The sequence below is a fragment of the Lygodium microphyllum genome, chromosome 9, assembly GCF_053477565.2.
Source record: "Lygodium microphyllum isolate KBCC chromosome 9, Lygodium_microphyllum_v1.1.10, whole genome shotgun sequence".
NCBI classification, from domain to species: domain Eukaryota; kingdom Viridiplantae; phylum Streptophyta; class Polypodiopsida; order Schizaeales; family Lygodiaceae; genus Lygodium; species Lygodium microphyllum.
Window position 1 is genome coordinate 157,686,720 of NC_141143.1, and position 72,089 is coordinate 157,758,808.

The following is a 72,089-nucleotide window of genomic DNA, read 5'->3' on the forward strand; positions in this document are numbered from 1 at the left end:
TATAAAGGATGGAGCTTGTGCTCATGGAAACTACCAATCGTTTAATTTAATAATGAGGAAGAATCCTCCAATTTTTGCAAGCAATGCGAAGTTGAATTCACTAATTTTAAGGTACAAACGTATTGAATGGTGTATACCCATGTGTGATTTTTTGCGAAGGATCAACAATTATGTCATAGGTATGGTTTCTTGAAAAGCATCCCTAGTTATGTTGCAGATGTTCTAGCTCTGACCTTTTGAGGATTGCGACCTTTTCCTGCCTTTGGTAGGAAAACCCACTTTATGACGCTTGTGACGATCATTCAATTATGAGGACTGCCCACACTCGAAGGATGCAGTGCACTTCTCATGTTTTTTTCCCACTTGCAACTTCAAAGCTCTTGGAGGAAGAGAAATAGCAAAGCAAGGTTCTCTGAGAATGAAAGGGAAGATCAAATTTAAGAGAAGGAAAGATCTTGATTTATTAGACGATTCGATTTGGCCAAGGATTTTTAACAAACTAACAGGAAATGAAGGCATACAGGCACATTTCGGGAGGATTTCTTTTAATTAAAACTATTCCTTGCTAACATGTGCACCTTTTGTAGAATCAAACAAAAGAAAAAGAAAAAAGGTGGCATGCCATCTTAGCTTTCTTAAAGATTTGCCTTCCTCTCTGTAAGAATGCAATCAGTCACAATTTTTTCTCAATTATGATTTCTTGCGGTGGTCTCGACTCTCATGATTCATGAAGCGTGCTGCAACCTCCTAGCTTTAGACAATTTAATCAACCTAGACGGCCGTGTTCAATACAAACACCCCATTCAGACGAAATAAATTTGCTTCTTATGTGGCCTTTTGAGGTTGGAGAGCTACTCTTGAAAAGAGAGTAGCCACTTTGAGAACAAGTGTGGTAGGTATTTGGTGCGTATTTTCAGTTTTCATGCATTCCTGGACACCTCTTGGTTCTCTCTTGGGCTTGGTATTTGAGGCTGTTTTCATTAAGCCTTACATACTCTATTGGGAGTTGCATTTTTATGCATGTATGCATTTAACTACTCCAGTTTTTACTAACCTTGTTGTTTGTGATTAGGGTTTATGACATGGCTTTATCTATTGAGCTGCAATCGACCATTGGCTACAACAATCTCTATTATTGTGTTTCTCTATTTACATTATTGTTTGTAATTGGGGCTATGTGTGCATGGTTGTGACAAGGCCCACAACACTTTCCTTTCACCCTCTCAACTTGGATATGCATGGTCTCTCTACTACATCTTTTGTGTATCCTTAGGCCCCAATAGCTGTAATGACCACTCGAGTATTGCTTCCTATATCTTATCACTTTCTCCCTTTTGAAGAAAAACAAGTGAGGGTGCTGCCAAAGCAAGCTTGTTCTTGGCTCCTGATAGACCGCCTATGTATCCTTAGGAGAGTCATGTGATATCCTCTACTATTATTATCGGGTGCATCTCCACATAATCATGTATTGGAGATTGAAAGACACCGTACTCTGTGATAGTAAGCATTTTTTATGCTCTGCACACTTTTTTTATAGTGGGGACTTGAGTGTGCCATCTACATCTAGTCCACATCTAGATTTGGTAGAGGATCAATTACCATTGTGATCCTTGGACAATGTGTCTTCCTCCAAAGTCCATGTATATTTATGCTTTATGCTTATTGCACATACTTTGCATAAGGGAACCCTCAAGCACACTCATGTTAATGAGAAGAATCTGCAAATATAGCACAAACAAGTTTGTCATAGCTTGTACAAATTTGATGGGCAACAAGTCACAAAAGGTGAACCATTACTCATCTTCCTCCTTGGAGGTCGATCACATATGAGTTGAGCATGTTACAGATTACTTGGCATCTCTTGCGTTCACAAGAGTTTGGATTTTTTTCCTCGGGGGTTTTGCATGTATAAACCAACCATGCTTATACTTGGCATGCCATTGTGGAGACATTGAACATAAGAACTGTGGCCTTGGGCATGGGCATAGATGGGAGGCTACCATTGTTAGTCTCTTCACAATGATATAACTTTTCATGTCGCGTACCAGTCTCTTCTGTTCCACATATCTCGTATTCTTTGCATTTGTACTTTTCTATTTTTTACCTCTATGCATTGATATTATCCCTTCACTTTTGCACTGTGCATCATTGAGACACATGAGAAAAGGCAGGTATGTCTTCAACAATTATCTTCAACACTCAGGATCCATGACCGAAATGAAATCTCCCACGTGTGCATATTCAAGAAAGGTTTTTCTAACTAAAAATTCAGGCTTGTAAACTGAAGTTAACATTATTCTGTAGTTGGGTCATTCCTTGTAAGACGATTGTGGAGTTCTGCATCAAGCAGATTAATTATCTATCGCTTTCCCATTCCAATTCTTTATTGAGATTTGAGCTTCATTTGACACATGCATACATAAGCACATTTTATACTTTCGTGATCTTCAATGAAATCGTGTTGCATCTACCCAAAAAAAAAAAAGGCTCATATGCAAACATCATTGATGCTCTCCATACTGTTATGTCATAATCCGGACAGAACCTTTGAGATTTCATCTCATACCCTAACAAAAGCAGAAGTGGGAAAAACTGAATGTGGACGAAGTAAAGGTGATCAGTCCATTTTGTGTTCATCCTCCAAATGTTCATCACAGAATCATGTACTCTCTTAAACAGATGGACAGAGGTCATGGCCATATCATTGATGGGCTCTGGCCATATACACAATCAATTTTTGGCCCATACAGACTGCACAGGACAATCACTGCTCTAAATAAACCTGCTGTCAGACTACAAAAATGCTCCCAGTCACACTAGTACGATGATGCTCCATCTTTTGAAAGTTGGATCCCATTTACATGTATCATGTTACTTTCATCATATCACCCAAAGCCCATACCAGAAACTCTGAAGAAGCCTTGCTTTAACAGAAGTCCATGACAGATATTAGAAGAATAAAGGTGCCATGACCAATGTAATGGTTGCCAACATTTTGATAAGGACATGAAGCGATGGCCCTGCAGTATCCTTGAAAGGGTCTCCAACTCTGCACATCATAACCATACAGCCTGTTAACTTTCATGAACTGTTAAAACATTCTGAACATTACAACTTCAAACACCTTGATAAGAAAGCAAGTATATAAAAAGTGCAGTAGCATGAGGCTCAGGATGAAGCAAAGTTTAAAGTTTTGACAAATAATACACTCACGTATCTCCAGTGATTGCAGCCTTGTGAGCAGCACTGCCCTTCCCTCCAAGTGCACCACTTTCAATGAACTTCTTGGCATTGTCCCAAGCCCCTCCAGATGTGTTTAGGAAAAGTGCCATCAGAATACCAGAAACAGTGGCGAACATGAGCATTGCAGCAACTGCTTTTGCTCCCAGCAGTGGGTCATCTGAGTACTGTCCAATTAATTTGAACACAACCCCTGAAATCCCATAACCATCACCACCTCCCATAATCAATGTTGTGACACTTCGTGCTTAATCAAACATCATCATCAATTTTCATTACTAAAAGCTTTCTTACTGCAACATGGTATGAATTGTATGATATCATAAAATAAAGAAAAGTCATACAGTAACAAGCATACCAATGACCAAAGGGGAGATGACCGCAAGGGCTCCCGGCTTAATCATTTCACGTAAAGCAGCTGATGCCACAATGGATACACAGCGACCATAGTCGGGTTTGTCATCATATGTCTGCATGTAAACCACTCGAAAATACAAGGATATGAGCATATTATACAAGCATCTTTACCAGTAATCGCTTTCCTAGAGCTCTTCATCTTAAGTTTCTACTTTCCAACAGATAAAGCAAAACTTCAACACATACCATTATACCAGGGTGTTCTATAAATTGCCTACGAACTTCATTGACAACCTCCTGTGCAGTTCGACCAACAGCAACACATGCCCACGCACTAAAAAGATATATCAGCATCGAACCCAATAAACCTCCAATAAAGACTTCAGGGATGGCAATGTCAACCTGTTTAGAACAACCTTGAGCTTTACTTTGGTGCCATCAAAAGCAAGAACAATAAAATCGTCACCAGAAATCATCAAAAATATCTGAATAAAGAGCAAGTGTTTGTGCTGCCATGTTAAAATTCACTGAACTTTGTACACATTGTAAGAAGCTGGGAAGAATAGTGGTTTAGTGTGAAAATAATAGTAATACCATGTCACATTGACATAGGTTTTTTTTTTCTTTTTTTTTTTGGCCAGTAAAGTGTGCCTAATTATATTACTCAGAAGGCTGAATACAACAAAGTGCACACGCTCAACAAACTAGCTGGAGCTGATGCAAATCACAAATCCATCATGTATACAAGCTTCTCAAGGCAATCTGGGAGGGATGGGGGCAAGAAGCCATGGAGGGAGGGTGTATTGCCATCTGGGGCTGCCCACCTGAATCATGAAGAACAGGTCATGGCCGCCCCAAGTGCGCATAAAGTGAAAACAGTGTTCTTGACGGGCTCAAGACTCACCTTGCACCTGGTCCCACTGGCCGCGGAGGGAGTGGATGATGGAGGTCCAAAGCTCTACCAAAGTCGCATATATTGAAAGGCTCTCCCTGCCAAAAACCACCTGACAGCGTGCCTTCCAAATGTGCCATCCTGTAAGACTGCCTATAATCTCCCATACCTCTGAGCGCTTAGTTGTGGGCTCCAATACTTGGCGGATGGGTAAAGCCGCCAAGCTGCACAAGACCTAGACTTGATGAGAAAAATCGTGTCCTACATCCCGGCCTCATACAAGAGGTGACGGCCCTGGCTGACTGCCTGCCAGCAAAAAGCCCCCCACAAAATACATCCAACGCTGGGTGCCACACGGCGAAAAATACGACAGGCTTCTCTCCACATGAGCTATGCCGCCTCGCAAGACCATAGGCAGCGCTTTGGAGTTTCCAAGTAATGCTATAGGCAACGCTTACAACCTCCATCCTGCTGCATCTGGGCCAACAAACTTCCAACAACCAAACCCCCATGTGCCAAAAGCCAAAGGAAATACGACACCCTCCTCGGCCTCCAGCTGTCCCACAGGCGACGCCAAAAGGTCCGACACAAGGCATCCATGATGCTATGCTCCGCCCAGTATCTGCTATGCGAAGGCGCCCAATCCATGTCTATTGACATAGACATAAAGAGAAGGGACACACAATTTTTCTCATCTTTTGAAACATTAATACATTATCGTCTCTCTCATTACCTTCCTCACAGCTTCAATGGCTTCTTATCTCTTTCTGTCTTTCTCTCTCCTATTCTAGCATTTCTCTCTCCTCATCGCTCTCTTTCTCTCTCTTTTGCGCTTCTTCTCTCTTCTATAGTCTCCTCTCTCCTTTTCTCTTTTCTCTAGTTCACTTCTTGACAAGTGCTATCAAAGCATTGGTCTTTGATCCATTTTTCTTCTATTTCAGTCCAATTTTTCACCATAAAAATCAATTCCATGTTGAGTTCAAAGGGCGCGGGGATCGAGACACGCAGTGATTGTTAGCAGTAGAAAGACAGAGAGTGAGAGAGAGCAGAATAGTGGGAAAGAGAGTGAGCACAACTTCTGGGTACAATGACGAGTGTGTACCTCTTTAGATTTTTAGATACATATATATATATATAAAAGTACAAGTGCTAAGGGTGTGTTCACATTCGAGCACATTTAAAAGGCACAAGGGCCTTTATTCCCAACAACCTCCCACCTAAAGGTAATGTGCCTTAAAGAGGAAAAAAGAATTAGCTAAGTCTAGATATGTACAAAGCTGAAATACATATATCTATCCAACTCCCATCATCTGTCGGCAATGAGCAAACCGCTTTGCTGGGAGACCCTTCGTGAGAAGGTCTGCAAGATTATCATCTGTATGCACTTTGACAAGCTCAATGCTCTTGTTGTCAAGTACATCTCTAATAAAGTGGCACTTCACCTGTATGTGCTTCGTCTTTGCATGAAATATGGGATTCCATGCTAGCATGATAGCACTCTGACTATCACAATGGAGAACAAGTAACTCTGTAATGCCAAGCTCTCCCACCAAACGTGAAAGCCATAAAGCCTCCTTGCATGCCTCAGTGGCAGCCACATACTCTACCTCTGTAGTAGACAATGCAACACACTTTTGTAGCCTGGAGATCCAAGAGACTACTCCTGTGAAGGTAAACACATACCCAAAAGTGGACTTTCTACAATCCGCATGACCAGCATAGTTTGCATTCATAACGCCAACAACAGATACCTTTTGATTTCCAAAGCAGATGCACAACTCCTTTGTTTGAGATATCTCATAATACCTTTCACTGCTTCCCAATGCAAAGGCAATGGCAATGTCAAGACTCCCACTGCCAACAACTGAAACATATGGTATCTTGGCCATTTTAGCCCTCTCATCATCCGATGTAGGGGTGTCCTCTGCACTGAATTTCACATATGGAGGCAATGAAACCCCAATTATTTTCCCCCCCTCCATATTGAAATGCTACAAAACCTTGGAGATATACTCCTACTAAGATAGATAGAGTAATCCTTTTGACCTATCTCTGAGTATTTGCGTGCCAAGAATGTGATTTGCATCTCCAAGATCCTTCATGTCAAAGCTGTCATGAAGACTTTGCTTCAGTGAGTCCAAAGCATGAGTATCCATGCCAACAATCAGCATGTCATTAACATACAGAACCAAGATAATCAAGCTGTCATCTGCTACCTTCTCGGTGTACAAGCAGTGATCCACTTGACTTCTATGGAAACCTTGAGACTGCATGAATGTATCAAGCTTATGATACCATTCTCTCGGTGCTTGTTTCAGCCCATACAAAATCCTTTTGAGTTTGCATACCATCTTCTCTTTCCCTTTTTCCACAAACCCTTCAGGTTGCTACATATATATGTCTTTATGCAGATCACCATGTAAGAATGTAGTCTTTACATCCATCTGTATGAGCTCCATATCTTCAGCTGTAACCAAGCCCAAAATGGTTCTCGATGTTGTCATCTTGACTATAGGAGAGAAAATCTCATTAAAGTCAATTCCATGTTTCTACTTGTATCCCTTCGCAACCAATCTTGCTTTGTATTTTGGTGAGGAACCAGAAGTGACCTTCATCTTGTAAACACATTTGCATGGAAGTGTTTTCTGCCCTTTAGCAATTGCACCAAGTCCCAAGAGCCATTTTTCTCAAGAGATTCCATTTCTAACAACATGGCTTTATACCATTTCTTGTTGTCCTGTTTGTCCATTGCTTCCTTGAAGCAAGACGATTTACCACAATGTATCAACATGCCATAATCAGCCACATTATTTACACTAGGAACAAATCTATTAGGTTGTCTAGTAGCCCTAGACGATCTCCTAACCCAATGATCATTGTTTGCTGGCTATTGAGCATTTTCAGCTTGCTGTCCTGGCATTTCAGCCTGCAAATCAGCATTAACAGCTTGTTGTCCTGCCTATTCCTGCACATGTAGTGGCTCATTATCATGGGAAATAGCTGGCTGATCATTTCCAGCATTATTTTCTGCATTTACAAGTTCATTTATAGCAGGTATTTGTTGCTGTACAGCAGGCACATTTTGCTATCCAAAATATATTTCTTCCTGGAATACAACCCTACAGACCTCCTCAGTCTTTTCGGGCTGTTTATACATGCGATCTTCCCGGAAGATAACATCATTGCTACGTTACTTTCCTTTTCTTGGAATCCCATAATCTATACCCCGTTTCACCCTAGTCACCATATCCTAGGAAAATGCATTTACAGAACTTTGGCTCAAGTTCGCTACGTTTTTCTTTACAAATGTACACAAAAACCTCACAGCCAAACACTTTCAGTGAGCTCTTCTTAGGCTGACTCTCTTTCTTCACTTCCTTGCTATCATCTGTCTTCTTGCCCTTTCCTTTTTCTTTCTTCCATCTATAGCAGTCATGTTTAAAGTGACCCTTCTTGCCATAATGATGGCATTCAACATCTTTGCCACGTGATTTACTACGTCCCTTGCTGTCAGATTTGCCTTTCTGCTATGATCTGCCCCTAGTATGCATAGCATTGGAAGACTTATTGGATGCATTGTTCTGCCAATTTATTTCTTCCATGAGTAGAGCACTCTCTACATCAGCATACAAAAGAATCGCATTAGAGTTGCTCATAGCAATCCTAAATGTATCCCAACTCTCTCGCAGAGTGCAAAGCAAGAACATAGCCTTAAATTCTTTATCAATCAAGAACTTCAAGGCAACCAGCTAGCTGATAGTCCAAATAGCATATGCAAAATCCAAACCTTCAAAGTTAAATAGCAAGGCACAGAAATTGATAGCTTGATGGTTGAGCGTGCAAGCTCATTTAACTCAACCCAATCTTCATGTTCCATGTCTGCGGGCTTTGCCCCTTTGGTCTTAATCGGCTTTGCCTGCTTCTTCTGCAACACGATATTGTAGCACTGTTTTTGCCTAACTGCAAAGTTATGTGCTCCTTCAAGCTTCTTAATGTGCATGAGATTACTATTGTCACTACTGCCAACCATGATTTTTGGCCCAAATGTGACCAAAAAATTTAGCAAATGCAGGCCCAAACTGTCACACAAGTAACCAAGGTACAAACAAGTACCAACCAGCAATAAATGACCGCGTAGAAACAGAAATTTTAGATCTATGAGTAAATTTTCAGAAGCACCAAACCATGTGCTACAGCATTCACAACTGATTATAGTTGTTCGAAGGGCAAATACATCACATTACATGAGAAGTCCCAAATTTTAGCTGCAATTTTTGTTGTACATGTACCCACAAGCATAAAATTTGACACGCACGGTCAAAAGCCCCAAAATTTTTGTACTCAAAGCATCAACCATACATCTAGACTATCTCTAACATGCATAGAACAAGCCAATTTTGCCAAAATAGAGCAATTTCAGCAAAACCCCCAAATTTCAATGACTGATTTGTCTTGATTGCATTAATACATGTTCCCGAAAGCATAAAACGGGCAAAATTAGCAAAATTTCACAAAATTTTGCAAAAGCCCCAGATTTCTCGGGTCCAAATGTGCACCAATGTCAACCAATTTGACTCAGCTGAACAGAATTTCACTAATACAATAAAAGCCCCAAATTTTATTGGTCCAATGTTGAGAAATTTCACTCAAATGAGTAAAACTTTAATCATTTTGGCAAAATCCCCAATTCAAATGCGCACAATGTCTGCAATTTCTAACGCAGATGCCTCAACTTTGCATGAACAGCACTCAATCTGAAAAAAGCCCCAAATTGATCGCCCATCGTATCCCGTCGTCAACGCCTGTGAAGTCACCGTGCAGTCGCGTCGTTGGTCATGCCTGGTTGTGTATCATCCGCTGTCGTTTCGTCGGAAGTCTGAACCAGTAGACTGCCTCTCCTGCACACGAGCCTCTACCTGCGACTCTGCACCTGTCGACTGCCTCTCCTGCGTACAAGCCTTTGCCTGCGACTCTCCTGCACCTGTCGACTGCTTGGTCTCGAGAAGCGTGCACTCCTTGCCACTTTGATACCAATTTGTTGAGCTCAAAGGGTGTGGGGATCGAGACATGCAGTGATTGTTAGCAATAGAAAGATAGAGTGAGAGAGAGCAAAGTAGTGGGAAAGAGAGTGAGCACGACTTGTGGGTACAATGATAAGTGTGTACCTCTTTAAAGATATATATATATGTGTGTGTGTGTGTGTGTGTGTGTGTGTGTGTGTGTGTGTGTGTGTGAAAGAACAAGTACTAAGGGTGTGTTCACACCCGAGCACATTTAAAAGGCACGAGGGCCTTTATTCCCAACATTTCAAATAAGTACTACAAGTATAAGACAAGGACAGTGACTAGCAATGGCTTGTAGGACATCTACAGTGAGATGAAGACTATATCTAGAGATCTTTGAAACTGATATGGCAATGGAAAACCAAAATAACAGGTCGTCATCAAACTTTCATGCAAATTTTGGAGGTATTTGGTAAAATAAGGACTAACTGGACTAGGAGCAAACTTAAACCTTAGTTACTTTTTGAGTGGAGCTTCTCTCTCCCTCTCTTCCAAGCTTTTGGCTCAAGCTTCCATGGTGGCTACCAAGATAACCATCAATCTTGCTCTCCAGTGACACCTTCTTCCTATTAGACCATGGGGCAATGATTCTTCAACTCTTGTACAACAGATAGAGTACCTATGTCAGACAATTGATGTAATGATTGAGGACAGGAAGCAACCCGAAAAATGCGTTGAATTCTTGCAACAGCTCTCAACTCCATAGCCACCTCAATCAACTCCCTAATGGATTGCATGATCATTGAACTCCTACTCGGCCTTGTCTTCAGCAAGAACAAGCTTTAAAGGTCACTAATCTTCATCTTTTTCCTCTAAAACCCTAAAATACAATAGGGCAGCCATAGCTTCAAACAAGGAAGCTTCAATTTCTTCAATCTTTGGCCCTTCCCGACCTCCAAAGCCTCTCTACCATCATTTTGAAGTAAAATAGACTCCAAGATTGAAGATATTATAATGATTTCAGCCTATTGAGGATCTTAAAGCTCATATTGAAGGTTTATTTTGGGACTTTTTTTCAAGAGGCTTGAATCTTTGACATTCAAGAGTTTAAGCAAGCCCAGGGCATTGATTCTTCATAGATTCAACCATATTTGAGCTTATATGGACTGATCTTATGGATTTTTCAAGCTTTATGGTGGATTCATGGTGGATTATGGAGGGCTTTTTCAAATATTTGGATTGAAGTTGGCATCAATCATCTTCTTCAAGCTTAATCAAGGTATTCCATTTGCTTAGTCTCTGAAATCTCTCAATAATCCACTTGCTTTAGCTTTTCCACTTGTTGATGAGAGATTATTGGTCAATTAATTCTCAAAATTGATCAATAGATCAAAGATTAGTACTCTTTCTATTAATCAAAGCCTATTACATTGAATCTCAGCATTCATTTCAATCTTGTTTCATTATATATATCATTTACAATGTTTTGATGCATAACCTTGACTTGATTGGCCGATTTCCTTTACCCAAGATTGAAATATTGTAAAGGGCAAGTATTAGTAATCAATGAGTCATTGAATTGCATTGGTAAGACCCTCTTCCCATACATTTTGTGAAATTTTCCATTCTCTTGCATTTCATGAAAATGATTGAATAGATATTTGAGTAATGCATCTCAAGCTGATTGATCAGAGTAGTAAGCCGCTACTATGTTGATATTCCCACCAAGAAAAAAGATGGATGCCGGAGGAGATAGTAAGACAAAAGAGAGGTGACCCTTCCTCACTATTAAAGATCCCGAAGGGGTGCAAACAACGGACCCAAGGGAAACTTTGCCCACATCCTAGTGATTCGGAGCCCGTGTAGGAAGCCTGCCCTATCGTTTTATCCCTCACACGGGTACGACGAGTGGAGTATTAAAAATTGAAGCACTTTCAAAGACTAAGTATCTTCAAGAGCAAAACAAGGTAAAATAGAGAATTTACAGGACAATGCAAGGTATATACAAGTCATTACAAGTACCATCTTCATTACTGAAGTACAGGTGTAGGTACTATAGGGTTCCCACAAGTCATATTCAGCCTCCTATAGGGTTTGGTAGCCATTTGGGACCACCATTTTACTCTTACAGGTAGAAATAGAGTACTTCAAGTTTAAACAAGGTGTACACATGGACAATTCAGACTCAGATATTGAATTGCAGAATTTTCTGTCCTAAACCTGTTATGACATACTATAGCTCATCTTAAAGAGGAAATCGTTGACTTCGATTTGAATCAAAAAGTTTGGAAATCGGAGTTTTCTAGCTGAAGTTATAGCCAATTATCTGACAGGGGATACTGCAGGACTGTACTACTATTGCAAGTCATAAAGACAAGAATAAGGCCCAAGATGAGTATGCACAGCAAATCAAAGATTCCATGCTAGATAATACACCTCAAGAGGGCCCTGAAGAGCCTCAAGTGCATAGGAAAATTAATGCACTTAATAATACCATGTGTGAACATGAGAATAGATATGCTCAAAGGCATATGGAGCTATTATCTAGAGTGGAGTAGATGGTATTGTCTACTAGTCAAACGACGTCTTCCAATGAGAAGTTGGTGGATTTCACTACTCAAACAAAGGCCTCAATTGACAAGTTAGTAGAATCTAATGCTCAAATAATGGCTTAATTCTCCCAATAGATACAAATGCAAATAGAAACCAAGGAAGCTAGAGAGAAAGCTCATTCAAACAGTGAGCCTTCAATCCTACTTTAGCCAACTAACCAAAATGGTCAAGGTCATGGTATCATTGGACGAAGAGGTATTCCAAATAGTCAATATGAAATAAGTGAGACTTCACAAAGGCATGATGACTATTTGGACAATTTGAATGGTGCTAATTCTCAACCTTTTGGACTGAATACCCAACTTCCTAAAGGTCCTCTACCAATGGGAAGGTTTAATACTAGTTCTCAGGTACCTATTGGGAGAGTTCCATCTTATTTTGGGGGTTCCATGCCTAATACTCATGAGCAGTCTATTTTGAGACAGCAACCCTTTCATAAAAGAGAGCTAAAGGATAAGATCATTTTGGTAAAGTACAATGGTCAATCATCTTTACCATCCGATCTAGAGGAATGGATTTCAAAATTGAAATCTTACCTTGATATATTCATAACTGATGATATAAAGGATTTCAAAATTGAAATCTTACTTTGATATATTCATAACTGATGATATAAAGATTCATTTTGCATCTTTGCATTTGGAGGGATTTGCACAAACTTAGTGGAGATACATTAAGAAGAAGAACATACTTGTAGAAAATTGGGATGCATTCAAGACACTTATGGCTGAGGTCTTTGTCTCTCCTCTTGAAAAAGAGAAATTGGCACGGAGATGGTATGGATTAGAGCAAAGAGGCCTAAGTATACGGGAGTATACACCAATTCCTCAATCGTACCATGTATATAAAGAGCATTAGTGATGAAACTAAACTCCACAAGTATATGTATGGTTTAGAGCCATCTTTATCAGCTGATGTTATGGCGCAAAACCCTGCCAATCTTTTCAAAGCTATTGAGCTTGCGGAGCACTATGAAAGAAAATATAGAAAGGAGTCCCCATTTCACCCTAGTTATGGACAACCAAGGACTGTGTTAAAACAGGGACAAGTTGGCAATGTTTATGTTAGCAATCATGCACCAAGTGGGAGCTTAAGAGTGCCAACTTATCTGTCATTCAATGCTAAAAGACCTCAAAGCAATTTCAGAACAGCAAACAGTCCAAGAGTAGATTTCAAACAAGGGGACAACAAGCCTAAATCTATTTCAGCCAATATGAATCCAGAGTCTATTCCTATGGACCTCTACAAAGAAAGAAAAGAAAAAGGCTTATACTTCAAATGTGGAAATAAGTATACAACTGATCATGCCACAAAGTGTGTATACAAAAATGCAAAAGCCAAGATTCATAGTATGTTAGTCTTTGAGGATTCTAAAGATGACATTGATGAGACCAATGCATTTATACCTATTGTTGAAAATGACCTTTTGATCCAGGTGGGAGTTTTCCTTTTGATCCAGGAGGAACTTATGATGAGTCATTTGCTGCCATTGGTTGTTCCATTTCCATGGATGCTTAGGCAGGTTCTAAGAGCCCTAATACACTTCGTATGAAGGGTAATATTCATGGGAAGGATGTATTCATTCTGATAGATAGTGGCAATACACACAAATTTGTGAATAAGTCCATTTTGGACAAGCTGAATTGTCTTCCCACCGACTTACAGCAGCCCATAAGAGTTCAGGTAGCCAATGGTGAAGAAAAAATCAGCACTCAAATATGCCCACAGGTTTCTCTGCAACTAGCTGAAAATTATGAAGCAAAAGTAAACTTGATAACCTTGGAAATGGGGCCCATAGATATTGTACTCGGTTGTAATTGGTTGATAACATTAGGCAAAATCACTATAGATTTCTCAAAACTGTATATGGAGTTTATCTTTGATGGACAGCTCATCCATTTACAAGGAATTCCTACTAAATCAAATTTTCAGCCTATCACCACTCAACTCAAAAAGGAGTACAAGAGGCGCTTTCAAATCTTTGTTTTGCACTTGAATAAAGAGGTTGATCAGTCCACAAATTCAACAAGTCATCCAACTTTGAAAACTCTTCTTGAAGAGTACATGGATTTGTTTGAAGTGCCTACTTCATTGCCTCCCAAAAGAGCAGTAGATTACCCAATTGATTTGGAGCCCAACTCAAAGCCAATTAATAAGCCACCTTACAGATTATCCAAGTGTGAGCGTAAAGAAGTAACCAAGCAAATCAAGGAGCTTCTTGAAATGGAATTCGTTAAACCTAGTTCTTCACCTTATGCATCTCCGATCTTGTTAGTTAAAAAGAAAGATGGATCTTTCAAGATGTATATCGATTACAGGGATCTAAACAAGATCAAAGTGAAGAACAGGTATCCAATACCCAAAATTGATGATTTGCTTAATGAGCTCAAGGGGGCTAGATTCTTTACGAAGATTGACTTGAGGTCAAGGTATCATCAAATCCATATGCAAAAGGGTGATGAAATCAAGACTACTTTTAGGACTAATCAAGGGCTCTACCATTTCTTAGTGGTGCCATTTGGGCTTACAAATGCTCTAGCTACCTTCTAGAGTCTGATGAACAAGATTTTATAGCCTTTCCTATTTCCATTTGTCCTAGTCTTCTTTGATGACATTTTGATTTACAGTAAGACCCTTCATGACCATTTATCGCACGAGGAAAGTTTTTAATGTATTAAGGCATCACAGACTCTTTGCTAAGGAGAAGAAATGCTCTTTCATTCAGACTAAAGTGGAATACTTGGGACATATTGTCAATGAAAAAGAGATCCAGACTAACCCCAATAAGGTGCAATGTGTTAAAGATTGGCCAACACCTACTACCACTACTTCGCTTAGAGAATTTATTGGTCTATCTTCATTTTATTGCCAATTCATCAAGCATTATACGGCTATTGCAGCTCCTTTGACTGATAGGTTGAAGAAGGAAGCTTTCTTTTGGGATGCTCTTGCAAATAGTAGCTTCAACCAGTTAAAGGAACTCCTTACTTCTGCTCCTATTCTAGTATGCCCGGATTTTTCAAAGCAGTTTACCATACTGTGTAATACCAATGGCTGAGGCATAGAGGTTGTTTTGTTACAAGAGCATGAAGTAATTGCCTTTGAAAGTCGCAACCTTACAAATAAGGAGATGGCTATGAATATCTATGACCAAGAGATGTTGGCTATTTTGCATGCAATAAAGAAATGACCCCATTATTTATATGGCAGTCGGTTTAGAGTTCAAAGTGATCATAGTGTCCTTAAGTATTTCCTCACTAAGTTCAATCTTACCCCTAAGCAGCATAGGTGAGAAGCTACACTGCAAAATTATGACTTTGACATCTCTTATACGAGGGGCAAAGATAATGTAGTGATTGATTCTCTTTCTTATAAGTGGACCTGTAAAGTTTCAGCTATGATTGAGCTACATAGTGATTGGATTGAAGAATTACATAAAGCCTATCTTTTGGATGAAGAGCTCAATCATATTTTTTAGAAATTACAGTAAGGTCTCATGGAAGATAACTCGCATTATCAGCTTAAAAATGGCCTAATCTAGTTAAATGGCAAGATTGTCATTCCTTCTACTTCTTCTTTTATACGGAAAATTATGGGGGAGTTACATTCTTCGCCTTTAGCAGGACACCTTGGAGTTTTCAAAACCTATGATAAGATCAATAAAAGCTTTTATTGGAAAGTGGAAAGATGTCAAAGATTTTGTTATGAAGTACATGCCTTGTTAGTAGAATAAGGACAGCACCCATAAGCCAGGTGGTTTGTTGCAGCCATTTCAGATTCCTACAAGCAAATGGATGCACATTACCATGGATTTCATTATTGGCTTGCCTACTACCAAAAAGAGATGGAATAGTATATATGTGGTGGTAGATAGACTCACCAAGGCAGCCCATTTCATTCCAATCAAGACCCAGTTTATTGCTTCTCAAGTGACCAGTCAGTTTATGGAGCAGATTTTTAGATTACATGGATTACTACAAGTGACCGTTCATGACAAAGATTCAAAGTTCATAAGTAACTTTTGGCAGGCGACATTCACATCCATGGGTACTAAATTGGCTCCCTCTACAACCTATCATCTACAAACTGATGGACAGACGAAAAGTGGTTGGAGACTTATCTTCGTCATTTTTGTTATGATGTCCAGAATTCATGGGATTCTTGATTACACTTGGCTGAGTTTGCCTACAATAACTCCACTCATACTAGCATTGGAGTTTCACCCTTTGAGGCTATGTATGGATATAAGGTGCCCTTACCCACAGTTATCTTCAATGAAAGAATCAATCCTCATGGGAAAAAAGAATAGGAAAAAATGCAGACCCTTCTTCAACAGTATAAAATAAATCTTAGAAAAGCCAAAGACCAAATGAAGATGTATGCAAATGAGAAGAGACAACCTTTAGAGTTCCAAGAAGGAGAATTAGTTTTGTTGAAGATACCTAAGTCTCGGTATTCTACTTTGAAGGATGGATCCGGTAACAAGCTTGCTCGCAGGAATATGTATACAGATGAGAAGAGGCGACCTTTAGAGTTCCAAGAAGGAGAATTAGTTTTGTTGAAGATACCCAAGTCTCGGTATTCTACTTTGAAGGATGGATCCGGTAACAAGCTTACTCATAGATTTTATGGACCCCACAGGATCCTAAAACGCATTGGAAACTTGGCATATAGATTAAAGCTACCCTCTTCCACTAAGATTCATAATGTATTCCATGTTAGTCAACTCAAGCCTTTCTATGGTGATTATGTTGATACAATTGATGAGCTTCCACCTATCAATGAAAAATGTCTTATTCAGTATATCCCAGAGATTGCCATAAGTCAGCATGAGAAGAAGCTTCACTCTTGCTCCATCATTGAATATTTGATCAAATGGAGAGGTTTGCCACTTGAGGAGAGCTTCTTGGAGACCTGATTCTATACTAGATGAGTTTTCTTACCTACAGGACACATAGTGGCTGAAGTTTACTGACTATGGAGCCAGTTATGATGCAGACAGGAACCTGACAACAACATGCTGTTTTAGAATAGTTTTTATTTTGCCTAATTTTCAAAATTATGCCACCTACATAGGGTCAAAGTACTCCTCAAGAGCTACGTATGACATATTGCACGCTTCATTTGGATACTTCTACTAGAAGTTATAGCAGATTTGGTCCAGCAAGGTCTCGGCAAGCTGTTTTTTAAACTTTCATTCATTTTCCAATTTGTATAGCTGAAAACAAAGTAGTACTCTGTTCCATCCATCCTTTTTCCATCTTTGTAAGTTTGTTTTTTAGGGCAAAAACCTTTGGGACAGGATGGGTTGTAAGAAACTGAAAAGAATAGTGGTTTAGTGTGAAAACAATAGTAATACCATGTCACATTGACATAGGTATAAAAGGAAGAGACATGTAATTTTTCTCATCTTTTAAAACATTAATACATTACTGTCTCTCTCCCCATTACCTTGCTCATAGCTTCAATGGCTTCTTACCTCTTTCTGTCTTTCTCTCACCTATTCTAGTATTTCTCTCTCCTCGTCACTCTCTTCTACAGTCTTCTCTCTCCTCTTTCTCTCTCTCCAGTTCACTTCTCAACACAGCTCTTAATGGAAAAAAGCACTCAAAATATAGTAATCTATCCTCCTTGCACTGCAGGAAATAGGTCACAGAAGTCAACCCACTTGCAATCGACAAGGGCAGAGTGCTGAATACCTGTACAGCTAAGTTAGAACATGAACTAACAAGAATGCAGGGAAAGGAAAGTTTACTTGCTAGATGGCGCCTGCAAGAAACGAGTCCAATGTAGTACTACAAACAAATGTTGCAGCTTTAACTCTCATATTAACCAGTTTATAACATAATTATAAGTGCAGTGCTATATTTCCATCACTTCAGCCAGTAAAGGGGATAAGGCTCAATAGTTGGATATTAGCAGTGAATATGCATCCCCATCGAGAATGAACTTTGGTATAATCTCAACCTGCTGGAATATACATGTTGCATAATCAAGACCTTTCATCTAACTATTGCCAGAGTGTTGGGGCATTTCCTGAATTCCAGTCTTTGGGGAATGCAAAGGAGGGAGACAGCTTCAAGCTGAATTTGCAGAAATACAGTAAATTGCCCATGCATGTCACAGCCTTTGACCAGCTTTCCCATCATACTGCAGTAAGCCACAGATAGCCAATCTGTTTCTAACAGAGCCTAGGAAATGCTGGGATTGAGTTCTAGATAATTCCAATCAATAAACTATAGGGTAATGGGTGGAGACCAGAAAATTTCACAAAATATGGTTCTACTGCAAATCAAAATGAAAAACAATAACTTAAAGAAGCAATGAAGTTGCACTACAGACATGGGAGGAACAATTACCTGGGTAAAGCTCACTCCAGCAAGATGGGCTACTTCATCCATGTATGCACTAAAGAGTAGAAAAGATGCCAAAGCAGCAGAACCAATCGCAAAACCTTTGGTCGTAGCTTTTGTGGTGTTGCCAACAGCATCAAGAAGATCAGTTATTTCCCTGACATTGTCTGGCTGCATTAGCATGCAAGGAGTAAGTCATAGCAGCAAAAATCGCAAAACAATCTACGAAACAAACTAGTTCCCTTAGTATTTAGAATAGGAAATACTAGGACACCTGCATATAAAATCCAACACTTCTCAATCAAGTAATGAATTGCAAACCCCGGCCCCAATCTTGATATTGAGACACACTGCGCACCTCAAACTGGTGGGGAAGGAAAGTAGAAAGTGTGCTACCTGTTGACTCATCTCCACAATGCCTCCTGCATTATCTGCAATGGGTCCAAACATGTCCATCGTAAGGACATAAGCTGCGGTGCTTAGCATCCCCATTGTGGCAACAGCAGTTCCAAACAGGCCACCAGTCGGCAGACCATCAGGACCAACCAATCCAGATGTTTTCCCCAACCAATAAGCAGAGATTATTGAGATACTGATTACAAGAACTGGCATGGCCGTTGACTCCAGACCAAGCCCAACACCAGCTATGACATTAGTTCCATGGCCTGTAGAACTTGCTAATGCCACTGCACGCACAGGCTCATACTTATAATCTGTGTAGTACTGAGAGATCCAAACAAAGATATATGCTGTGAAAATCCCAACCAGCCCACACATGGCAAAGTGTAACCAAGCCATTGGTGCTTGTTCTGTATAAAGTAACCACCTTGTCGACTGTTGCCAGCATTTACAACAAAGGAGTCAGCAATGCTTGTCAGCAGTTAACGTAAAAGTCTTTAGTCCAAAGAAGAGACATTAATACTTTCTTACTAGTGCACTATTGCTAATGTTACAAACTATATTACAGCTTGATCTCTAAACAGCTATCTAGCTGATTTTGAAAGTATGTTGCATATCTTACTCCACCAAAAGCAATAACTGCTAGGAAAAGTGTCACTGAATAGCCCTTCTGCAATATGGCCATTGGATCTTCTACAACTGCCTTTGAACCTGGATCGCGTGTACCTCTGATTGACATTATTCCAATTGCCGAAACCACGAGATCAAAAGAATGTATAACAAGAGGAAACAGTATAAATCCAGAAGCATCTGCACACAGAGGATAGAAACATTTAGTATTTATTATCAATCCACCCTCAAGCTAGTAACACAGGCCAGCAGTTCAGGTTCGTGCTTGGAATACCTTCTAGTCTGCAACGCTTTGCCATGCTTCCACCCAGTATCATTGCACTTATAATTTCTGCAGCAATGCTTTCAAACAGATCTGCCCCCCTTGCAGCACAGTCACCAACATTATCACCAACCTGAAATGACAGATAGCAACAGATTAGCTCAAAATCCCCCCTTTCCTCCTTCCCTTCCTCCCTCTGCTATGGCCGCAACTTCAAGGCCTAAGTTCTTCAAGCAATGTGCATGCATTGGCCTTCCCTTCCTAATATTCCCTTCCTAATGCTGCAACCATAATGCCCCCCTTCTAACGCTGAAGGAAAAATCTCCCTTTCCAAGTTGACTGCTCAGATGTCATGACATGTTCATGTCTTGTCCCTGCCAGCTCAAATTACCTCCTATCCAATACAATTTCCACTGCCTAACCTCATTTGTCTCCTAGCCCACTTAGCCATGCTTGGCCTCCTTGTGTCCCAGACCACTGTAATATTTGGGCTCAAGGACAGCCAGGTTAACTCTTGCCTTGAGTTAGTTGACCAAGCTACTATTGGGGTAAAGGCCAATGTGGCCGGCCACCAATCTTACTCACTAACCATAACTATATATTCTTTATTCTTTGTATGATGAGACAATAAGGTGTGGCTCACAAGAGAGCTATTGGAGGCACCACAAACATAGCGTCTATGTGCATGTGCATGTGCGCACACACGCGCACAATCTCCATTCTCCTTGCGGCTCCAACAATTCGTATCAGAGCAAGAGGGAGTCTCCAACTAGTGCCACCAACAAAAATCTTCATGGTCCCCGTTTTGGATGAGATTTGACGTACGCAATGTAAAGATATGCTAGGTTTGCACAAAGAAAAACATGGCACATACAAAGCCGGTTCAAACACAATAAAACTTAGACAGCAATGCAACAAATGCAAAACACAAAAACACAAACACAAATAGAGAGGAAAGAGAACTCTAAAGTGAATAAATCAATGCTATAAATGAATGGGAGAATGTATAGAATGCTCAAGGGCAGAGTTGTACAACAGCCGATGGCTCTCCTAAGAACGGGCTGAGGGAGGTGTCGATGTGTGTCATCCACCGGAGATAGATCCCAAGTGCAATAACCACCAATTGGAGCAGAGGCTGATGAAGAAAAGTGCTGAAAACACAAAAATGACCTATTATAGATGCAAATGCAAATCAAGCTGGTGCTGGAAATGGAAGGGAGTGCAGCCTGGAACCAAAATGCAGCAGTCTCTGGGGCTGGAACTAGTAAACACAGCTACGTAACCACTTGAAGATGATGGCAACAGATCACTAGCAGTAGTGCAAAGCTGTGCAGCAACTATAGACCACGTAGCAACAATCCTTGGGGACCGAAAATCTAGTGGAAGAGGGTTAATGACCGAAACATGCAAGACAAGGATAAGCTGAATTGTGGGTAGCCCGTCCATTTATAGATGTGAAAGGATCCTCCCAAATTAGAGTTTTTGCTTATGGGACACAAACACTCTGTAAGACCATAATGAAACTTTTGGTAATTTACATGTTTTTGGGGTGTTTTAAAGAGCTAATCAATTTGTAATGCATTTTTAGCTCAACATGTCCTCTCAAGCCCAAAACTAGAACCAAGAAGGAATTGGAAGAAAAGCTCAAGCCCATCTATACCCCAAGGTATCCCACCCAAAGCAATCATGGCATCGGACAAAGGGGGCACGTCAATTGCCTAGTGGCCTACCAAGACAACACGGCAACTATTATCTTACCAAGGGAGTCCAAGTGACCACCCCACAAAGGCCAAGGAATGAGATGCATGTTGGGAATAAAGGGTCACCCTGCCTTTTACCGTGTTCGTGTGTGCACGCACCCTTACACATGTACTATATATGTATTATCAAAAAGCTAAAGTGGTACTTTTGAGATTGTACCCACATTGAGTCTTCTGCTCTCTCTCTCACTCACTTTCTACTCTGAACTTGTTGTCTCTCACTGTGCAAACCACAACATCACATGTCTCGATCCTCACGTACTCCGCTAACAAACTGGCATCAGAGCTTAGGTTGCTCGGCTACATCAAGGCAGTCGTTAGAGCTACGTCAAGACAATCACCATGACTGCGTCAAGCAGTCCATCAAGGTGCATCAAACAGTCTGTTCAAACTGCATCAAACCATCAGGCTGCGTCAGACAGTCAGACAGCTCAAACTGTAGGCGACACTCCAATCAAGGTAACATGATAGATTTTCCATTATTTTCCAAAATTTCAAAGGTTTTCTAAATTAAACCTTTGGCCCATTGATGAGCATTCGCATGAGTAAGCATAGTGTGAAACTTTGGGCCGAAAAATTTGGGCTTTTCTTGGATTTGGGAATTTTGATACAAAACAAGACAATTTGATTCAGAAATTGCAAATTTGGTGCACATTTGCTCGGGAAATTTGGGGCTTTCCACATTTTAGTGAAATTTTGTCGATTTCACTGAAGTTTGTGCACATGAGAAACGAGAAAATTGGGGCTTTTGCAAAATGTCATCAAATTGTGCAAGAATTGCCTAGTATATGCACTTGGGTACATGTATTGATGCAATTTGGGCGGCTTTGCCTTTGAAAATTTGGGGCTTTTAACTGCAATCATCAAATTTGTTTCCCGAAAATGCATTTGGAACAGTAATTGCAATAGAATTTTGGGGATTTCACATGTAATTGGTGCATTGGCCTATAAATCTGGTTGTAATTGATTGTGCAGTGCAATAGTAAGCATTCTCTATTTTTGGAAATCAATTTGTAGATCTGAAATTTCTGCAATTTCTTGATTTTCACTGCTGGTTGATACTTGCAACGTATTGTGGTCATTTGTGTGACATTTGGGCTTGCATTTGCTGATATCTAAGTCAATTTAGTGCTGCAAATCATGGCTGGAAACAGTGACTGCAGCAACCTTTTGCACATCAAGAAGCTTGAGTGTGCACACAATTTTGCAATATGGCAAAAATAGTGCTACAATGTCTTGGTGCAGAAGAAACAGGTGAAGCATATCAAACCGAAGGGAATAAGACCAGCACGTATGGAACAAGAAGAGTGGGATGATTTGGATGAGCTTGCATGCTTTAACATAGAGCTCTCAGTGTCAGACAACTTGCTCTTTAACATTGAGAAGCTAAATTCTGCATATGAAATGTAGTGAAGACTTGAGGAATTGTATACTCAAAAAAGTGCAGCCAGCAAGATTTATTGGCTGAAAATTTTGATGGACCTTCACATGAAGGAAGATACAGCCATGTCTATACATTTGAATGAGTTCAACTCAATTTTCAGTCAGCTAATTGCTTTGGATTTCCACATTGATGATGAGTTCAAGGCTACTTTCTTGCTATGCACTTTACCTAAAAGTTACGATACTTTCAAGACAGCTTTGAGTAACTCAAATGCTCATTTGTTCTATTTTGATGTGGACAGTTCTTTGCTGATGAAAGAACTCAACAAGCAAAATAATTCAACAAACAAGTCTTCTAATGCATTGCACACTAGGGGCATATTTCAGCAAAAGGGCAGTTTTGAAAATAGAGCACGCAACAAGTCTCGTGGCAAAAATGTGGAGAGTCATCATTGTTGCAGGAAAGGGCACTACAAATAGGACTGTTTTCAATTGAAGAAATAGAAAGGAAAAAGCAATAACACTGAAGACAGCAAGACTGAGAATAAGAATAGCCAACTTGCAAAGAATAGTGAGAAGATAAAGGAGGTAAATGTAGTCAGTAATGAGAATGACAGTGATGATGATATACTCCTTGCTTCTGAGTACACATGCATTGATTGCAGATTTTGATGATGACATGAATACTTGGATACTAGATTCAGGTGTGTCTTTTCATGTCACACCACATCATGAGTGGTTTTCTAACTACAATGGTGGTGCATGTGGTATTGTCCACTTGGGAGATAACTATGCATGTCAAATTGCAGGTATTGGCAGTGTGATTGGAATTTCAGCATGGCTCCGTGTTTGTTTTGCATAATGCGAGGCATGTACCTCAGCTCAAGAAAAGCTTGATAAGCACAGGGCAGCTAGATGGCGAAGGCTATCATACCACCTCTGGGGATAGCAAATGAAAAATTTGTAAGGGCTCTCGCATTGTTGCCAAGGGCTCTAAAAGTGATACTTTGTATCCTTTGTATGTATCTAGCGTGTATAACCATGTAGTTGCCATAACCGAGCCAGCCAAGTGTTTCTTTGTGGCATAGCCGGTTGGGACGCATGAGTCAAACTGGAATGAAAGTGCTTTCTCCTTTGGGTTATTTGACGTATTTGAGATATGCTAATTTTGAACAATGTGATCATTGTATTTATGGTAAGCATGCTCAAATGTCAAATTAAAAATCTCTCTCTAAAGTCTTCACCCTTAGAGTTGGTACATTCAAATGTATGTCAAATACCAGCGTTATCTCTAGGGAAAAAGAAGTATTTCATTACTTTTATTGATGATGCCACACACAAAGTATGGGTTTATCCAATCCGTCGTAAAGACGAGACCTTAGATAAATTTAAAAAATTACTCGCACTTCCTGAAAATCAAACCAGCAAGACATTAAAGTGTCTTTGCTCTGACAATGGTGGAAAATATGTATCCAAAGCCTTTCAGCACTTTTGTGACAGCAAAGGGAGCTCACCACCCTTCACAATCCATCCCAAAATAGTGTTGCAAAGCATGTGAACAAGACCATTCGAGCAAGGATCTGTACAATGCTATCACATGTTGCTTTACCTCATGGATTTTGGGCACACTTCAGAGTGTTTGGCTACAAAGCATTTATACACATTCGCATGGAAGAACGCAAGCAAACTTTAGCCAAAGTCCTCCAAATGTATTTTCCTAGAATATGGTAATGGGGGTGAAATGGGATATAGGCTATGGGATCCCAAAAAAAGGAAAATTGTGACAACAATGATGGTATCTTCTAAGAAGATCGCATGCACAAACAGTCGGAAAAAAATGAGGAAGTCAGAAGGGTTGTATTCCGAGAAGATATACCGATAGGACAACAAAGAATGCCCGCTGGACAGCAAGATATTGCCCATGATGTACCAGAATTTCGGTAAGAACAGATGCCTTTGGAACAACTAGAACCGGTTGTACACCATGCTGAACCTGCAGAACAACCAAGCTGTTAATGCAAATTTGCAGGCTGGAGAGCCAGTAAATCTTGATCATTGGGTCCGTAAGTCGACCAAAATGCAAAGACAGCCAAATAGGTTTGTTCCTGATGTCAATTGTGTGGTTGATTATGTCATGTTGATAGATTGTGGTGAGCCGTCATGCTTCAAGAAAACAATTGACAGAAAAAACAACAAGAAATTGCATAAGGCTATGCTATCAGAGATGGAATCTCTCGTGAAAAATGGCACTTGGGATTTGGTGCATTTGCCCAAAGGGCAAAAATTGTTACCATGCAAATGGGTTTACAAAATGAAAGTCACTTCTGGTTCTTTGCCAAGGTACAAAGCACGACTAGTTGCTAAAGGGTACAAGCAGGAACATGGAACTGATTTTGATGAATTTTTTTCTCCAATAGTCAAAATGACTACTTTGCGAACCATTTTGGGCTTGGTTGCATCTAAAGATATGAAACTCACACATATAGATGTAAAAATAGCTTTCTCACATGGTGATCTGCATGAGGAGATCTATATGCAACAGCCTGAGAGTTTTGTTGCAAAGGAAAAAGAGCACATGGTATGTAAAACTTAACAAGAGTTTGTATTTGCTAAAATGGGAACCACGAGAATGGTATCATAAATTTGATACATTTATGCAATCTCATGGATTCCATAGATCTCAAGTCGATCAATGCTTATACACCAAGAAGACAACAGATGGCAACCTTATTGTCTTGGTTTTGTATGTGGATAACATGATGATTGCAAGCAAGGATGCACATTCAACACATAACAAGAACTTAAACAAGAAAAGGAGTGAGTTGCTTAAATTAGTGCATAGCGATATATGTGGACCTATGCCTACAAAGTTTATAGGGGAACATCCTACTTTATCACATTCATTGACAAAGGAACTAGGAAAGTATAGGCTTTCACTATGCATAGGAAAGGTAAGGCTTTGTCCAATTTTCATACATTTCTGACACTTCTAGAAATTCAGTCTCGCAATAGACTTAAGTATCTCAAAACTGTTAATGGTAGAGAATATCTCTCTCATGGGTTTAGAAATTTTCTTGAAGCACGTGGGATAAAAAGGGAGCTCACAGCGCCTCGTAATCTTGCCCAAAATGGTGTTGTAAAGCATATGAATAAAACGATAAATGAAAGGATATTAAATATGTTGTTTAATGCTGGACTTCGTCAAGGATTTTGAGCTAAGGCTATGGTGACTGCTATACATTTGATAAACACGTTCCCTATTACTACTTTGGAGGTCCTCTTATAATCACTTAAAAGTGTTTGGTTGTGAAGCATATGTGCATATGCCAAAGAAAAGCATAGCAAGTTAAAACCAAAATCCACTAAGTGCCTCTTTTTGGGCTATGGACAAAGTGGTGAGATGGGTTATCGCCTTTGGAATTCAAAAGGTAGAAAGATTGTCCGTAGTGTTGTAAAGCATATGAATAAAACGATAAATGAAAGGATATTAAATATGTTGTTTAATGCTGGACTTCGTCAAGGATTTTGAGCTAAGGCTATGGTGACTGCTATACATTTGATAAACACGTTCCCTATTACTACTTTGGAGGTACTCTTATAATCACTTAAAAGTGTTTGGTTGTGAAGCATATGTGCATATGCCAAAGAAAAGCATAGCAAGTTAAAACCAAAATCCACTAAGTGAGTCTTTTTGGGCTATGGACAAAGTGGCGAGATGGGTTATCGCCTTTGGAATTCAGAAGGTAGAAAGATTGTCCGTAGTAATGATGTGATCTTCAATGAGAAGAAGATGCATAAGCAACCATTCAAGGAAGTGGAAACAAGGAAGATTACTTTCTAAGATGTAGTGCCCACTTATTATTTTGCACACACGGCAAGTGCTAGTGTACGAAGTGTGCAAACAAAGGGCACAAATGATACTTGAACTAGTAGACAAGAAGCAAAGAGACTTATTTAGTAGATTGAGAACCCTATGATGCCTCATGAAGAAAGAGTAAAGACTGAAATTCCCACTCCAAGTCAACCCATTTCAGCATGGGTTTGACTACGTGATCTTGACAAATTGTGGAGAGCCATCTTGTTATAAAGAGGCTATGAATCATGATGATAAGCTTAAGTGGGAGCTAGCTATGCAATCTAAAATGGCTTCACTTTATAAATAATTTGACTTGGAAGTTGGTTCCTTTGCTAAAAGGCAAAAATACTTTGCCATCCAATTGAATTTATAAGTTAAAGGTTACAAGTGATGCCAAACCAAAGTGCAAGACAAGGTGCACCCTAGTGCTTTACTCCCAAAAATACCGCATGTGCACTATGCAACTCCACTACATCTCGCAAGTGCATCGCTCTAGCCTTTGGTCCCGTTGTGTGAGGGATCCCTCTCCTACATACTATACCACCCTCCCAGTTGTTCAAATACATGGACACCCCTCTTGTGTTGATGAGTCATCTCCTTCATTGAAGGAAACACGGAATGAAAAAAAATTACTTATACATTTTAAACCCAATCCCACCCTCCCCAATTGATCCTAAACACGCACCACATTTCAATGTTGATGCTTAGTCTCCTTTGAAGAAAAAAGGAAGTGCTAAAGTCAAAACATCACAAAGACCTTCTAGCATTACTTGTCTAAAAGAAATAAGTTTTATATATTTGCCAAAAATCTAACTATATATATGACAATGGCTATCACTCCAAGGCCAAAGACATTAGATCCACACCTAAAATCACACCATCCACAAGTAAGGATATTCTACCCACACCAAAGCTCAATCTAGTCCCAATTCCCAAACCAACTTCAACCCTTATCAGCAATGATATTACCACTCCAACGAGGTTGAGAGGAGGTCTTCCAAGGGAGGTAGTCTAGCTTCTCCACCCTTCGGTATCCATGTTCATCAATGGCTAGCCATTGTTGTAGTGAATCATGGATCTTCCTCTTAGTCAATGCTTTATGGCATATTTGATTCACTCAGTCATTATCTTCCATTAGGATAGTCTTTTAGAAATCCTAGGTCATCCTTAAGAACCTTAGGCTAGCTACATTTCCTTTAGTCCACCATAGGCTCAATCATACTTTTATATTTTTCAAGTCTTCCGCTACACACATTGTCATTTACTTTTCCATCTCTTTCCTCTATATCTATACTCAACTTTATTTTTTACTTTAGCACAATACACAAGCATCTACACATGAAACATCTTGTATGCAAGTTTTTTCTCTAATACTTACATACTAAGTCTTGTATTTCACTTAAGGGCTAACATTACAAGCTTTTACCAGTCCAAATGAACCAACCTTCCTCCTCCTCGGATAGGGTGGTAAATAACCTAAATAAGCACTTAATTACAACAATTAACAAATTCACAAAACTAAAATGCATGCTTTACCATACAATCTTAGACATTGGACAACCTACTGGCCCCAAAATCAGTGCCCCTTGCGGTATTTCTTTAACTTTTATTGCAAATGGATGGAGTACAGCTAAGATCCTCTGACCTCCTCCGCTAATCCAAGTGCCTCTTAATGTTAAAACTAACTAGCAAGCCTCCAAACCAATTTTCCCCTTGGTTTGCTTGGGGATTGGCCTTCACCCTACTCCTTGAAAGACAAATTTAGCCCCAAATCTGATATTGGATGGCTAGCCTCTTGAATCTCCCTAAAATTTCTCAATTTCAAATGCTAGAATTCAAGTCCTAGGTCCTCAATTCTGAGCATGCATCTCTAAGCGGCCAACCTTAATTTCTACTGTAAATTAGGGTTTACAATCAAGATAAATTGAAATCTCTTCCTCTAATTGCTCAAATTGCTGGAAAATGCTGAGAAAACTTGAGAGATGGTTGGGAAATGAGAGAGAATGTTGTAGGGAGAGAGAGAGAGATTTCAAAGTTTTGTCACGAGAAATGTTCAAAAGCTACTGCTCCCCTGCTCAAACAGCCATGGAAGCTGTCACCTATAGCTTATGACCACCAGAAAGACCACTATCCCCTCCTATATGCTGTCATCTACACCAAAAGGACCTTGGGCTGTTGTTACCTCCTCCTGGAGGGCTCCAAACTGTTGTCACACGCTATAGGACTAATCCCTGGTGGCTACAAATCACATCAGCAACCTCTCCTTGCTCTCTAGCAATCTTCTTCTCTCTCACATTGACCGGAATAGACTTCCACTAGCCCCTAAAAACGTTTTTTCCACTTGCATCGGTAAGTTTTGCCAAGTGGGAGCCTTCTAATCCGGTTTTTCAAGATTATCCAGCTTAGTAAATTAATTTTCAGAATATTAATTTTAAATTTTAATTTAATAATTATTCTAGTGCTCAAAAAATTAATTTTACCAATAATAATTAAATTGGCTAGGCCAATTTGTCTTCCAAGTATCCCTGAGCAGTCATTAGCCCTTAAACTTACATTAATTAATTAATTAATGCCTAGTCTCTAATATCACCACCGACATTAGTGCGCAATAAATTAGTAAAATCTAACACCAAGTACCACCTAGTACCTATCAAGTATAACTTATTATAACTTTTGCCTTTGGCACCAATTGATATCTCGGGGTCCTAGATCCCACATTGTGAAATAATCGACTTGCATCTCATATGTGCAAGTCACATTAGCACATTGGATTAACTTTTAATCGAATACTAAGCAGAGCAATAAAATTTCATATCCTCCTGACACCTAACTGAGCTAAAGGTTTGTTTTCTGGCTTGTTTTCTGGCTCTTGCCTTGCATGCATGGTGTATTCACAAGATATTTTGCAATTGAATGAATCTCATGTTCTTATCTAGACTTAGGATATCGTTTTTATTACAATTTCAGTAGAGCAGTGGAGTTTATACTGACAAGTGTGCTGACACTATGAAAGGCTAAACTTTCTAGAAGCTTGGGTTTTCTAACTCGTCAAGTTCTTTGTTTCTTCAAATATATTAATGGTTTTGTTGGTGGCATTTGATAGTGGCAGCAATGGGCAATTTGATGCCTCGTAGATTGGCAATACAAGTGCAAGCTTTTGTAGTTTCTGATAATAGATTTTGGTTTTTCCAATTGTGAGATTTGACCTGTAGTTCTGCAATTTATGCTAGCTTTCTTTTTGTTTTGATTTGACCTATAAATTTGCAATTTATGCTAGTTGTCTGAGTTCTTTCACAGTTTATTTTATTTTGAGCTAATCATAACCTGAGAACTTTTTTTCTGCCATGAAAAATGTTTTTTAAAAGAATGGATAGTACTAGACCTAACATCCTCAATCAATCCACATCCTATGTAAAAAAATTATGTTGAGACCTAAAATGGACCTGATACTATCTCTAATGGCTCTAGCTCGTGGGCTCCTTAACCACACCAAATAACCCCGCATGGCCTTGTGGCTAGGAGCGTTTGGATACTATAAATAATTATTCTAACTACTAGATGGTGAACTAGTCATATTGCTCTAGTTGCTTCTATCTTGAAATGACTAGAGTGATACCATGCTCAAGAGGCCAATTAAAAAATCCCTTATTAGTAAGCAAGTTCCTTGTTTATGATTTGTGAGCCAACCATCCCTCTTTCCGAAGAAGGAGACTAGAGGCTAGAGAGAGCTCATTTTATCTTAGTGGAGAGAGAGAGAAGGTTGTACTAGCAAAGTGGAAGTCATTGCAACCAGCTCAAGATCTTGGAACTGCAGGCAACAGCTCCAAAGAGGTCTAGAGCAGCAGGTGACAACCTGTAGAAGCCACCGAGCAGCAATCGACAATAGTTTGGGCAAGCAACAACCATTTCTAGGTCTTCAAGCAGCAGGCAATAGAATCAAAGGCATCCTTTGATCAGGGCAGCAACTGATTTGATCAAATTCTAACAATGAAAGTCTGAATTTTCTCTCTCCTGGGCATTCTCTAGCTTCTCCTCTCTAAGTATCTTAGCAAATCTCGGCCATTCATAGCAAAAATCAGCCATTTGTGGTGGACAACAAGAGTGTTTACAATTGTAAACCCTAATTTACAGCAATAATTAGGATTTAACAACCATCTTCAATGTCATGCTCAAAGTTGAAGACCTAGTACTTGGAACAATGCTGGAAATCATGCTATTTCAGTGCTTCCAAGCGATCAGCCCATCCCAATCAGATTTGGGGCTTGATTTGACCCAAGAATGGTCAATTGAAGGTCAATCCTTTGGTGAATCAGGGGGCAAACTGATAAACAGGATTGCTGCTCATTTTTTATAGCAAGAAGCATTGGAAAGCGAAGGAGATTGGAGCAATCTTAGTGTACTTCTTCGAATTGCAGTAGAAGATAAAGAAATATGGCGAGTGCCAATTTTGGGACCAATCAAGTGTTCAATGTCCAAAATTAAGTATTAACATTTACATTCAATTTATGTGAATTTTATGCTTGCTATAATTAGTGTTCAATCAAGTCATTACCACCCTTTCCTCGAAAGGAAGGTTGGTTTCACCTTGGCCTTTTGGACTCCCGAGGTAAGATATCCATCACCTCTTTAGTCTTGGTAGGTTCTTGGGCAACCAACGTGCACCCATTGACCAATGCCCTGGCTGCTTTGGGGTGGGATCTCAAGTACATGTGGGGTGAACTATGCTTGCACTCCCTTTTTGGTTCCAATTTTGGACTTGAGAAAGAGTGCTAAGCTTAAAAATGTGCATTATATTTTAAAACTTCATTAGCTCATTTAACAACCCCAAAATTCAAATGCACTCAGTGTGTTTCAATGTCCCATAAGCAAGCTTTCCACTTTTTGGTTGGTCTTGTTAGCAGTTGTCTGTGTCTTCTGTGGTCATCTCCTGCTTGTGAGTCTCAATCTAAGTCAAACCAGGACATTAGGAGCTCTAACATTGTATTTGTCTGTCATTTTATGTGTTTTAGACACTTTAGATAGAGGGCACATTAGTGCATTTCTTTTTTAGCACTTTTTGCCATTTTTAGGATTTTTACCATATTTAGGATTTTGCAGCTTTTTGCCTTTATATAGGCGGTCTACCCTCCCACTTTCAATATCCATCATTGATTCTTCATGATAAAATGGCCCTCCTCATTCTCTCATCCCCCTACTATCATCTGGTGCCCACAATTAACCCATAGAGCTACGTGTTGAGGCTAATCGTTGCAGCCTTGTACCTTCAGCCACTCCAGTCACATTGTTCATTTTCTCTCCTTTGTTCTCTATTTGTCTCCTCCTCCTCTCTATGTTCACTTTCCTCTTGGTTGCACACTCTCACATGGTATCAGAGCCACGCAGCATGGGAACCGAAGATCTAGAAGAGGTGTGTGTTGTTTGCAACGAAACTAGTCATGCATTTTTCTCATCTGCTACAAACCTTGCATTCAGAGTCAAACATGGCAAGGCGCCCTGTTTCAAGCCCCCTTATAGGCTGTGTTTACCGGGGCAGATTTGTGTTTTGACCTAGGCTGCCATCATTCAGGCTAGGCAGCATTGTTCTTGCATCTGGGCAGCTTCCTACAGGCTGGGAAGCCATTCTACACACTAGGTGGAACTATTTCTGCAGGTGCAGATCTGCATTACAAAGCAGGCAACTGTCTCTTTCTGCGTTGTGGATTTGGGCAGCCTTCTTTCAGTTGGGCAGCAGCTCTTCAGTCTACGAAGCACCCTTTCTTGCTGTGGGCAGCACCTCTTCATGCAAGGCAGCCCCTGTATATCTGTGTTTTGTGCAAGCAGGTCATCAATTCTCCTAGGCAGCGCCTTTGCAGGCTGGGCAGCTTGTTTTCAGGCGGACAGACTCATCTATTTGCTGTGTTTCATCCTTGTGGTCTTTTGTGACCTGCCGACTTGTTCTAAGTGCTAGGCAACCTCTCTATCAAGCCTGAAACAAGGTAGATTTGTGTTTATTGCAAGCATAGCACTTCCACGCACTCCTGGTCTCTTAACAGCCACTGGATTGGCTGCGTTTACATATACATCTTTAGTTGACCCACAGATCAATCGACCCCATACAGGTAGAAAACATCCCAATGGCAGCATCTTCTTTGTTTTATTGCAAATACTTTATTGAAGGACATCTATGGCCAACATATATGGTTTGGGGGATCATGCGGTTCAAGACAATTAATACCAACCACCATCCTATCACTCTTTCTCGCTCTATTCTTCCAGGGCTTCCAATCGTCGATTGGCATTGATGGCATCTCCTGAGCAAGTGCCAATCCTACCCTCTCTACCCACATCTGACAGGCTAGAAGAGACAAACTACCCTCTATGGTCGTGCCGCATGGAGTGCCTCCTCGAGAATTGTGACCTTTGGGGTTTTGTTACTATCCCTATTCCCCAACCTACCATGGATCCTCATGACGATGTGACCACGGATTTGGCAACCTTATGGGATCAATTGAATACCAAAGCTCACTCTTTTCTCCTTTTGAGTTGTACAGATTCTATGCTCGTGCATGTCAGACGTATTTACACTGCTACTACAGAGATTTGGGGGAGATTAGCATCTAGACGTTTGGAAGAGTAAGCAGTTGGAGTCATCTTCCAACTCTGATACAGATTTTGTGGGGAAGCATCAAGTATCCCGCATGTCCTCATTGTGGGAAGACCTCACACCTCGAGGAGAAGTACTAGAGGATATACTCTCACCTTTGTTCGGGAGCTAAGGGTGAATCTACATCAAAGCCTTTGTCTACCTCTACTTCATCACCCGCTATTACCACTAAGTCCATGCTTCTACACCTTTGTCAAGTGGAGGAGCCTTCTTCGATTGTCTCGCCTCCTGAGCAGCCTTGGCTCCTTGACAATGGTGCATCGAGTCATATGACTCCCCAAGGAGATTTGTTGCAAGAACTCTATCCATCCAAGGGTATCGTCACTTCTAGTGACCTTTCTTCAGTGCCTATTAGTGGTGTTGGCACCTTTCCTCTATTGTCTGTCCGTCCCTCGAGCTCCGTTTCTCAAGCCCTACATGTTCCAAACTTAGGCTTCCATCTTCTCTCAATTCAAGGCCCTCCTAGCTTCGAGACTCACATTGTCTTCCTCGACCCAGCCATCTTTGTTGAGAATTCTTCTCCAAGAGCCATTTTTGTGACAAGTTGACAGGAGAGGCTATCTATGCTTCGTTCCCCTTCCATTGTGTGGGGTCCTTTGAGGTAACTTTTTATTGCCACACCCATTCTCGATTGCACCATTTATCCCACAAGTTCCATACCATCGCCCACCATCTCCTCTGGTGGTTCCCTCATATCTCCCATCCCTTTTAGAGGGGGATGATATTAGCGATGTGGCTACGGCTTTCCTAGCCACTTGTGTTTCAGAGGCGGCTTCCTAGAATCGTGAGGAGTTTCTCCAAAGTTCCAATATCCTTTGGGCCTTTCTTTTATGTGGCTACTACCCCTTTTCTTCATCATTGAGCCACCATCCCCTACCGCTTGGCCTTTGGTCCCTGTTGTTTCTATGCAACTTATAGCACCTTCAATAGTTCCTCGTTATCGTCTCATAGTTGGGTCAGAGGCTTGGCTCAACCACTCCCAACTAGAGTTTTCAAGAGTGATCTGTTTGAGGCCTCTCCCCTTCCACTACCCTTTGCTAGCCTTCCATTTGATTAGATTTTTATATGGAGAGGGGCATTGCTCCTTAGCTGGCTTTCTTCATTGACTTCATTGACGAACTTCATCGGCATTAGCACTCTTCCTGTCACCCTTGGATCCGCATCTCCTTTGGCTTTTCACCACATCCACGATCTGAGAGGGGGTGCTAGCAATCATGCATCTTGTGTGGTAATCTCTTGCATATGAGCCTTAGTCTTAAGTCAGACGAGGACATTAGGAGCTCTAACATCGTATTTGTCTGTCATTTTATGCGTTTTAGATACTTTAGATGAAAGGCACATTAGTGCATTTCTTTTTTAGCACTTTTGGCCATTTTTAGGGTTTACACTTTTTACCTATATATAGATGACCTACCCTCCCACTTTCATTGTCCATCATTGATCCTTCATGATCAGCTAGCCCTCCTTATCCTCTCATCCCCCTGCTACCATCTAGTGTCCACATTGATGCGTAGAGCTATGTGTTGGGGCTGACCATTATAGCCTTGTACCTTCAGCCATTGCAATCACATTGTTCCTTCTCTCTCCTGCATTCTCTCTTCGTCTCCTTCTCTCCATATTCACTTTCCTCTTTTCATTGTGCACTCTAAAGGTTCCTCATCTATTAATACAAAGTTTGCTAGGAGTGTGCTAGGTCACTTATATCCTGGTCTATCCCCAATGCATCAGTACATCGTTGCCAAGTCCTCTTGCTGCTTCTATCCACTCATTCCTCATCACCTCCAACTATTGTTGTGGATATCCTTCAATTGCCCTTCCATCCCCAATGGACTATGTTTATCTCTAGCTAGTTGTAACTAGCTCCTACAACCCTTATTGCCATCAATACCGGCCTATGTTTTTGTTGTTGATGCCTGGCTACTAGTCATCATCAACAACAAGCCGCTTTTGCGCTTTAAGCACTTTCCTTCATTAGCCTCTACTTTGAACCTTGGTTACTACACTCCGCATCCATCTTTGATGGATGACACAACACTATGAGAGTGCACAATGGAAGAAGAAACACAAACACGATGACAAAGGAAACAGAGAGAGACTGCAAGAAAAGAAGAAAGAAATCTACTTTGAATAAGGAAAGAATGATGAATACAAGAGGAAGACTAATCAATCCCTACACTTAGCCCACAGCGTCAATGAGGGCACCAAACCAAGCTGATGATGATGGCAACACCAAAGATAGAGGAAGATGACGGAAGGAATGAGAAAGATGAATGAATGATGTGTCAATTGAGTAGGGGAGGCTATAAATAGCCAAATACCCCCAAATTTGGCCAACCTAAAATCTGATGCCAAAATATGGCCAACCAACATTTAATGCTAGTAAAATGCCAAAAAAATCTCACAAATAATCCTAGAAAAGGAGGACAATGTTCAACAGGTGAGACAGATTGGCGAATGTAGAAACTGCATGGGAAATACACACAAAATTTGGACTAGAGGAGAAAATGCACTGAAAGGCAATAAACTGAGTGCTCTAGAATGAGCTACCTCCTCCGTCAAAACAAGTGACAAATAGGTCAAAGCTCCTAAAGTCCTCGTCTAACTCGGACCGAGGCTCACAAGCAAGAGATGACAAAGCATGACAAACACGATTGTTGATACCCCCTCTCAAATCTTGGATGTGGCGGAAGGCCAAGAAAAAAACAAATCCTCGGGTGGAAAGAGAAATGCCAATGTCGATGAAGTCCATCGATGTAAATTGCCGATGAAGAAGCTCCCCACCATCTTGGGAAAACCCCTCTGAAGCACCAGGGGCCGAGAAATCCACAATTGCATCACCGAGATCACCCCCCTCTGAAAGAAATGGGGGATACAAGGGAAACACCAGATTGGGGGAGAGGGGAGGGGAGGGGGGGAACCTGTAGAATAGGAGATGCACAAACGAAACAGGTGTAGCAATAGACAACTACCTTGGAGGACCCTACACAGGAGAAGGGGAATGGAGACTGTAAAGCTGACTCTCCTAACAACCCCTATAGAAGAATCCTCAATACAAACAGCCTGGAAGACAACTCGGATAACCAAGCCTAGTAAGGCCATAAACTGAGAGGAGTGGAAAGCCCAAGTCTAACCGTAAAGGATCTGTGAAATGGAGTGTGAAGTGCACTCAGAAAACAAAGGCAAAGTGCCAGCGCCACAAATAAGCACCGATACAATGTCACCAACATTGACTAAACCCTCAAAAAGGTATATAGATTCTGCAACAAATCACCTCATGGAGTCATATGACTAGACGCTCCATTATCAGCCAGCCAAGGCCTCTTAGAAGACAAGGCAGCCATTGAAAAAAGCTCCTCCAAGTCAATGATATGAAGAAACATTGACTCATGGGTGACCGCTAGAGTAGAGGTAGAAGGCTCAGACGTTTTAGCTCCATCCTTTGCTCCCGAAGGGAGGTGAGGGTTTTCTTTCAATTTCTTCTCTGGATGTGTCCCCTTGCCACGGTATGGGCATTTAGGCTTCTTCAAATTGGAGTCAAAGCCTAAAGAACTCTCCTTTCATTTAGCTTGTGAATTCCCTTTCTTCTTCTTTCCCCTTCCTGAACCTGCAACAAAATCTTTAGCGGAGGTGAATCCACTAGCAACCTCTTTGGCACACTCGTCATGCTCCAAAACAAGCGGGGCAAGCTTCTCCCATAAAAGCTTCTCACAGGTCCTTAATCCAAGAAGGCTGGTGTAGAAGGCATCAAACTAAGGAGATGGCAACTGAGCCAAAAGAATCATAGCCATATCCTCTGAAGAGATCATCCTACCAAGGGACGCAAGCTCATCCCTCATATCCTCCAACCTGTTGATATGATCCTTCATGGTAGGAGAATCATCAAACAATGAGCATCCATAATTTCTTCTCAAGAGTGTATCACAATTGCTAGCTCCCAAGCTCAAGGGTGAGCCCATTTGGCTCTATGGCTAGCACATGTGTCAAATGTCCATTTCATTTATATTCTCTGCCATGGGCACGCTTCGGGTGCAACTTGGATTCTTGAGGGATGTCTCATAGGTATCAAAGCCACAAGCTACCATTTGGCACGGGATATAATGACATGCACACAAACCAAGTCTATGAGGATGACACAATGGGTGTTCAAGGAGCGGCTAACTATCCAATAGCCACTCTCTTGATGGAGCGCCAAGGGATGTTGAAGCAGTGTGTTGTACTCTAACAGAGCACAAAATCAATTAACCAGCCAAGAACTCAATGAAAGATGATGAAGATGATATTGGTCAACTTCAAGGCAAAATACGACAGCCAAAACACAATTGTTCCTAGCTCTCAAAAAGCGTACAAGCTGCAATATCTATTAACAACAGTGGGGGCACATCCCAAGTAGTAAAAGCAATAGTAGATACAATCACAATGACTCTATTAGCAAACATGTATCTTGTATAGTCATATTCTACCTATGAGTCTCTATTTAAATCAAACAAGAACATTAGGAGCTCCAACTGAAACCAACATTCCTCCTCAGATGATAGGGTAGTAAAACCTGATCAATCACTTAATTATAACGATTAATAACTGAGCATAATTTGAAAAGCACACATTACCTTAACAATCTTGGACAATAGACATCCCGTTGGCCCCAAAAATTACACCCCTTTCAATATTTCTTTATCTTTAATTGCTAATGAACAATATATAAGTTGAGATTCCACAATCTCCTTTGCTGATTCAAAAACCCCTTGCTGTACATACAATTGACAAAAGCAAGTTGGGCCAATTGCCCCTTGATTTTCAACCAAGAATTGCACAAATGGAACCACCAACTGACCAAATGCTGCCCCAATTTACATTGGAGATGACCTAGCATCTGAAATTCCTGTCAATTCCACGAATTTCAGGTGCACTGATTTCAATGTACAATGCCTATTTCTATTGATACGAGTCCCAAGGTGGCTGTCAAACCCTAATTTCTGCAAAAATTTAGGGTTTACAACAAAAATCTTCCTACTATCCACCAAATTTGGCTGACATCTGCTAAGAAGGGCTGAGAAATGCTGAGATCTTTTGAGAAATTACTATACCTCTAGAGGTGGGGATCTTCATGGTTCGTAAGTCAGGGAGGGGCAAGGTCCATCTACTAGCACCACCGTATGGACAAAACTATGCCTTTTTTCTTCAAGCCTGCCCCCTGGCCCCATACCTGTTTCTACTCTTCGTAGAGGCGATGTCTCACTTCCTCAGGTCACGTGTGAGTGGATTACGCGGCCTTCGACTTCCAGTGAGAGAGGAGTCTGAGTTGCTAGACTCAGAGTACGCAGATGATACAACCCTCTACATAGAGGACGATGAGTTGATGCTGGAGAGAGTGAGGCTAGCTCGACGTGTTCTGCTCTGCAGCAGGAGCGAAAATCAACTGGCGAAAGTCGGGTCGGTTTCCTCACAGACCCGGACTCCAACACGGAGTGGGACGTCCACCTGGGATTTAGATGGGTGAGCAGAGGGCAGACCATCAATTACCTAGGGTTCCAGGTGGGACTTGACATCACTCCTGCCCAGCAGTTTCTTCTTGTCCTGGATTCTATTCTGAGGAAACTGACCTACTGGAGCACGGTTCGCCTCTCACTAGCCGGACAAGCCCTGGTGGTTAACCAGGTCCTCCTAGCGACGGCCTAGTACATCACCTCATGTTGGTGCTTTCCTCATCATGCGTAGTACAGCTTCGCCGCCTAGTGCGGAATTTCCTTTGGTCAGGATCTAATGGTTCCAGGGATTCCAAGGCCAAGGTGGCGTGGGCGACCATCATACGACATAGATCAGAGGGAGGGCTTGGGACCATCGACCCAGAGTATCAGAGTATGGCCCTTTTGGGCAAGCTAGTTGTCCGCGGTCTCACACCAGGCGGGTAGACCTGGAAGGTCCTATTGCAGGAGGGCCTTCAGGACTGTAGACCGAGGCTTGGCGGGGAGTGGAAGCTATCCCTGAGATGAATCTTCACGTCTGCCCAGATCACCTTTCCTTCGCAGCTTACTCCGCATGTGGCAGGGCCTCCAAAAGGCCCTAATCCAGAGCCCCCCAAGCTGCCAGGAAGAAATAAACCGTCAACCGGTGATCTGGAACCCCCAGGTCAAAGATCGGGAAGGGGCACAGATAGGTGAACGCCCCCACATCCAGTGGGCTGGATGGGAGGCCGGCCCGGCTCGTACCATCAGGAAATGGCGAGAGGTGTACAAGATGGCAGACGAGGAGGTGTTGCAGAAAGTATCAGGCTGCCAGAAAGGAGTGGAGTTGAGGAGAAGGGAGATAGACACAGCAATATCTCCGGTGTGGCTTGCTTCCCCGATACGTGAGCCGATAGAGCCCGGGGAGGTATGGGCAGCTAGGTTTTCACCAACAAGCATCCCCCTTTAGGTGGCAGGTAGAGTGGATGGCGCCCCGCAAGGGACTTTCTTCATCGTTCAGGAGGGGGGGCGTCTAGCCCTTGACAGCAACCTCTGGAAACCCCAAAGCACTGCCTTTGGTCATGTGAGGAGACACGGCTTGTGTGGAGAGGAGTATGCCGCATCCTCACAGTATAGCACCCAACCTTGGATGTATCTCATGGGGAGCTTTTTGTTGGCAGGTAGTCAGCCAAGGCCGTCACCTTTTGTATGAGGCCAGGATGCAGGACACAATATCAGCCAAGGCCGTCACCTTTTATATGAGGCCGTCACCTCATTATCGAGGCACGGTCATGGGCAGTGGTCGGTTTGGAGACTCTACCCATCCGCCAAGTACTGGAGCCCACAACAAACCGCTCAAAGGTATGGGAGATCATAGGAAGTCTGACTAGATGGCATATCTAGAAGGCGCAGTGTCAAGAGGCCTTCGGCGGAGAGAGACTTTCAGCACATGCGACCTTAGCAGAGCTCTAGACCTTCATCATCCACTCCCTCCACGGCCGATGGGACCAAGTGCAGGGCAAGTCCAGGGCTCGTCAGGAGCTTCGAGGTCACTACATGTGCACTTGGGGTAGCCAAGGTCTATTCTTCGTGATACAGGCAGGCAGCCCCAGTTGGCGATATACCCCCCCCCATGGCTTATCGCCCCCATCCCCCCCAGACCGCCTTGAGAGGCTTGTATACATGATGTATTGGTGACTTTGCATCAGCTCCAACTAGACTATTGAGCATGAGCACTCCGTTGTAATCAGTTTTTTGAGTAATATAATCAGCCACATTTTACTTGTAAAAAAAAAAAAAGTGTTTTCAGTCTTGTGATCATTGTTTATATGGCAAGCAAACACGTAGTATGTATAAGAAGTCTCGCATTAAGCACATGGGTGAGTCTTTAGCTCTTATTCATTCAAATGTATGTAGTCCCATGCCTTTTCACTCGCTAGGTGGTGCAAAGTACTTTGTCACATTCATTGATGATTACTCACATAAGGTCTGGGGTTACTCTATTAAGCAGAAATCGAATGTCTTGTCTACCTTTCAATGTTGGCTTACTCTTGTTGAGAACCAGTTTGGTTATGGGCTAAAATGCCTAAGGTCAGATAATAGGGTGAGTATATCTCAAAAGCTTTTAAGTAGTTTTATGATGAGTGGGGTATTAAGCATCAGTTGACCACCCCCTACACCCCTTCCTAGAATGGTATTGACAAATACATGACCAGGGCAATTCAAGAGAGAGTCCGCAGTATGCTTAGCCAGGCAAGCTTACCCCATCACTTTTGGGTTGAGGTAGATACTACTACTGTACACTTGATTAACATGTCCCCTTTGCACTACTATTGATTGCTAGGTTACCGAGGAGATATGGAGTAAAAAGCCTCCATCCTATGCTCATTTGAGCATCTTTAGTTGTGAGGCATTATGCCATGTTCCCAAGGACAAGCATAATAAGCTAGATCCTAAGTCCGTGAAATGCATCTTTCTTTGTTATGGGGATGCAGGTTATCCGCAACCATGATGTCATTTTCCATGAGAAAAAGATGCATAAGCAACCTGAGCGGGTGGTTGAGGTGCGCAAGGTGATCTTTCAGGAGAACCGTCCAACTCCCGTACAACCAGCTAGAGAACCTATCGCAATTGATGCTCCAGTGGCCCAAGCAGCAATGATCCATTTGGCCCATCCACAAACCTGAAATCTGGCTCACACAAATCCATGTGAACTCTCTTGAGCATCCTTTCCTTTCCTTTTGTAGGTTAAAGAACTAAACATGTAAGTAAAGTAGTTAGGTAAGCAACAACTACTAACCAAGGGTGTTTTTAGTGGCTAGTATTCACCTGTTAGCTATTTCTTGGTCAAAACATCAAAATTAAAGCTTGAAAGTTTATTAGGTTTGAGGGAATAATTTTGGAAGAACATTTACCACACTTTGAAAAACTTTTAGAAGCTAGAATTTTCCCTTCTAGACAAAAATCCAGGGAAGTATTCAAAGGACTAGGTGCAGTATGAGCAGTAGGAGCAGCAGCAGCAGCAACCACAGCTGTGGCAGTAGCAGAAGCAGCAGAAACAGTAGTAGCCAAGTGCCCTACCGCCGCACGTTGCCGCACGTCACTACTCTAGGAGAAAAGAAAAAGGAAAGAAAAAGGAAAGGCATATTACATGACCATCTACCTGGTTGGGTTGCTTTTACAAACTGCCTCTTAATTCTTTTCATAATGAAGAATAACAGTAACCTTGTAGTAAAGTTTTCCAGGCACATGACACATCAATCACATCCACATCCCCTCCCCCTCCAAAACAAAAAACAAAAAAAAAACAACCAAAAGAGTTATATTGAAATGTTAAATACACACCAGGTCAGCAATTACAGCAGGGTTTCTAGGATCGTCTTCTGGGATTCCCTGCTCCACTTTACCAACCAAGTCTGCCCCGACATCAGCTGCCTTTGTGTATATCCCACCACCAAGCTGGGCAAAAAGAGCCACAAAAGATGCTCCAAATCCATAACCAACAAGGAGCAATGGTACTGCAAAAATAATAACAAGATCTTTACAGATTCCTGGCTTACTTAGGCAAATGACTAAGATTTTGTTTAAGATGCACACAATACTCTACAAAAAATGTCCACACTTCACTAATTATAAGGAGGCCAAAAAAAAGTGATCCCTCATACTAGTAAGCTACATTAAGAGCCAAACCAAGATACCAAATATTTGACCAGGTGGCATGCCAAGGTTAGAGAAAAAGGAGCAACTGGTACATGAGGTGAATGATGGTCAACATAAGACGTGTTTTTTTGTAATAAACCAAAGCAGTCAGATATATCAACACAACCATCTACTGCAACAGATCATGTGAATTTTATGGCAGCTGCCAAGTAACCAGTCCATTGGTCAAGTGTGAAAAATGCACATACACTCTGTCACTTGTATGGAACCGAGTCCATCAACCTTCAGGTACACATATAAAGATGCATAAAGAATGGCCACTCCAAGGACGGTCATGCCCACAACTACCAGCGCTGAGAATCCACCAGCTCGTAAAGCAATCTACATTATTAAGAAAGGGTATGAGATTGAGACTTTTCAAAACAATAATAGTTTGAGGTCCATGATATCTCCATGATAGCATTGCACAATTTGGAAAATGGCATGTCTTATGAGGTTTACTTGCAATGGCTCACGGGCAGAACGCCGCGCTGCACTAGATACACGACCATTAGCTCGAACTGAAACCCACATGCCAATGTATCCAGCAATGCCTGAGCAAATTGCTCCAAACAAAAAGGAAAGTACAGTAATAAATGCCAAGGTTGACCTGCATACAGCAAGCCATAATTAAGGGAGCCAAACTATAATTATACTTAAACTTCATGTGAGACATGATTATGTACTACCTTTCCAACCCAGCAGCCTCATGTTGGGGACTAGAACTTCGAAGAAGGTAAATCACTAGGATGACAAGAGCTAGTAGTACTGCCATTTTTGATATGGTACTGTACTGTGTACGAAAAAAACCCTCCGCACCATCACGTATGGCATCTGAAATCTGGAAAATACGTACACTCAGATTTGAGCAGAAACTTTGTTAATGTGATAAATGCTTTCATAGTGACTTGATGGATCACTTAAACTATCTAGCAAATCTAGTGAAAAAGAGAGGATTCATTAAAACAGACTAGCATTGTGTTTCCAAAAATTATCAAACCAACCAGAAAGATGAGAGATGCCTACAGACAAAAGAACCAGCAGAAGACATCTTATGGAATCCTTTCACTATTAAGGGGCGTGGGAGCATCATGTTAGTAAATTTCAGGTTACAGAAAAACTAAGGGAGCAACAGACATTAAAGGAAGGAAGGTGATTTTCACTATAATGAAAAAGGAAGAAAGAAATTTCTGATCAAGAGAAGGAGCAGAACATTTCAAATAGAAAAAGGAAGAAAGAAATTTCTGATCAAGAGAAGGAGCAGAACATTTCAAATAGAAAAAACAATGCTACTTGGCAATGCATCAGTACAGTTTCTCATTCTAGAACATACAGCTTTGCACATGCACATTATCAAAGTAAAGTATGACAAAAACAGATTGTAATGACCATGGATCAACAGGTGTCAAAGTCTACCACATTGGAAAGGTACACTTATCTATACTTTTAATCACTATGACATAATCCATATCTACTTAACCTCCAAACTTTGATTCCTGAAATATAAGCTCCAACAGGTGCTGCAATCACTTTTTCAGAGACTTCTGTACATCTCCTCTTTAACAGTGATATGCACATATGCCAAACAAAAACAGTTCTGCAGCAAAGGTGAGATATGCTGACTGCAGCAAAATACCACCCAATCTCATCTGATATTAGCAGGACACATGTGATTCAAAAGCAGTTCCTGGGTTTTTCAGTCACTGCAGGAAATGAGGAGGACATTGGGAGGCCTACAACTGTAGAACATAACTAAGAAGACTAATAATGGTAACTGGAAAAGCACAAGTTCTTGAATGTGAACATAAACTTTTATCATTAAAAGGCTTGATAACTTGGTTAACAAACACAACCTGACCTTTAACAAAAGAAAACAGAAGCTGCAGTTTAGCAAAAGAAAAGAGAAACAAGACTCACCTGGCTCATTTCTGGAGGACCCTCATCCTTGGCAAGAACCCAACTGGCCAGATATGCAGCAAAAAGCATGCTTATGGTGCACACAAGTAGCACAAAAGCAATAATTGCCGAGGTGCGTACTCCAACATAAAAAACAGCTCCAAAGCAGATGAAGGCAAGCAAAAAATAAACCCGTTTGTTGAGACCGCATAGCACTTTTATGAGCTGCATGCAGAAAGTTACACTGTTAAGAAAATATTATCAAACAGAAACCTTCATATTATCATGCTTCAGAACAAAGCAGAGTGAAGCAAAGTCTGGGAAAAGAGAGATTTTCAGTTGGACAGCCACAAAGGGAAAAACCAGCCCGCAAAGAAGGGGGTAGGGAGGGAAGGGGGCACTCTCGTCACAATCCACTTTGGGTCTGCTCATAGGCACAAACTGCTGTCAAAAAGCAAGTTTGAAGATGATTGTTACCAGTTATGACATGTGAAAGTAAAAATGCAAGATAAATGATGAGCAAGTCTAGGACTTTGGCAAACACCATCACTCAGTGGGTGAGAGCACCAACCGTCATTCCAGATCTTTTCTTGGAAGTATAGAGGATTCCAAAATAAGATACAAGGCTTGCAAGCCGTGATTCTCACACATGTAAACAAGTGAAATAGTTTGTGGCTCTTTTCACAAAATGGGATATGGGTCTCACATACCAGCTCAACCTTTCTGAGGCCAACCTTGGCAGTTCCTAAATCTATTCTTCTAGCAACCATCAATATGAGAATATCCTTTGGCTGGCACACACAAAAATACAATACATAAGGAAAAGCCTTGATCTGGAACAAAAGAATTTCCAGCAGCCAAGATGAAAATGAAGCCATAGGAAAAACCATTTTCCTCTATTCCTCTTGTTTACTCTTGCATACATTGTTGAAAACTTGTGTCGAGAGATGCTTGGCATCTTCATGCAGCTTGTGGTAAATTACAAGCACTAGTACAGCCAGCAGAATGTGAGCTGTTAGTGACTTAAGCAATCACCATAACAAATAGGCGACCACCACAAGACAGGTCTAAACATTAACTAGATAACAACTTTGACATTTTAAGTCAGGTTTTGAATAGCAAGGCAAATCAGGTCTTGCATTTTCAGCTTCTCTGTCAAATTGTAAATGCTTGCTGGATATTAACATAGTAAGCTGAATGTTTTATACTTTACTGAAACAAAATTAAGTCTGTGGTGACCGGCATGGGTTAGAAAGAACCTTATGGGCAAGCTTAAAGAGTACATATGTTGGCATTTGGCAGGTACAGAAATATATTTATTAGTAGTCACCAGAAAAGAATAAGTATGCCCAAGCACCAATCGTTCAAACTACCATAAGACATTGGATTTGAAATGGCATGCAACTTTTGGCCAATTAAAAGACTGCAGCCAAGACACTCTGCTTCACACATTGCCTATTGATAATTCCCAGTCCACCGTTATTACTCCCCTGCACCAGCTTTTCAGCCCTTCCACTGCCATTGCTTCCCTGTTTGTGTTTGGAACAAGCCACGGCTTGAAATTTGATCTCACCTTGTTAATCTACCTACATGATGCTAAGAGAGGATGTGTCTTTGCTTGGATGCGTAGAGGCATCCTTCTTAAGTTCAATAAACCCTCATAAAGTGCATAATTCTCTGGCAAATATATGCCTTGCTAGTGCACTTATTTGCACTAATATGTCCATTCCTATTATGCACTCTGTATTAGGAATAAAAGCTTGTAAGATACATGGTTGTGCTTTATATAAGTCTCTTTTGCTTCATCTTTTGAGAAGGCTCAGCAATGCTGATCCTTCGAAGTTTTGCTGACATGTAGGTAGCATGTGATATTTGAAATTGAATAATAAGGCTACTCTAGTTTCATATTTGAGGTACTGTCTCTGCTACCATACCCTAGTATACTTTTTCATTCACACTGGTGCAAAAATGCAAGCACTTAGTCAATGCTAAGCAACAAAACACTCGTAAAACAGAATCGCAAAGCTGGCAATGTGTTTGTATTGCTGCACATAAAACTATATAGGAACTGTCGTATCAAGCAAAAACAAAATCGTGTAAACAGTGACCTTTAAGCATCAGAGCTACATAAGAACAAGCAGCTTTTGATCCAGAATACAAGATCTCTTTGAGTTTGATCTTAAGCCAAAAAGTAAAGGCATACCAGTATCTTGACACAATGAACAGCAGGAATGAGTAATGAAATATATTGAAAGTGGAGAGACAAAATTGAGCCTCTAATTGAGCAAGAAGGCAGAGACTTCGGTAGCTTACCCAGGGTGCTTGGGACTTGCTTCGCAGTGCAGGAAAGGTCTTGGCCTTCTCCTGATATGGCCCCATTAAGGCTGCTTCAGCATCTACACGAACGCTGTCCATCATATTGGACACTGTTTTACGAGCAGTTACAGGATATAGAATGTGCTTCTCAACCGTAATTGGATCCAAGCCGGATCCTAGCCGCTGAATTTTGCCCGAATAATTCAAGAAGCACGCAGCACAAGTAGTGCCACGCACCTCCTGGCCGTCTGCTCTTTTGGCCAACCAGTTCACCTGCAGCAAGCATGCCTCGGTCAGTAAAACCAAAAGCTAGATGGAATCGAGACAAAAAGCAATTGCCGAGAAATTGCACGATCGAGAGGGGAAGGCAGGGTCATACATGACGGAGAGCTGAATGTATGCAATACTGTTAGTTAAAATCCGCATCGACCACAAAAATGAACCAGTCTTCGGCTCGGAGCTTAACAAGCGCGGATCTGCTTCTTGAAAGAGGAGAGGGAATAAAATGGCAGGCCAAGTACATGGAAAGAGCGACAGATTGGGACGAATCGTACCTTTAACAGCTTTGATCGTTACAGCGAGAATGCGATCCCGTCCGGCTGCTCAGCGATCAAACGGAATGAAGAACAAGAGATCGAACCTTTCGATCTAATGCGCACTTTAACACACTGCATTATATAGTAATGACAGCCGTGCTACAGGCTCAGACATATTACCTCTTAAAGAACTACAGACCTCTACTTTCCGACCGAAACGCTTATCATTCTACACCCCCCTTTCTGATCATTCTGCCAGTGCGCCTTAACTTTTAGCAAGTTTCCCGAGGTATGCAAAGCCAAACCCCTTCTCACTACAGTTTTCATTTGGCAAAAAGGGGGGGGGGGAGGGAGGTGTAAGGGCTTTGTAGCTATACCATGCCGTTGCTATCGAGTGCACCTACATAGGGAGTAGTAGTGACTCAAAGCCCTGCCTTGTTTCAACTCTACCTGTGATTCCCTATACCCAGTGGTGAACCCTCTTATGTACGGCGTCACGAGGGTGTAGTCCTGGGATGAGTCTATGTTGTCCCGCTTTTTAGATTGAATAATACAAGAGTATACCTTGAGCTCATATATCGTGTTACCTTTCTGTGTCGTGTTGAGTGCGTAACGAGTGCAGGTTTATCACACTTGGTATCAGAGCAACTCTTGCTCGGAGTGAAGGAGTGCTCACGGAAGCAGGAGGAAAGATCCAGTGCACCGAAGAGATCGAAGTCGTAACGACCCACAGCACACGCCCCGCGTCGTGTCGCCCCACGTCGCGTCGTCCCACGTCGCGACGTCCCCCGACGCATCGCCCCGGCGTGATACCCCAACCTCGGCATCCCACCGTTTGAAGACGTGATGTGGCTTCCCCGCGGCACGACCCACACCACCACAAGCGAAACGCAGCTTCCCCGCGTCGACACCACCACCACCCACATGGAGGACGAAAGGGAGAATGTCACCCTCCCAACACTGGAGAAGAGGAATAAGAGTAGGGGGCAAGAATGGAGAGTGGCCCAAGAGGAGAAGGTGGCCGGACTAGAAAGACAATTAGATGGTATGTCAAGCATGCTGGAGTCAATATGGAGGAACATGCAGATGAAGGAAGAGGAGGAAGAAAGGAGAAAGAAACTAGAAGTGGAGAAGGGCTATAGAGAATGGGTGATACAACAATAAGAAGAGGAGAAAAGACACAAAATGCAAGAGGAGATAGATAGAATGGGTAGAGAAGAGACATCTAAGAGGGCGCAAGATACGAGGAAAGAGAAGGAGAAAGTAGTAGAGTTAGGCAGCAAAAAGAAAGACAATAAGAAAGAGAAGAAACACCACCGTAAAGAGGAGGAAGATAGCGATACTTCAGAAGACGACTATGGAAAATTCAAGATGCCCCAACCAGCCAAATACAAGGGAGAGAGAGATGGGTTGGTTCTGAAGAAATGGATCGCAGAGGTAGACAGATACTTGAAGTATTTACACATAACAGAAGACAGGAAGGCGGAGGTGGCAGCCATTTACTTGGAGGAGGACGCTGCCAGTTGGTACCTGCTGGAGCAAGAGCAGAGTCACACCATCTTTTCGTGGGAAGAACTGTAGAAAGAATTGAAGGACTACTTCATTTCCAAAGATGGAAAAGTTCAAAGTGAGAGATGAATGGAGGAACCTCAAGCAAACAAAGGGAAAGATGAAAGAGTATGTCAGCAAGTATAGGCAAATCATGCTACAGCTACCAAACATGGATACAGACACTAAACTACATGGATTTCTGTTTGGGATGCAAGAATCGGCTAGAAGAGATGTGGAGAGACAAGAGCCAACAAGCTTAGTAGAGGCCATGAGAATGGCCGAAAGACTGGTGGACCTGGAAGGTAGAAGAACAGCACAAGGGAATCAAAACAGGTTCAACAACAATTTCAGCAACACCTTCAACAACAACAACTCATGGAACCAGAGGCCCAATGCTCCTAGAGGGGCATTCACAGATATAAGGAGCCAAAACACCACAACCACCACGGCCGTATCACAAACCGCATTAGTACCAAGAGGAGCAGCAGGAAGATGGGGAAACAATCACTACAAGCCAACCCCTAGCACATCATATGGCCCCACAAGATCAAATACATCATGGTGGAGACCCCCAGGCCCTTCCACCGGCATCAGATGCTTCAAATGCGGGGGTCCACACTACCAAAACAGATGCCCAATAGAAGATACAGCTTCATCGAGTGGATCAAGGGTGAATGCAACTTGTGCATATGGAGGAGAAGAACCACAACCACCGCGTATCCAGGAAATTCCAAATGGGAGTGAAGAAAGCATGGACCACCCAAGGGTAGGGTCAGTTAGTGCCCGACCCCAATGCATGGCGGCCAGGGTAGCGGCAATCCACCATCTATACATCAAAGGCCGAGTGGGCGAAGGAAACCAACCTATCATGGTGGACACAGGAGCAACACACAACTTCATAACACCAGGGTGTGCAGCAAAACATGGATTGAAACTATCAAAGGCCCTAGAAGGATTAACAGTAACATTCGCACAAGGAGAAGCCAAGGAAGTAAAACAAATCTTTGCAGTCCAAGTGGAAGCTAACAAGTGGAAAGCGAAACTCAACTTCTTAGTAATCCCCATGGATGATTTTGAAGTGATATTGGGCTTAGAATTCTATGACAAGTATGTCATTACAATGTTTGGTAAAGGTGTGAATGAAATGATGCTAGATATGCAAGGAAAAGCCGTCAGAGTGCCATGTGAAATAATGCAGCTACCTGGTAGGACCCCAATCAAGGTGCTAATGAAGGAGAATAAGCCAGGGGTATCATGCCAAACAATAAAACCAACTGCAAACCAACCAAAGGGCCAGACCCAAAAAGCACCGGTCCAAGGGACCGTTATCAGGCCACGTATCATGACATGCAGTGCAAAACAAGTCGAAAAATCAGTCAAGCAAGGAGATATGGTCTATCTGTGTATGATCCGACCAATTGAAGAAGAAGAAAATGGCAACAAACCCAAACAACAGAATAGGAACACAGAGGTGGCAGAAATACTTGAAGAATACAAAGATGTAATGCCAGCCGAGCTACCCAAGGGTCTACCACCCAGGCGAGATGTGGATCACAAGATTGAGCTGATTCTAGGGTCTGCCCCACCGGCCAGAGCTCCCTATCGCATGAACCACACTGAGCTCATGGAATTGAAGAAGCAACTACATGAACTAGAAGAACAAGGATTCATCCGCCCTAGCAAATCCCCCTTTGGTGCCCCAGTGTTGTTTGTGAAGAAGAAGGATGGGGGGGACTTAGACTCTGTGTAGATTATAGGGCTCTTAACAAAATCACCATAAAAAACAAATACCCTATGCCCCTAGTGGAAGACCTCTTAGACAGACTGCACGGGGCCAAGTACTTCAGTCGAATTGATCTTAGATCAGGATACCACCAAATCCGCATAGCCGAAGAAGATATCCCAAAAACAGCCTTCCGTACCCGATATGGTAGTTTTGAGTGGTTAGTCTTAGGGTTCGGCCTAAGCAATGGGCTAGGCACATTTTGTGGCCTCATGGATGGAATTTTTAGACCGGAGATAGATATCTTTGTCATTATCTACATAGATGACCTCCTAGTCTACAGCAAGACCTTAGAAGAGCACAAGCAGCACTTATGCCGAGTTTTTGAGAAACTGCGGCAGCATCAGTTATACGCCAAGCCGGAAAAATGTGAGTTCGCAGTGAAAGAATTGGAGTTCTTAGGCTTTATTGTAGGAGCAGATGGAATCAAAGTGGACCCTAAGAAAGTGGAAGCTATCCAAAGATGGCCTGTACTAAAAACTGTAAGAGAAGTGCAGGAGTTCCTCGGCTTCACAGTATTTTGTCGGAGGTTCATCAAAGATTACAGCCTCATCACTGCCCCCCTCTCCCACCTCACCAAAGAAGATCACTCTTTTACATGGGGGAATGCGCAACAGGAAGCCTTTGAGCAGATGAAGAAGTGCATGAGCCAAACTCCTGTCCTAAGGGTGCCGAATTTCACCAAACCCTTTGAAATCTCTACAGATGCATCTGACTACGGCATAGGGGGTGTACTGGTCCAAGAGGGTCACCCCATTGCGTATGAGTCAAAGAAATTTACCAATGTTGAAACAAGGTGGAGCACACATGAGAAGGAAATGTTGGCAGTCATCCACTGCCTTAGAAAATGGAAGCACTATGTTCAAGACAAGCATACAATAGTCTTCACCGACAATATCTCCCTCAAATACTTCCAATCCCAACCCAAGTTATCAGCAAAGCAAGCCCGCTGGCTAGACTTCCTAGCCGAATTCGACCTAGAGATTAAGCACAAGCCCGGCTCTACTAACAAGATAGCAGATGCCTTAAGCCGGAAAGTTGACCTGAAAGCTGTCAGTATGGTCAACAGCAACTTCATAGAACTTGTCAAAGAGGCCCTAGAACAAGATCAAGAAATGCACAAAATAATCAAAGATGTGGAAGCAGAGAAGACACCACATGGAATGTACACCTTAGAAGAGGGTATTCTATTTTTAGGCAAGAAATTGTATATCCCCAACAATGTGGAATTAAAGAAACTCATCCTGCATGAGATACACGACGGCAAGATTGGAAGCCACAAAGGGCAAAGCAAATCCTTGGAGGCCCTTAGGAAGCAGTTCTTTTGGCCGAATATGAAGGAAGAAGTGATAGACTACATCAAAACTTGCCCCACTTGCCAAATGGTCAAAGCACCAAGATCAAGACCAGCCGGACTACTACAACCATTACCAGTACCTAACCGCCCATGGGATGTCATCAGCATGGACTTCATTGTGGAACTACCTGAGTCCCATGGGTACACAATCATCTTTGTAGTGGTGGACTATTTCTCCAAATAGGCTCACTTCATCCCGGCCAAACCACCACTGAATGCCAAGGAGGTAGCACGCCTCTTCTTCACACATGTATTCAAACTGCATGGCTTACCACTAGCCATTGTATCAGATAGAGATGGAAGATTCATGAGCGACATGTGGAAGGAACTTTTCAAGACTCTGGAAACACAACTGAGATTCTCATCATCCTTCCACCCGGAGACAAATGGACAGACAGAACGAGTCAACCAAGGCATCGAAGATTATCTCCGCAGCTATGCCCGAGTGGACCAGAAAGATTGGGCCTTGTACCTTGATGTCTTGGAATTCCACTATAATAGCTCCATCCACTCGGCACGGGGTACACTCCCTTTGAATTAGCCACAGGAAAAGAAGTCATTACACCACTGGCCTTAGCGTCCGGAGCGGCCAAAGCAGAGGATCAAGATGCAGAAGAATTCTTGAAGAAATGGAGAGATCGCAATGCAGCAGCTAAGCAAAGCCTCGAGTAGAGCAAGATAACCATGATAGAGCAAGCAAACAAGAAGAGAAAGGCTGTACTATTCGCCAAAGGAGACATGGTCCTAGTGAGCTCTTAGAATATGTCACTTCCCAAAAACATGACCCCCAAGTTCAATCACCGCTACTATGGACCCTACCGAATCACTCAAGTGCTGAACGAAGTCACCTACAAGCTGGACCTGCCAGACAGTGTTTGTGTTCATAATGCATTTCATGCTCGTCTTCTGCGCAGGTTCTATCCTGACAACCAATGGGGACGGCGCGTACCAATGCTCCATTCCAATGGTCCCTTCGAAGTAGAAGCATTCCTCCGACGCCGAGAACAAAGAGGCTTCCCCAAATACCTCACCAGGTGGCGCGGGCGTCCACTCAAGGAGGCCACTTGGATCTCAGAAGCGGAGGCCCGTGAACGCGGAAAGGATGCCTTCGCCCTTTGGCTCGAGGAGAACCCCCCTGCTCCTTCTACCAACCCTTGAGCCGCCCCAGCACTCCAACAAATAATGCTGTTCTTAATCATAGACCCCAAATGTGCCTCCACTCCTCAAATGTAATCGAGTCGAGGGTGGACTCGCATGGTAGCAATCATCGCAAATAACTCCATCAAACAAAAAAGCCCCCAACGTCTTAGTGCGGCAGACACTGGCCAATCTAATAGTATAGACTGTGTTAAGAACCCGCGGTCCCCTTAGACTGGCAGACACTGCCCAGCTTGCTAGGAAAAGCTTCGTTAAGACCCCGGATGAGTCAAATAACAAATGCTACCCTTAGATTGCTGAGGTCAGCAATCTAGTAAGCGGGGGTGAATGTAAGGGCTTTGTAGCTATATCATGCCGTTGCTACCGATTGCACCTATATAGGGAGTAGTAGTGACTCAAAGCCCTGCCTTGTTTCCACTCTATGTGTGATTCCCTATACCCAGTGGTGAACCATCTTATGTGTGGCATCACGAGGGTGTAGTCCTGGGATGTGTCTATGTTGTCCCGCTTTTTGGATTGAATAATACAAGAGTATACCTTGAGCTCATATATCGTGTTACCTTTCTGTGCCGTGTTGAGTGCGTAACGAGTGCAGGTTTATCACAGGGGGGGGATGGGCAGGGGGATACGCCTGCACTCGCACTCAACACAGCACAGAAAGGTAACACGATATGTGAGATCAAGGTATACTCTTGTATTATTCAATCAAAGAAGCGGTATAACATAGGCATGTTTCAGGACTACACTCTCATGACGTCGCACATAAGAGGGTTCACCACTGGGTATAGGGAATCACACGTAGAGTGGAAACAAGGCAAGGCTTTGAGTCACTACTACTCCCTATATAGGTGTTTCCGGTGATAACGGCAAGGTATAGCTACAAAGCCCTTACACTCACCCCCACTTACTGGATTGTTGTCCTCAGCAATCTAAGGGTAGCACTTTATTTGACTCATCCGGGGTCTTAACACAGCTTTCTCTATCCAGCTGGTCAGTGTCTGTCAGTATATATGACCGCGGGGTCTTAACACAGTCTATACTATCAAATTGGTAAGTGTCTGCCGCACTAGGACTTGGGGGTCTTAACACAGCCTTTTCTAGCAAGCTGTCAGTGTCTGCCCATCTAGACTTGTTTAGGGCTTTGTTGGATTTATTGAGGTTGGGATTACCATGTGAATCCACCCTCGACTCAATTACATTTGAGGAGTGGAGGCATTCTGGGCCTATGATTTAGAACCGTTTGTTTGTTGGAGATGCTCAAGGGGCATTGGAAAGAGTAGTGGGGTTCTCCTTGAGCCAAAGGGCGAAAGCGTCTTTGCCGCGCTCACGAGCCTCCGCTTCTGAAATCCAAGTGGCTTCCTTGAGTGGACACCCGCACCACTTGGTGAGGTACTCGAGGTATCCTCTTTATTCCCGGTGTCGAAGGAATGCTTCTACTTCGAAGGGACCGTTGGAATGGAGCATTGGTACGCGCCGTCCCCATTGGTTGTCGGGATAGAACCTGTGCAGAAGATAAGCATGAAAAGCATTATGGACACATACATTGTCTGGCAAATCGAGTTTGTAGGTGACTTCATTCAGCACTTGAGTGATTCGATAGGGTCCATAGTAGCAGTGGTTGAACTTGGGAGTCATGTTCTTAGGAAGTGACATATTCTTGGAGCTGACTAGGACCATGTCTCCTTTGGTGAATAGTACGGCTTTCCTCATTTTATTGTCTTGTTCAGTCATGGTGATTTTGCTTTATTCTAGGCTCTACTTAGCCACCGCATTTTGATCTCTCCATTTCTTCAGGAACTCCTCTGCATCTTGATCTTTCGCTTTGGCCGCTTCGGATGCTAAGGCCAGTGGGGTGATGACTTCTTTTCTTGTGGCCAATTCAAAGGGCGTATAACCCGTGGCCGAGTGGATGGAGCTGTTGTAGTGGAGTTCCAAGACATCAAGGTACAAGGCCCAATCTTTCTGGTCCACTCGGGCATAGCTTCTGAGATAATCTTCAATGCTTTGGTTGACTCATTCTGTTTGTCCATCTGTTTCGGCGTGGAAGGATGAGGAGAATCTCAACTGTGTTTCTAGGGTCTTGAAGAGTTCCTTCCACATGTTGCTCATGAATCTTCCATCTCTATCTGATACTATAGCCAAGGGTAAGCCATGGAGTTTGAATACATGTGTGAAGAAGAGGCGGGCTACCTCCTTAGCGTTCAGTGGTGGTTTGGCTGGGATGAAGTGGGCTTACTTAGAGAAATAGTCCACCACTACAAAGATGATTGTGTACCCATGGGACTCAGGAAGTTCCACAATGAAATCCATACTGATAACATCCCATGGGCGGTTTGGTACGAATAATGACTGCAGTAATCCTGTTGGCTTTGAGCGTGGTGCTTTTACAAGTTGGCAAGTGGGGTAGGTTTTGATGTAGTCGATGACTTCCTCCTTCATATTGGGCCAAAAGAATTGCTTCCTAAGGGCCTCTAAGGTTTTGCTTTGCCCTTTGTGTCCTCCAAGTTTACCATCATGTATTTCATGGAGGATGAGTTTCTTTAGCTCCAAATTGTTGGGGATATACAATCTCTTGCCTGCAAATAGGATACCCTCCTCAAGGGTGTACATCCCATGTGGGGTTTTGTCAGCTCCCACATCTTGGATAATTTTGCGCATCTCGTGGTCCTTGACTAACTCCATAAAGTTGTTGCTGACCACATTAATAGCTTTCAAGTCAGCCTTACGGCTCAAGAAATCTGCTATCTTGTTGGTGGAGTTGGGTTTGTGTTTAATCTCCAGGTCAAATTCTGCTAGGAAGTCTAGCCAGCGAGCTTGCTTTGCCGATAGCTTGGGTTGTGATTAGAAGTATTTGAGGGAGATATTGTCTGTGAAGTCTACTGTGTGCCTGTCTTGAACATAGTGCTTCCATTTTTTTAGGCAGTGGATGACTGCCAGCATCTCTTTCTCATGTGTACTCCACCTTGTTTCAGCATCTATAAATTTCTTGGACTCATAAGCTATGGGGTGGCCTTCTTGGACTAGTACATCTCCTATGCCATAATCGGATGCATCTATGGATATCTCAAAGGGTTTGGTAAAAATCGGTACCTTCAAGACGGGAGTTTGACTCATGCATTTCTTCATTTGCTCAAAAGCTTCATGTTGTGCACTCCCCCATGTAAAAGAGTAATCTTCGTTGGTGAGGTGGGAGAGGGGGGCAGTGGTGAGACTGTAATCCTTGATGAACCTTCGGCAAAAGACAGTGAGGCCAAGGAACTCCTGCACTTCTCTTACAATTTTCAGTACAGACCATCTTTGGACAGCTTCCACTTTCTTAGGATCCACTTTGATACGAGCTGCTCCTACAATAAAGCCTAAGAATTCCAACTCTTTCACTGCAAACTCACATTTTTCAGGTTTGGCATATAACTGATGTTGCCGCAATTTCTCAAAGACCAAGCGTAAGTGTTGCTTGTGTTCCTCTAAGGTTTTACTATAGACTATGAGATCATCAATATAGATAATGACAAAGACATATATCTCGGGTCTGAAGACTCCATCCATGAGACCACAAAATGTGCCTGGCCCATTACTTAGGCTGAATCCTAAGACTAACCACTCAAAACTACCATAGCGGGTGCGAAAGGTTGTTTTAGGGATATCTTCTTCTGCTATGCGGATTTGATGGTAACTTGATCTAAGGTCTATGAGGCTAAAGTACTTAGCTCCGTGTAATCTATTTAAGAGGTCATCCACTAGGGGCATCAGGTATTTGTTTTTTATGGTGCTTTTTTTAAGGGTCCTATAATCTACATAGAGTCTAAGTCCCCCATCCTTCTTCTTGACAAATAACACTGGGGCACCAAAGGGGGATTTACTGGGGTAGATGAAACATTGTTCCTCTAATTCATGTAGCTGCTTCTTCAGTTCCATAAGCTCCGTGTGGTTCATACAGTAGGGTGCTCGGGCCAATGGGGTGGATCGTGGAATCAATTCAATCTTATGATCCACATCCCGTCTGGGTGGTAGGCCCTTGGGTGGCTCCGCTGGCATTACATCTTTGAATTCTTCAAGTATCTCAGCCACTTCTGTGTTGCTTTGATGATTGGGCTTCTTGCCCAATGGGTCGGATCATACACAAGTAGACCATATCTCCTTGCTTGACTGATTTCTATACCTACTTGGCACTACACGTCATGATGCATGGCCTGATAACGGTTCCTTGGACCGATGTTGCTTGAGTTGGACCTTTTGGTTGATTTGCACTTGGCTTCACTGTTTAGCATGAGACTCCTGGCTTATTCTCCTTCATTTGCACTTTGATTGGGGTCCTGCCATGTAATTACATTCTTTCGCAGGGTACTCTGACGCCTTCTCCTTGCATATCTAGCATCATCTCATTTACTCCTTTCCCAAACATTGCAATTACATATTTGTCATAGAATTCCAAGCCTAGGATCACTTCAAAATCATCCATGGGGATTACTAAGAAGTTGAGTTTTGCTTTCCATTTTTTAGCTTCTACTTGCACTGCAAAGACTTGTTTCACTTATTTGGCCTCTCCTTGTGCGAATGTTACTGTTAATCCTTATGGGGACTTAGATAGTATCAATCCATGTTTAGCTGTGCACTCTGGGGTAATGAAATTGTGTGTGGCCCCTGTATCCACCTTGATGGCTTGATTTCTTTTGCTCACTCTACCTTTGATGTATAGGTGGTGGAATGCTGCTACTCGGGCGGCAAAATTTGGGGTCGAGCGCTGACTGTCCCCACCCTTGGGTGGTCCCTGTTGTCATCACTTCCGCTTGGGATTTCTTGGATACACGGTGGTCGTGGTTCTTCTCCTCCATATGCGCTAGTGGCATTCATCCTCGACCCGCTTGATGAGGCTGTATCTTCTACAGGACATCTGTTTTGGTAGTGTGGACCCCCGCATCTAAAGCATCTGATCCCGATGGAAGGGCCTGGGAGTCTCCACCATGTTGTATTTGATCCTGCATGTCCATATGGTGCATTGGGATTTGGCCTATAATGGTTGTTTCCCCATCTGCCTATTGCTCCTCTTGGTACCGATGCGGATTGTGACGCGGCCGTTGTGGTGTTGGGGGTTTGGCTCCGCGAGTCCGCGAATGGCCCTCTAGGGGCATTAGGCCTCGGGTTCCATGAGTTGTTGTTGAGGTTGGTGTTGAACTTGTTTTGGTTCCCCTAGGTCGTTCTCCTGCCTTCTAGGTCCACTAGTCTTTCGGCCATTCTCATGGCTTCTGATAAGCTTGTTGGCTCCTGTCTCTCCATATCCCTTCTAGCCCATTCTTGCATCCCAAACAAAAATCCATGCAATTTGGTGTCAGTATCCATGTTTGGTAGTTGTAGCATAATTTGCCTATATTTGCTCACGTATTCCTTCATATTCACTTGTGTTTGTTTGAGGTTCCTCCATTCGTCTCTCACTTTGAATTTCTCCATCTTTGGAATGAAGTAGTCTTTGAGTTCTTCTTGGAGTTCTTCCCATGAAAAGATGGTGTGGCCCTACTCTTGCTCCAGCAGGTACCAACTGGCAGTGTCCTCCTCAGAGTAAATGGCTGCCACTTCCGCCTTCCTATCTTTGGTTATTTGGGCATACTTCAAGTATCTGTCCACCTCTGTAGTCCACTTCTTTAGGACTAGCCCATCTCTCTCTCCTTTGTACTTGGCGGGTTGGGGCATCTTGAATTTTCCATAGTCATCTTCTGAGCTATCACTATCTTCCTCTTTCCTTCGGTTGTGCTTCTTATCCTTCTTCTTGTTTCATGTTTCTACTACCTTCTCGTTCTCTTTCCTTGTATCTTGCGCCCTCCTAGACGTCTCTTCTCTACCCATTCTATCCATCTCCTCTTACATTTTGTGTATTTTCTCCTCTTCTTCTTGTTGTAACACCCATTCTCTATAGACCTGCTCCACTTCTAGTTTCCTCTTTCTTTTCTCTTCCTCTTCCTTCATCTGCATGTTCCTCCAAATTGACTTTAGCATGCCTGACATGCCTTCTAACTGCCTTTCTAATCCGGCTATCTTCTCTTCTTGGGCTACTCTCCATTCTTGCTCTCTACTCTTCTTCCTCTCCTCCATTGTTGGGAGGGTGACATTCTCCCTCTCATCCTCCATGTGATTGGTAGTGTTGTCGGCGCGGGGAAGCCGCGTTGTGGTTGATGGTGTTGTCGACATGAGGAAGCCACATCTCGCCTTTGGTGGTGGTGTTCGTACCACAGGGAAGCCACGTCACGTCTTCAAACACTGGGTGGTGTCGTGGTCAAGACATCACGCCGAGGCCGACGTGATAGGGGCATCGCAATGCGGGTCGACGCAACATGGGTCAACGCGACAAGGGTCAACGCGACACGGGGCGTCGCGACACGAGACGTTACGATGTGGGTCATTACGACTTCGTTCTCTTTGGGACACTGGATCTTCTCTCCTGCTTCCGTGAGCACTCCTTCACTCTGAGCAAGAGTTGCTCTAATACCAAGTGTGATGCACCTACACTTGTTACACACTCAACACGGCACAGAAAGGTAACACGATATGTGAGATCAAGGTATACTCTTGTATTATTCAATCGAAGAAGTGGTACAACATAGGCACATCCCAGGACTACACCCTCGTGATGTCGCATATAAGAGGGTTCACCACTAGGTATAGAGAATCACACATACAGTGGGAACAAGGCAGGGCTTTGAGTCACTACTACTCCCTATATAGGTGTTTCCGGTGATAATGGCATGGTATAGCTACAAAGCCCTTACGGGGGGGACAGGAGGGGGGGTAATGCGGTCCCTTCTAAGTTCTCACCACTTGGCAAATCAATTTTTTGGATGTTTGGGAGTCAACCCCAATGAGCTTTATGTCTCCAAGTTAAAAGCTAAGCAAAAGGAGTCAATTGTATATGTTGAGGATTAAGTTTCAATGTATAAAGAAAGGTACATTGCTCAAGCTTTCAAAGATCATCTAGCTTCAATAGTGAGCCATAAACCTTCACATGTTCCTTGGTTTAAACAAAGGTTGGAATCTACTACTTGACAAACCATTTTCATGAGAGGAAGTTAAGAAGGTGGTGTTGTGGTGTTCAACTTTAAGGCTAGTAAGTCCTCTTGTGCCGATGGATAGTGCAAGCTTACATTAAGATCCCTCAAGCTGATGTTGGCTAGGCGATGGTTTGCATTTGGCAAAAGGTGATGAGTAATCCTTCTTGGAATTCAAGGGGAGTGAGAAGAGGTGATTCATCACTAGGGCACAACATTTTGATCTGCCCTTTATCTACAATTTAGAGATGGCCCCAACTCTCAATGATCCTAAAATATTCAAGGCAATTCATAACAAATGTCTAATGACCTGGGCAAACGTATGGGACCTTGACTTATCATAGTGGCTTGATCTTCAGGACGTTAGCAACAAAATTGGCCTAAATTACAAAGAAGCTAGATGGGTGGAACTTGTGTTCCAACAAAGGAAAGAGAATTGGCCATGTTGCCCTACAAGAGCGACATATTCTCTTCTTAAAGATCCAGTCTCTCCTGCTAGAAAACAGTTGTGGTCTTGTCACCCCCCTTGGAGGGATTACAAGGCCCCCTCACCTACAAAATTGACAAACATGTAGAGCTGCTAGAGAAAAGAGTTTCACTTAGCTAGGTTGGGTACTTAGAAGAAAAGGTCAAGAGGCTCTGGAGGTCCACCCCTTCATACAAAATCAAATTTTTGCACAAGTGTCTAATGCCGAAGAGATTTACCCTATGTGCAAGCTAAGCAAAAGATCAAGAATGTCACCCTTTGTGCTCTCTTTGTTGGCAAAGCTAAAGAATCGAAGAAGCATTTATTTTGGGACTACACATAGGTGGTCCCCTGTGCGAAAAGCCCTAAAAAGATGACCTCGACATGCTATTCTTCATGATGAATTTGGGATATCTATCCCTTTTGGGGATCATGCTAATTATGATGATAGTTCTTGGAGGCTAATCGATTTACTTTGTGGCATTGTATTTGAGTTTATATGGTCGAAGGAATAGGGTGTTCTTTAGGAATGTGAGTAGTGTTAGAGTTGAGTTTAGTATTACCCATCTTAGACATGAGATTCTCTAAGTGTAAGTACTGTGAAAGCTGAAGGATGGGTGTTCAAGCTTTTTTACAAGAAGCTGGTTCTTAAGGCTTAGGCCTCACTGCATCATAAGGATGTTGTAATTCTCCTTTTTACCTATTATAATATCAAGAGTGCATTACAAAAAGAAAAAAGGAATTGGATGTACATATTTTACTAAATCCTTCTCAACCCTTCACTCATCAATTTTTTGGATTTACATATTTTACTAAAATGAATGTGATTTCACATTTCTTCACAAAACCTTTAGTGAGATGAAAAGGCCAACTCAAGCTATGGAATTTTTTTATTTTGTTATCATTGCCCATTGGGGCACAATTGTCTTTTTCGGTGGTTTGCACCAATGAAAAAGTGAAAGGCTTAATGGTAGATGTCATATACTTAAGTGGTTTTGGGCTATCACAATTGTATAATGATAAGATCATATTTCCTTGAAAAGGTACCCCTAGTTAACTTGAGTTAAATGGTCTATTTTTAGGAAAGAATACTATTAACAAAAGGGGTAATGCTCTTATGCATGCAAGTGCAATAAAGGAAAGCAGCCATGTGGTGTTGCCACAATCTACATGCATGCAAGGCCCTGTAGGGAGAAAGAAATCCTCTATAAGGGAGGTAGACATTGATGGACAACAAGGACAAAGGTGATTGGCAAAAGATTCAAATACTATGGGCATGGACTAGGCTATTGCAGCTCTAAATATGGCCAATGTTGAAAGATTTTTGGCCATGAGCAAAGCATCCTCAATGACAAGAGGCACTCCAAGGATGGCACTGCTTATAAGAAATGCTTTGAGGTGGTTGTCAATTATATTTTTCTCGTGTTTAACAACAATTTATGGACTTCATTTTTGTTCGGATCTTCTTCTACTTCATGGATAAAGCATTGTCAAAGGAGGATTTTCACACATGGTTTTCTATGGCATATCAAGGTAAAGTCATGCTTTAATAGATTTGGCTCATTGGGAAGGGTTTTTTTATGGCCTTAACTCCTCTTCAGAAAGAGATTGAGTTTTTGGGTTGTGTAATGGGATATCAAGTCAACTTAATGTTTGCTCTGCCATCATGCCCATCCTTCTCCCTCGAGGCTATGTTACAACATGAGTGCCCCATATGGATTACCTTCCCTAATCTCCTAATTTGGCTAATGATGAAGTGGTAGCACTGGAAAGATAAATAGGGACAACCAACACTAGTGTCTTACATCATTCTCACAACTCTTTGAAATGACAAGAAGGGAGTTACTAATATATTATGCTCTCCTTACAACTAACTAATCATATGATCTTTAATCCATCCTAGGTCTCTAATAACCTATTTGTCTTTTATAGATCAATGGTTGATACTGTTATTTTTTTAAAGGTGATTATTGCATATTATCAAAAGGCTTTCAATTTATAATAGTTCTCTACAAGCTTAGGATGAAGGCCATGATAGCAAATCATATTTTACCTGGTCTCATTGAATTCCATCATAATAGACAAATTTCATGGCTAAGACATTTCCTCTCTAGTTTTTTAAAAAATATGTTTCAAAAAACTATATTTAAGGGGTGTGCGTGTGCATGTGCGCGTGCACGTGAGTGCATGCGTCCGTGCGTGTGTGTGTGGTGTGTGTGTGTGTGGTTGTCAAGTTAAAACTCATTGATATCATAATAACTTTCAATAGAATATTGTGTTGATATGTTTATATTATATAGTTATAAATATCATTTTCGGATGTCTTTGGATTTTATCATCAATATGAGGTAACTCATTTAGATATTGATATTTACATCTTATTATTGATAACCTTGTGCTTTTCAGGTTATTAAAGCTATAGTTCAATCAAAATCCTTTATGCTAAACGATCTCATTACCAAGAGAATTGGCCCACATCCCCGTAAATTTAGGGCATAACTATTAAAGACTAACAATCACAAAGAGGAGACTAAACATTAAAAAGCATCCAAAGATCACTCTAGCTTTGAGATTGTCGAGGATTAAAGGTTGCCTATGCCTAGTTGCCCACATTTACTTTGTACTCAGTGCCCACACACTTGTACAATTTAGGTGGTAGTTGCCCATCATTGTCACATTATTCTTCATTCTTACTATGATGATAAAATAAGGAAAGGCAGGTCATGAATTATGACTATTGGAGTTCTCACATATGGTCTTGCTCTCTCTTCTTACTTCAACCTCCATAGCTGTTGCTTCCTTCCCCTGCTTGTGCTCTCATTATTCCTCAACCATTCCACCTTTTAATTGGTATTGAAGCAGGCTTTCATGGAGCTTCATCCATTCTTCTTTAGCCTCCTCGAAAAGAGAGCTTCAACCAAGCTTCCACGATAGCCATCTCTTCATCTAATTGATGTGGGCAACATCTTTCCTTTCTTCCTAGCTTGTTTTCTAGCATCCAAAGCACCTCCTTTTAGTGCCAAGTGACCCCAAAGGGTCAAGAGATGTAGGAGAAGACCTCAGGGAATAGCCTGCATTTTTTTGCACAAATTTAGGGGCTATTCGTTGCATCCCTTGCCTCAGCCATTGGCTCTTCCAACTCTTGGCCATCATTGTCTAGCACTTGGAGGTTCTTCCTAGCACTTTGCACTCCATCTTGGGCATTGTTTTTGGAAAAGGGGATTAGCGATTGGCTTACTATTGCGGATAGACCTACTATTCATAGTTTGAGGTAGCAAACTCTTGAAGATTAATGCTTATTTGACGTGCACACACTGAAGATACGATGCTAGGATGATGTATTAATACTTAGAAAGGCTTTATGGATCAATTAAAGCTTGGTTTGCTTAGCCATTAGAAGATTTATTACCATAACATGCTATGGACATCAAGCATAGAACTTGAATGCTTATGTATTTGATACCTACATGCTACTCAAAGATGCTAGATGGACATATGGATGCTTGCCACTAATGTAGATCCATGGTTATGCTCTTGTTGAGCTTCAAGCTTTGGTTTTGAGATTGATTCTACCGGTAGTGGCTAATTGGTTCATTAGTCTCTCAATTATATGGGCTTGAAGACCTATTGTATATATGTTCTTGGATGTACACTTGATGTATTTGGGCTTCTTAGATGCTATGAGCTTTATGAAATGAGCTTACTTTAAAATTACAATTTTGCTTCAATGGAAGTACCTTGGCATTTTCTTGCATATCCTAGTTCATTAGAGAGTGGGACTCTCTTAGTTATGTACATGCTTAGCTGATTTATGCATATAGTATCTTTGCAGACATTGCCTATTGTGGACTAATCTACTTCTACTTTGGATACCCAATACTTATTCATATTAGTAGGTTGTTAGTGGTGGATGCATGGTTGTTAAGCACTTTTGATATGCATCTATCTACCCAACACCTTTCGATGTTTGACAATATTTGGTACTTGGTGGTTTATGCTATTTCTCAAAACTGTTAGTTGCATTGTACATCCCAGGTGCTACCCAAATTTATTTGGCAATGGGAGCTTGTCATTTTGAACTTTTGCCTATAGTTGCATACTCTTTTACTGTAGTTTTATGGACAACAATGTTGAAACTCAAATTCAAGTCATTTTATTGAGAGCAAACAACTTGATTTGAGCACTTATGTGCATTCATTTTGTGGATAAACATACATTTTATTGAACCCTACCTCTTACGTTCAGTTTTGGGCTGATTTACTATTATTACAACAACCCATTCTCTCTTTTCTTTGCAATCATAATGGCATCTATTTCAAGTGCTTTTGAGGATAGTGTCATTTTCAACACACAGTTGGATGGCAATAATTTTAACTATTGGAAGACTCGGATATTGCAGGTTTTGGTTCAAAAGAGACCATTGAAGAGTAGAGGGATAAAGGCCAAAGAGTATGATGTAGGGGCTTGGACTAATCCTTATGAGATGAAAATCCACTATCATTTTCTTTGTTAAAGCATGTTAACTTTAATGTTATTGAGACTGAGGTGGTACTCGGGAGTTATGGAAGAAAATATATAATCTTTATGATAAGCGAAGCCTTGCTTTAAAATCATATTGGCTTAAGAAAGACATGGATCTTTATATGAAGGACAACACTACTATGCCTTCTCATTTGAATGAGTTTTATTCTATTTCCAACTAGCTTATTTCACAATGAATTACTTTAAGGAGAATATATAGGCTATATTCTTGCTTGTCACTCTTCATGAGTTATGGGATACTTTTTGCACTAACATAAGTACTAATGCTAGATGGTTTAAAACTCAAAGATGTAGAGGATGCCTTGCTCATAGAGGAAGTAAATAGAAAGAAAAATTTTCCAACCTATGCCCCTCATGCACTCACTATTAGAGGCTATGATGATGGCAAGTATGGTAATGATCGTCATGGTAGGGATGAATAGTAGGGCAGGTCAAACTTTAGATCTTGTTGACAAGGTTGTAGTAAATCCCTATGGGCCCAAGTCATCTCTTGCATAATGAATGTTTGTTTGTAGTTTGCTACTAGTACTTCATTTGTTTTACATGATATGTACCATGTGTTGGCTTTGATTAAAAGCCTTATCTCTATAAGACAATTGGATGATGCTGGGTATCATGTTTCCTCTAGTGATTTTGCATGGAAAATCACTCATGGGGGCAACCTCGTTTTGGCTAGAGGTGCCAAGACTGGCAATGTAACGTGTCCCCCTGTCCACTTGTAGGACATGTCTTAGCAACCCATCGGGAAGAGAGTCTAGAAAGCACTACCCAGCACTCCCAAGGAATGTCACGGGGTTTGCGATCTAGGTCTTCCCGAGTCTGCCACAAAGCGGAAGCATTCGGACTGTTCCCACTTAGGACTGACCTGAATCAGGGTTTTCATAATGGTCAAGTTCCTAGAAGGTAACTAGTGTCGAGCCCCAGACGAACTACTTTACGCAGAAACATCAGGGTCGAAGTGAATTTATACTGCACTTGGTTCAAGGAGAATGGGAAACGAGAGGGATGCGAAGCTCAACCTCTCTGCCCGTAAGGCATAGTCCCATTCCGTTCCCCTAAAACAGTATAAATCGGGACTCTAGCTCTATAGATTCTAGGTCATTGTTTACCTTGTTGTCAATTCCTTTGAGAAAAGTTCCCGGCCAACCGGGACCACCCTTTCGTAGGACGGACCCAAGATCACATTCACCGCACTTTCCTCGGGTTGCTTTAGTTATCTAATTACCTACCACATTTAGTTTGACAAGTAAAAACATCTTCCTTAATTATCCAATTAATCATTGGTTCCTTTACGTAACTTAGGCACTGACATAGAAAAACAATGTCAAGCAAGTTCCTTTTCAACATTTGATCCTTATTTATCAGTCTTTGGAGTACATCATATAATCCTGCTCGAAGGCTATTCCGCCCGAAGACTATTCCAGCAATCCTCACAGATTGCTATTCCAAGTTTCGCCCGTTGACTAGTATGCGGGCCTCGAGATCCCATCTCGAGTCACATCGGCCTCTTGTGCAGGATCCGGAGGCAAGGGATTTACAGCCAGAGCCCCCACTGGCACCCAGGCATCCTCCTGCTCCAAGTAGCACCCACAGAGAGACCTCTCGTAGTGGGTTTGGTCCACGTACCCGATGGGACTAACAACCCCCTTGGATAGGGTCAGGCAGATAGTCGGAGGTAACTGATACTGCCTCTCCCTCCAGGCTTTCAACTTGAAGCATTAGTTATTTTGCCTGCTCCAAGTAGCACCCATGGAGAGACCTCTCGTGGTGGGTTTGGTCCACGTACCCGGCGCAGCTAATAACCCCCTTGGATAGGGTCAGGCAAATAGTCGGAGGTAACTGATATTGCCTCTCTCTCCAGGCTTTCAACCTAAAGCATTAGTTATTTTTCCGGCATTAGTTCCTTGATCAAAGAAGTACAAACAGTGCTCCTAAGTGTACAAACACAAGCACTCCAGTGGTTGTTTATACGGCCAACTGCTAAGGTGTAAATCCTGCTCTCCGAATACATCCAGCATTCGATCCGGAATCAATCGCAACTTGGCAAGATCCCAAGGGTTTTTTAACCCTTTATCCTTGGGTTAGGGTTTATACCCTGTTGACCCAAATTGTCATTACCTTAAGTATCCTTATGTCTTAGTCAATAAATCCTGGACAACCTCATTGTCCTCACTTGATTGGTCAATTGTTTGCTAGGCAATTCATAATGACCTTAACTTGGCAAATCAGCCCAAGGAAGGGTGATGTAGCAGGATGACTACTCATCCTCTAGAAAATTAGACTTGTACTTAGAACATGCCAACCTTATTCTAAGGAGTGGCAATACTATTTTGATTTAGGCACAAAACCATGCGATGTTGCAACTTGTTGCACGAGATAAGTGTCGCACCTAACTTGTGGGATTATTTCTCCCATCACACGGTATTCCTTGGTCAAGAATACCTTTGGTCAAGATGTAGGGTTTGGGAGTCCTCTTGACCCAATCCAACCCTAACCCTACTAGGCCGATAACGCTTTGGCCCTAGGGTTCCTAATTTCATACGAAGGTCTAGTATTTAATCAATTGATCCTTAGGGTGAGAACCTTAGATCGTTCTTGCATGGGCGTTTAGCTAACCCTAACATTCCGTGAATGTGGGTAGGTCCTTTGAGATCGGAAATATTAGGTCAGCATCCCAAGTGCGATACTAGGTAGAATTTTAACATAACTTAACCCTACCTAGCACTTTGAGGTGATTGTCATATTCAATCTAATCTTACCTTTATGATTTTCATGTAAGCTACTCAATTATATGTGGATTACTTAGTTGATCTAACCAACCCGTGAGTAAAGATGATCTTCCTTTTTGAAGATACAAATACTTTCCCTAAAAGATGAAAATAATTGCAAGATAGGTGAGATGCATCATTCCATGTGAACATGCAAATTCAAGACCATAGACCTTTTTGCAACTATAGGTTCGATAGTGATCTCTTATTTTCCTTGCCTTATGGGAAGTTGATTTACATTCAGAACTATTCTTATAAGCCCTACATTTAATGCTCTACAAGCATGAGTGAGCAGTTGGCTCTTATTAATTTGGATATTTGTGGTCACATGCCCTACCAATCCTTGGGTGTGCTAAGTATTTTATTACATTCATTGGTGATTATTCACATAAAGTTTGGGTGTATCCTATAAAGCAAAAGTCTAAATTTTTACCTACTTTTCAGTGCTTTCTTGCTATGGTTGTGAACCAATCTAGGATAGGCTAAAATGCCTAATATTAAACAATGGTGTGAATATCTCATGTGCTTTTGAGTAGTTTTGTGATATGAGGGGTATTAAGCATTAGTTGGCCACCCCTTACACCCACCCTAGAATGGTGTTACAAAGCATATGAATAGGACTATTAAAAAAAAAGTCCACAATATATGCTTAGTCAAGTAGGCTTAGCATATAGATTTGGGGTTGATATAGTTACTATTGTAGTTCACTTGATTAAAAGGTCCTCGTGCATTGGTCTTAGTAGTAGAATTGTAGAGGAGTTATGGTTTGGTAAACCTCCCTTGTATGCTCATTTGTGAGTCTTTGCATGTGAGGTATTCTACCATATCCCCAAAAAGACAAATGCAACAAGCTAGATCCAAAGTCTATCAAATGCATTTATCTTAGAATTTGTGATACAAGCGAGATTGGCTATTACCTTTAGGATGTGTAGGTTCGAAAGGTTATTTGCAACCATGATGTTATCTTTCATGAGGGAAAGATGTATAAGAAATCAAAGCTAGTGATCAAGGTGCACAAGGTGATCTTTTAGTGGAAGCCTCCTGTTACTGTATAGCTAGCCCGAGTTAGATGGCATGTAGTTGCTGATGATGTAGTAACTCAGGATCCACCTAGTTCACATGATCATGATGTTGGACAAAGAGGACATGATATATAGGTCCCCTAGCTAGTCTTGAGACACTCCATTAAGGTGTCATATCCTCTCGATTGTTATGAGCTCTCTATGTGTTAACCCTCCGACGAACAAGGTAAAATTTTGGGAAAACCTAAAGAAAAGATAAGGTTAAGGCAAAAGTGAAACGGGAGACGAAGGCATGCCAGGAGAAATATGAAAACACAAGAAGTGTAGAAAAGTCCTGAATCAAGGAGAAAGGCGCATAAGAAAAAGCGCAAGTCAATGCTTTTGTACAAGAATGCAAGGTGCACCAAGATTTATTTTAAGAGTGTGGGGCTCTCACCCGTGCAAATTATAAAGGTAGATGGACGGTAGGAAGGAAGCTAGGAAGATACGAGGACAATGGAGAAAAAGGGCCTAGGCTATGGCCGACCATGTAAAAAGGGGATGACCACTCAAATGGGATTTAGGGCTTTATATATAAAGTTCAAAAGATGAATGAGAAGCTCATTCTTGTGTGTAGCCAAAAGCAGCTCTCCTCTTCTTCTTCTTCTTCTTCTTCTTGCTTGCTTGAGCTTGTGCTTGAGAGAGAGAGTCTAAGAGTGTGAGGGAGTGAGCGTGTGAGGGCAAGAGACTGTGGTGGAGAAGCTCTTCATCTTCTCCTCTCTTCTTCTCTTCTATTGTTTTGCTCGCGACAATAGAGCTTGAAGCATGGAGCTTGCTTGAAGCTTGCACTTGGATCGTGGAGCTACTAGAGTGCTCAAGAGAGGAGGAAAATCAATCGGGCATGGAAGTAAGCTCACTATATCCGTAGAGATGGATAGTGCATTGGCTATGTGAGAGGTAGCCATTAGTGCTCAGCTTGGAACGCTTGAAACAATAAGCGGTCCATGGGTCTTGGCGGTTGATCGCCTCTACATTTTGGTTCCGTTGTTGGGACCAACGGATTCAAGCCTTGAGCACTTGCGCGCTTCAAATCGAGCATTGAAGTAAGGTTTTCCCCGAACCGGTGCTTGAGGTAGATATGTAGGAAGCGAGGGAGTTTGAAGAGGTATTCGATCTCCTTGGCAAGTAGGTTTTTGGTTTTTTGGATTTGGAAAAGCAGGTTGGAGTAGTGTAAGTGTTTTCTTTATGATTTTAGTTTACATTTAGGTGGGGTAGGAGCAAAATAGTGTGAGCACACAACAGGGTTTTTACTGCTGTATAATAGGCTAAAATAGGGAAAAGAATGGCAAAAAAAGAAATTCTAGGCTAAATGATGGTGAGAGGAGCAAGACTAAGATAAATGTAGATTTGGGCAGGGCAATAAGAGGCCAGGAATGGTAAGGGAGACCTCATTTTGCATTTGAGAGATTAAGGAGAGCTTGAGAGTGAGAGAGAGAGAGAGACCTGTTGAGCAAAAGAGATTGGGGCACTTGATTTTGGAGCTATTCCTATGATCAAAGTATGTAAAACCCTTCCTTTATTGGCATAGATGTGATCTGGAGAGCCTTGCAGAGGCAGCCGTGGACCAAGCTTGAAGAAATCGACCAAAATCATCTTGTGCGCCCCGTTGCTTTGTAGTCAGACCACTGTGTCTTGGTGTGACTCCCAGAATCGAGTAGTCAAACCGTCTGATTGCGAGAGTCGGACCACACCTTTTGGGCCAATCAGACCAACTGTCCAATCGGATACCTACCTATCCAGTCAGACACACACAACAATTGGATTACTCTATAGTCGAACCAATCATAAGAATGAGACAATCACTCCAATCGGATACACAACTCATCCGATCGGACACTCGAACTATCTAATCACGACAATCGACCCTTATAATCGGACCAACAACATTGTCCGATCGGACATATCCAATCGAACTGGTGTCAATTGGATAGTCGAACATGGCATATGAATCGGACCATCTTAGGAATCGGACCAAGCTATCCGAGTAGACAATCATCAAAGTTGAACTAGCCCAGTCGAATCATTCGACTTTGAGAGTTGGACCACCCAGAATCTGAGATTGTGGGTGGTCCAACTCTCAGATTTTGGGTGGTCCAACTCTCAAGTTCAAGTTGGACCGCATTACGTCTCCTAGGCCCAGTCCAATGAAGATTGCGGGTGTCCAGTTCTCTATGAATTTCATTGTCATGAAGGGAGTGGATTATGACATTCTACTAGGCCGACTTGGATGAGGAATGCTCGAGTCATTGAAGACTAGGAAAATGGTCTAATCTTCCTAGGAAACCGAACGGAAGCAGTAAGGGTCGAGATGGACATGTAGAAGATGATCCTTGTCAACTTGGATGCCATCTCTTCCATGCTCAAGGGTGATGAGCCAGTAAAGAAATCGTATGGGCCATTAACCAAGTACATCCCTTGCCCTGAGGATGAGCGAGATTGGATGCACATCCTAGCGACCATCGATCTCCCAATCTCAGAAGAAGAGGAGACGTACAAACAGGCTGCAAAAACTATGAGCCTGTCAAAGAAGGACCCCACAGTGCCACATTGCATGATGGCTAGGAGCTCAAGCAGCCGCCCAAGGGCTATCTCTTTCTATATCCCTGACAATAGGCTAGAACTTCACAAGATCCTTGAGTATTTGACAGGCAAATTGATTGGCAACCCCGTTACTAATCTCAAGCCCCTCAGAGATATGTTGGACGAGCCTGAGTGGAAATGGACCAAGGTGCGCGATTTGAACTTACTGAACAATTGGGCCTTAGTCAATGATGAAGGACAAGCTAGAGACGACGGTCTAGGGGATGACGAGCAGTCAGGAGGAGCTGATTCCAATGATGAGTACGAGGACTGCCACTCCATTAGTGAGAAAGCATGACAGAAGATGTGGTTTGACAAGCACGTCAAACAATATGACTTTGAACAGGGAGACCTTGTTTTGCTCTACTCAGTAAAGGGCCACAAGCAGAAAATGAAATTTCGAGGACTAGGACCTTTTCAAGTGCACACCATTAGTAGGATGGGCAACATAGAACTTGAAACCCTCGAAGGTGAGGGCATAGGCTTCTTCAATGGTAGTCGCATGAAGAA

The 72,089-nt window shown here is 42.0% G+C and overlaps 1 protein-coding gene and 1 long non-coding RNA gene across 3 annotated transcripts; both read right to left on the minus strand.

The window, feature by feature from the left end:
* Positions 1-2,416: 2,416 nt before the first annotated feature.
* LOC148031782 (pyrophosphate-energized membrane proton pump 2-like) lies at positions 2,417-47,561 on the minus strand. Of its 2 annotated transcripts, XM_087685447.1 has the most exons (16): positions 47,298-47,559; positions 47,123-47,219; positions 46,741-47,016; positions 44,449-44,652; positions 43,221-43,372; positions 42,994-43,141; positions 42,741-42,873; positions 42,178-42,350; positions 19,762-19,882; positions 19,480-19,667; positions 18,855-19,292; positions 18,465-18,629; positions 3,844-3,999; positions 3,599-3,710; positions 3,214-3,433; positions 2,417-3,049 (listed from the first exon to the last, which is right to left on the minus strand). In XM_087685447.1, exons 3-16 carry the CDS (start codon positions 46,843-46,845, stop codon positions 2,950-2,952), a joined length of 2,415 nt encoding a protein of 804 aa, XP_087541573.1. In that variant the 5' UTR covers positions 46,846-47,016; positions 47,123-47,219; positions 47,298-47,559; the 3' UTR covers positions 2,417-2,949. The 2 variants fall into 2 exon arrangements, with proteins under 2 accessions (XP_087541573.1, XP_087541574.1); XM_087685448.1 differs by lacking the exon at positions 2,417-3,049 and having other exon boundaries at positions 3,210-3,433; positions 47,298-47,561.
* On the minus strand, positions 44,660-45,413 carry LOC148031783 (uncharacterized). Its single transcript, XR_015691948.1, has 3 exons — positions 45,351-45,413; positions 45,138-45,218; positions 44,660-44,868 (listed from the first exon to the last, which is right to left on the minus strand). It is a non-coding gene; the product is annotated as an uncharacterized LOC148031783 (long non-coding RNA).
* Positions 47,562-72,089: the final 24,528 nt, after the last annotated feature.

Bases quoted from the DNA above. Each gene is read 5' to 3' on its own strand.
- LOC148031782 (XM_087685447.1), bottom strand. From the start codon at position 46,845: ATGATGGACAGCGTTCGTGTAGATGCTGAAGCAGCCTTAATGGGGCCA. The intron at 43,373-44,448 runs GTGAGTCTTGTT...CGTATTTTCCAG, and splicing joins GTCCTCCAGAAATGAGCCAG to ATTTCAGATGCCATACGTGA. The intron at 19,293-19,479 runs GTAAGATATGCA...TGCTGGCAACAG, and splicing joins CAGTTATTGCTTTTGGTGGA to TCGACAAGGTGGTTACTTTA.